Source organism: Ruditapes philippinarum, unplaced genomic scaffold, assembly GCF_026571515.1.
Source record: "Ruditapes philippinarum isolate M1 unplaced genomic scaffold, ASM2657151v2 ctg7866_1_1_1_1, whole genome shotgun sequence".
Classification (NCBI taxonomy): Eukaryota; Metazoa; Mollusca; class Bivalvia; order Venerida; family Veneridae; genus Ruditapes; species Ruditapes philippinarum.
The window spans coordinates 19,608-91,696 of NW_026860224.1; the positions used below are offsets into that span (position 1 = coordinate 19,608).

The window sequence follows — 72,089 nt, forward strand, 5'->3', positions numbered from 1 at the left end:
GGACGGAAATGAACGGAATTTCGGAATGACGGAACAGGATATAAATTAATATGCCCCAGCCATTTACGGAGGGGCATAAAAGGGATAAGGGAGAAAATCGACATTTGATTATAATTAAAGATTAATCTAGAAAGGGGTGCGTTTTTAAAATGTTTGTTATTATTGTTTTAAAATAGAACCATTGCTTATGAAATTATTTCATCATAAATACTTTAATTTCTATTTTAGTTCTTAACTAAAACATAATAATCATACTTTATGTATTGAAGATTTTGGATATTTTTTCAATTTGTTGAATTATGTCCTGCTTATTTTCTTAGTGTATATTATATATATTTAAAGCATTGAAAATAGAAAGGAGTTTAAATAATAACAATAAAATTCAGTATTGCCGACATCTAAATCTTTGGAAGTCTAGTGCTTCAATAATGACACCAGCAAACATTCGCTCACCTTCTTTTTTTCTTCTTCTTTTTTCACCTGTAAATCTGCAAGTAAATCTGTGGCAATTATTTCATGGGCACCTAGCGGCAAATGGGACGCCGGGACGAATTTTGATCACAAATGCTTAAATTAAGTATTATTGTGCTAAACTAGATCAAAATATACAAAGCTATTTATGTCGTATGCAATTCTGACAATAACGATTCCTCAGTTTAAATAATACTGCTTCCCCCTTCTTATGCATTATAACAAATAATCACATATTTGTACTGGGAATATTATACAACAATTGTAACGGTGGAGTACACTCCTTACATCTTAACTGATCTACAACCTCTGACACCTGCGCATGTGTCACTTTATCCATTCCTTGCCTCAGTGGGCAAGTACGAAACCATCAACTGTCGTATTTTTTCTTATATACTGGCATCGTTCAGTTACGAACAAATATTTTCGTAAGATGGTAACCAATGTCTAGTATACACCTCCTAGAATGTTAAAGATAACAAAATTATCATTTACAAATAACTTAAAATCTTAAAGTACTTGTAGATCTTGCTAGAATTTCCCCGTAAATATTGCATGTACGAGGGGTGTTTGGGAAGTTTAAGGACTTTTGCTGTGGTTGCTGGCTAGACATTCAGCACAACATTCAGCTCGGCATTCGTTTTTTGTCTAATTTTGAATGTCGAGTGATAAATAATAGGAATTGAAAAACAAGAAAAACACCATGAAAATATTAAATTCTTTTACAGCAAGCTGTAAAAATTACAATGAAATACATTAAACAATAAGTAAATTACAAATAAAACAAAACATACACCGAAGCATAACCGGAGCACGCTAACGTCACGTCAGTGATAAATATGTTAACGTCAAATTTCCCCGATCGTCATATCGACTCACTTCTCGACGTCATCTCCATTCACAGCGATACATTTGCTATGCCTCTTGACCCGTTTGTCATACGTGTCCTCGTATCAGATGTTTTCGAATGACGAAACTATTCTCTGGGTTTCAATTTGTAATTCCAACCCGGAATCAAAGCGTCGACCATGCAGCTGTGCTTTGATTTTCGGAAAAACTCGGAAATCCATCGGCGCGAGGTCCGAGCTATAGGGTGGATGCTCGAGCGTCTCGAATCCCAGGATGATGATTTAAATACTAGCGATCTACAGCATAAATTCTTTGTTGTACTAGATGAATGAATCATTTCATACGTCTCCGTTGGTGTCTTTTCGATTCCTACACAAACCTTGGAAATTGCCCTGACTTCAACGTCGCCTATTGACGTCATTTTTATCTTGATTTGTGTGAGAACCATTGATGTTAAAACCGTTGTTTTTCAAACAATTGTAACGATTTACAAGTAGAATTTTCAGGTAATGACATTGACGTTGTATTTAACGCTCATGATTTTTCGTGACGTTATCCATTGTAATTTAAGAAAATTGTTATCAATTAAATATATCGGTACCATTAACGTAAATACGATAAAATCAGAGTGCTCCGGGTATGCGTTATGCGGTTCCTATAGAAACAAGTTTCGAGCGGTATTTGTCTATTCTTGTTAGTGAGCGTTATGCTACATATTGAGCACATATTTAAATTACAATTTTGTGAAATATGGATAAAAACGCACCATTAAGGAAAAAAATACAGCAAAAGTCCTTAAACTTCCCGAACACACCTCGTACATTGTCGTAAATTGCTGCAATAAAATGATATCATTATATTGTTCGAGCATAATTGATGCATTAAAATGATATCATTATATTGTTCGAGCATAATCATTAGCGCCTTGAACTGTTTAAACATCAGCATGAGCTTATGAAACATTCTTAGGGTTCTTTAAATTAAATTGACTTTAAACACAATGGTAATCAATTACGACAGTATACGCATTTGATCTAAATTACCCTAAGAATACCGAATTTTACAGTCTAAATTTTGATCAAGTTACCTACTTTCTGTCCTGTGTTGTACAGCTATTACATTTTTAAAAACCATGCGCACTCTTTGAGTTGTAAATTAGACTTTGATATCAGCTAGATTTTTAATACGTATCTTACTGTCTTGCATTGTACGTACAGCTTTGACATTTTGATTATGCAGACAGATTCAGGTGTAAAATTGAAATATGTTATCAGATGACATACTTTCCTGTTTTTGATGTACAACTCTGATATAGTATAATGCATTATTGTAGTAAAAATTAAAAAAAAAAGTATTTTGCACGAGGTTTGATCTCATGACCAACACCGTTCGAATTATTGTTATAAACACTAGCTATCACTGTGTTTACACAACTAACAGAATGTCCGCAGGTGAGCGCTAGGGGTCATGTGTGGGTGGATCGGTGGATTTGGGCGGATGGATGGATGGATATGAATATGGATAGCTGAATGAATGGATGGATGGATGGATGGATGGGGAGAAAAGTTAGGTTTGTAAAAAACATCTGATTTCTCCATTAACAAGCTTTAAATAAACAAGTTGCTAATTTCGTAAGTGTATGTTCATTTTATGTGTTCATAAGATCAATAAATGTCAATATGTAAGGATATTTACAAAAATGTTTGTCAATGTATTATATTGTTAAGTTTTTATATACATGTACATTTCCAATAGAAATGGAGTTAGTCAAGATTTTTACGTACATAACTTTTTCTTTCATTCTAGGTATTTTATTTGGTTTGTGCCGAATATGTTTCTATAGCTAATCTGAATCTTGTTAATTCAATTCTAAATTTAACCACAATAATTAAAAAGTATTATTTAAGACTAATTTGCTGACAGACAGTCGCTTGACGGACCCCAATTGACAAGAGAAATCATGAACAAGATATGTTTGTAAAACATGTATGGCCCCTATGGGCAGCCAATTTGTCATGTGATCAGGTTATTATGCATGACTTCTGGTCCAGTGAACAAAAAATTAATAAGGGTTTTCTGTTCACCTGTTTTCTGTTTTACTGGTCATATAAAGTTTGAAGTTCCTAGACCTAAGCGTTCTTTTGTTATTGATTGGAAACCGTTTTAACTTACAAGGTCAATGTGACCTTGACCTTTGACCCCAAAAACAATAGGGGTCATCTATTGTAAATGACCAATCTTCATATAAAGTTAGAAGTTCCTAGACCAAGCGTTCTTTAGTTTTTGATCAGAACAGATTTTACTTACAAGGTCAATGTGACATTGACCTTTGACCCCAAAATCAATAGGGGTCATCTACTGGTCATGACCACTCATCATACCAAGTTTGAAGTTCCTAGGCTTTAGGGTCCTTATGGTATAGAGTGGAAACCGTTTTTAACTTGAAGTAAATGTGACCTTGACCTTTGACCCCTTGACCCAAAAATCAATAGGGTTCATCTGCCGGTCATGACCAATTACCATACCAAGTTTAAAGTTCCTAGGCCTAAACGTTCTTACGTTTTTGATCGGAAACCATTTTTATCTTCAAGGTCAATGTGACCTTGACCTTTAACCCCACATCAATAGGGTTCATCTGCTGGTCATGACCAATCACCGAACCAAGTTTGAAGTTCCTAGGCCTAAGCGTTCTCTAGTTATTGATTGGAAACCATTTTCACCTACGAGGTCAGAGTGACCTTTACCTTTGACCCCTTGACCCAAAAATTAATAGGGGTCATCTACTGGTCATGACTAATCACCATACTAAGTTTTAAGTTCCTAGGCCTAAGCACTTTTTAGTTATTGATCGGAAACCGTTTTTCTCTACAAGGTCAATGTTACCTTGACCTTTGACCCTTTAAGCCCAAAATCAATAGGGGTCATCTACTGGTTATGACCAATCACCATTATACCACGTTTAAAGTTCCTAGGCCTTAGCGTTCTTTAGTTATTAATCGAAAACCGTTTTTACCTACAAGGTCAATGCGACCTTGACCATTGACCCCTTGACCCAAAAATCAATACAGGTCATCTTCTCGTCATGGTCAATCACTATTCCAAGTTTGAAGTTCCTATGCCTAAGCATTCTTTAGTTATTGATCGGAAACCGTTTTTACCTACAAAGTCACTGGGCCTTGACCTTTGACCCCTTGACCCAAACATCAATAGGTGTCATCTACTGGTCATGACTGATCGCCACACTAAGTTTGAAGTCCCTTGTCCTTAGCGTTCTTAAGTTATTGACCAGAAACAGTTTTTACAAGGTCAATGTGACCTTGACCTTTGACCCTTCACCCAAAAATTAAACAGGGGTCATCTACTGAACAAGACCAATCACCATACCAAGATTGAAGTTCCTAGGCCTAAGCGTTCTTTAGTTATTGATCGGAAACCGTTTTTACTTTCAAGGTCAATGTGGCCTTGACCTTTGACCCCTTGACCCAAAAAACCAAGTAGGTGTCATCTACTGGTCATGACAATCACCAAACCAAGTTTGATTTTTCTAGGCCTAAGGGTTCTTTAGTTATCACTCGGAAACCATTTGGTCTACGGACCGACGGACCGACGGATCAACGGACCGACGGACCGACAGACAGACAAATGCAAAGCAATACACCCCCTCTTCTTTGAAGTGGGGGCATAATTAACGTATTATTTATCGTAACTTTTTGATCTTATAGAGGAGTGCATTTACTTAAAATTTTGTAGACGTTTCCCTCGAATAAACTAAAGCAGACTTATTATTTTGAATTTGTGAGAAATATTTATCTATGTAAACCTAAAAGCACCAAGCATATTCACTATCAAATGCTTTTTATTACTTTATTGATATGTGTAGTCTTTAACCTACTAGATTTCTAGAATGAAATGTAAGTTGTATATAATTTAAACTGTCCATTAATGCTTGGAATATCCAATTGAAAATTAAGTTAGGCAGTCTACAGTATGGAACCAATTAAAACTGCACGGATGTAGGTTTTTTGGTCTTAAGGTTGAAATCTCCACTTTATATTTATAGCTTATATTAAATTTGAGATTGTAAAGAAGGGCAAATACTATGCAGACCATATTAGATGCATAAGCTTAACATTTTATCTCCTGATGGCATCAATGCAAAAGTTGTATTCAATGTATAACTTTGTCATCTTTCAAACATATTATTGGGTCGTATACATGTAGTTTTATTATGAGGAGTTTTTTATGAGGAGTTTTGTATCATGTGTGTAGATCCATATCCTTTCTTTATTGTATTTTAAATTGTTGTATTTTTTAATTGAAAGGTTTTGTTTTTATTTGACAAAGCTTTCATTTAAACGTTAACTTCACGTTCCGTTCAGCGGAAAGTTAAACGAGTGTTACTTCACATATTTTATAAACGTCAATCTTCTAAAAACTAAAGAAAACGTTTTGTTTTTACTGAACTGATTATATATAAATTTGGATGAAAAATAATTGTCATTTCTCTTTACTGTATGTTATTTAAGAAATAATATATCACAAGCTAAATAAAATGTTTGTTGGTCGGATGCGAGGAATTATATCACGAGGACGTAGCCCGAGTGATAATTAATGATGCGCATCCGGACAACAAACATTGATTCTTTGTCATGGGTTATTTATGATGTCCAGTAATGATGCTAATTTGATCTTAATTTATTTCATATAAACGTTCAACCTGTAAAATCAGACGAATAATTAGAAACATAAATGAATAACGTTTATCGTAAAATAAACAAATTTTGCCTAACTTAATATTGAAAATCCGCCTCACATTTTTATACAAACAACATATTAGTAATAATGAAAAAAAGTTTACTATAATTTTAGTGAGGGAAAAAAGAAGTGTTTTTTGAAATATATAGTAATAAGACTATTTTCAGCACCTGTTGTAACTTGAAATATGAAAGAAGGTTTAGCCACAGAACACACATTTCCTTTAATCTTTGAAACATAATTAAATCTTTGAATATCAAAATGTTCACGAATAACAAGACAGATCGTATAAAGATTTATCAAAGATTTATTGCATTTCTTCAGAATTAATCTTATGTATTCAGTGAGCACATTTAATGTCACGAATGCGCCTGGATACGAGTACTTTTTAAAGCTGCAATATTAACCAGGTTAAATTTTACGAAACTCTTTCCATTATTTAAAATGAGTATTTATTTTTTTAAATATTTCCATTACGAGGACTGTTCAATAAATACGCGGAAAAGTGTCGCTATTTCCTTATTTTCCAAGTTAGCTAAATAAAACTTATACAGTAATAGAGACAAACATATTTTGAAAATATACAGCAAATATTGCCGTTCTGGCATTAATCATATGTTAACAAACGGTCGTTATGGTAACCACATGTAGCGATTACCGGCCAACTTTTGTTCATTTTTACAAATAGTCACTGGTTAATAATGACGTCGCATTTTAACGTTTACCGTGCGATTTTCACCAGACTTTGCATAATTTACGCGCAAAATGTTGGCCTTACGCACATGACGTCATCTTAGTGTGTGACGTCATTTAGGTATTTAGCGGCCATATTGTTTAGTGAGTATGCGTTAAAATTGCATCAGAACAACGATCTTCAATGAAATTTTGTGGTTTGAACGGGTTTTTTCGAAAGAAAGATTACAAAGAGCATATGGTGATCAGGCGATGAAGAAAACAGCAATGTACAAGTGGTATGCCCGATTTCTAGGCGGCCAACAAAGCATCCATGACGACAAACGCAGTGGACGTCCCAACGTAACGTCAAATAACGTCGCTGTGATAAAGGAGCTGCTTGACAATGATCGTCGGATAACAAATCGCGAAATACACGAAAGATCGGATTGTAGCATTAGCACAGTGCATTGCATTATTCATACTGATAACGCAATGTAATTACATATGGTTAAAATGCCTCAGTAGTCAACCTAGTATCACACATCTTACCGAAACGAAATAAAAGCTATGTAAATAAGGCAATACCGCTTAAATATTTTCTGTCATTTCAAGTACTTGTGTTTATTTAGATAAACCGCTCAGTTATCAAAAACTTAACAATCGTATATAAATTTACAAGCACTTTGTATGAAGTCATTTTGGTGAAATTCATCTATGTCATAAATATCCAAATCACGGGGATTTAAAATAGTTATTAAAAACGTCTCGCTGTCACATCCTTTCAGACAATTACTGAATTCACGAATATATTGTCTTTTAGCACTATTAAGGAATGTTTTTTGAGTCCTTTTAAGTTTAATACAATTTGAGATTTCATGGAGATTTAGTTTACTTGTTTGAGAACCGCACTTCTAGATTTTCATACAACATATGTTTCTATGTGTCGTCCATATTGTTATTTTGTCATGTGTTGTCAAGAAATACGTTTCTGATTTGCAAAATACAAATATTTTGACATTGCTAACAATGGCTTCTTTGATCTAGATGTTGTTGTTGATAAAAGATTCTCAAATTTAAACATATTTGGCAAATTACAATATATAGGTTCTTTTCTAAGTTTATAAATTTGCATCACGAATCTGTAGGCATGCTGCTTTAATAGTTTTATCTTCTTTTTCCATTGTACGCTTTTATTTAAACATTCTTTGCCTCAACTGTATACATTACTGTTTCAAATCTTATCAAATCTGCATTAAACCATATAAATTTTCATGAAAATTAGCACGAATCTGGAGGCATGCTGCTTTAATATTGTTATCATCTTTTTCCATTGCACGGTATGATATAAACATTCTTTTCCACAACTGTATACATTACTTTTTTAAATCTTATTAATTCTGCAGTAAAAAAAACTGAAAATAAAGTGATCCCTCGGAAGCATTAATCACAACAAAATTACATGTGAATTTCAGACTCGGTTTGATTGAGTCTGTACATGAGGGATAATGAATAGTTGAAACATCCCTCACGCCCCTAGCACCGGCTGGAGTGGTACTCGATTCTCAACACTTAATAGTTCTGGCATCAATGATCCCCAAGGACCAGAAAAATATAATAACACTGAAGTGAAGTACGGGGCAACTTTTTACAAACCATATCTTAAAAAATCCCCATTTCGTTCACTGAATCTAAATTTAGTATGTAGTACATTTATCATTGATAAGCGACATGTTAACCTATGAGCGCCGGGGTTTACGTCATAACGGGTATATTGCACATAGCAACGACAAGATGTACACCGATAAGTTCTTTGAGACTATGCTAGTGATGTGCACTTTTCTTAGATTTTAATCCTGTTTGGTATTCAGGAAAATGGACTGTAACACAAATTAAAGTACATTTCCGACAGTTTAATTATAGGTCATAGTGATAAAATGTGATTAAAACGAAGGGGGTGTTTTAGCCTAGATATACACGTCATACTTTCGACATAGAGGTAAGTTTTTACATATGTTTTACAAAAAGAATACGACGTATAACATTCATTTAAGTTTTAGATTTGTCAATGAGTGTAAATTTAAGTTAATCTTTAGCTGTAAAACGGAACAACATGGCTATGTAGGCGGGCTAATTTTACCGATAAGAGAGGTCAATATTCTAGATCATTCGCGATGATAAATCACTAAGCCTAAATATATCGACTGCAAGACTGATTGATTTACAAAGACCTTAAGTTACAAGTCGTCCAGGATCTAGCCACTGAGTGTCTGTTACCAGGTTCGATTCTCGGATGGCGCAGGTCATTTTCGTTGTGACTGATCATCATGAAGTCCTCTAGCTACAGTCATTCGCACTGTATCTCTGCTCTTGTATGTAGTCGAGAAATCAGTTCCTTGCAAAAGTGAAAGCAACTCATACTGGTTAACTGCTAGACAGCCTGCCAATGAACGTTGTTGTGATTGTATTGTGCTCTTTTAAAGTTTATGTGGCTTACTGTCGTGATCAGTTGTGAAAACTACCACCACAAATCACCGGATGGTAATACGTATCGTCGAATGTTTGCATAAAATCGATGCAATACATATTTGTCTATCAAAAATGTCTATGAATAGATCTACCGCTTTTAAACCGTGCTTTAAGTTATCAACATATTTTACCAAAATAGTTTAAATTTGAAAAAGGTATTTGCCTATAAGTGATTGATGTTTAAAACATCGTAAGTACGGTCAAATTCATTTATAAATGAAATAAAAAAAACCTGATATATTTGTGTTCTAAAAAAGCGACGGCATTTTAGAAATATTGTTATTATTTTACTTTAATTGCATTAAATGTACCAATCGTAAAGTTCCTTCACATGACCTTCGTGTACAAATCCACAGTACTTATAACACCATTCATAGAATGTGGTATAATGAAGTGAAGGAAACGCAAAACTTAACTGTAACATTTTAATACTACAAGTGTACAAACGTCCACTCTTGAAATTCCAACTAACTCTACTGGGCTTTAGACCACTATATATCATGACAGCTAGCCACATAAAATCTTACGAAATACGTATAGTACTCCCAAATATATCATCAATCATTCTGACATATGAACTTCGTACACTTTTCAAATATATGATTTGCGAAATAAAATAAAAGCCTTAACGTTTATGTATATGTCGACTTGTCATTTATAATAATATACAACATTTATCTCAATTATACAAATAACTGATACTTCGATGTTATAATCTATTTTCGGGAAATGGTGAGATGTTTATGATTGATAAGGATATTCTCACTTAATCAACTGAAATAATTGCGGAATACTGAAGAAAGCAACAACAACAATAACAACAACTGAGCTTTCATGGAATATTGAAAAGTGATTTTCTAGTTTTTCAAGTTTATTTGATTATCTCAATATGCATACAAATAATAAATTCAAGAAAAAGAATCCTAAATAAATATAAAATAGATAAATACAGAATCCCTAAAGAAAGCCCAACACGGCAAAATTGAAAATGTTAAACCATGTTTTGACATGCTTATGGTAATGTTCATTTTAAGTGTCCTGAATTGATTTGTAGATAACGTAGTGCAAGAAAAAAGAAAAGTAAAGAAAAATTAATCTGTAATTTAGAAGATAAAAGGCAAATTCCTTGATAAGGAAGGATTTAACATCTTAAAAAGGAAAACGTGTATTTTACGGTTATTGTATTTTAGGGTTGTTTAATAGCCAAATTCACTTAGTTATACATGTTTTATGGTTTGACGCAGATTAAACAAATAAATAATGAATAACGAACTATCTTACTAGTTGTCTCCCTTAAAACATGGCGCACGTGTAATGTTCTGCTCTTATAGTTTTGCAAAAGGGGGATTGATTTTACCGCATTCGAATTGGTTTGTTCTGATGCCGATCCAGAAAAGATGTAAACTTAAGTGTTCAACTTGTGAGTCGGCAAAGTGTTAGTGTGTGTTTGAGACTTGCTATCTTTCTCTCCGTGCTAACCATACTGGGTGGGGATGTTGAAATGACCCCTGGGCAGCTCAAACAACAGAAACCTAGAACATTATTTTTGCCGATGTCTCTGCTGCAGAAACGCCACCATCATCCCCGTCCCAAAGAACAACACGAGCCTATGCTAAGATGGCAAATGATTCTGAGGTTATTGCTTTCTTACGAGAAAAAAAACTGAAATAAAGACTGATTTTTCGAATATGAACAGTAAAATTGACGATTAAAATAAAACAGTTAACGTTCTTAAAAGTGAAAGATTACGCCAAGGAAACAGGTACTTTCTAATCTATCTGTAAAGTTAGAAATGATCAACAAGGGTCATTTACATAGAATTAATTTACGATTTCATGGAATTGAAGGTCGTATTTTTTCCTGAGTGCTGAGAGGAAAGTGAACGGATTCAGAAGGTAGAGACTTTTTTCTAATACACTAAATTGGGAAATGTTATGATTGAGCAGGCAGTTTACGATCGAACAGTTGCCCCAATATTGCGAAGTTTAGCAAATACAAGGACCGAGAATCTGTACTACGGCGGCTTGTCAAAATCTAAACTTGCAATCGCAGTATTCAGTGCGTGAGGATAACACTGAGCGTGTACAATACAACATGCAAGAACTGACCAAAATTTAACTTGACATTTTAATAATAATTATGTTATACCTTAATATGTATTTTTTGCCGGAGGCCTTTATGTACAAATACATTATTTGAGTTGAGTAGAGTAAGATATTCTAACTATTTATGTATGTATACATTGTCTTTTATGCTACTAGATAACCATATTAATTGCAAATTTGAAATGACATTAATTAAGATTGTGTGTAAACTTTTTAGGTATGTAAATTTTTCATGAAATATTAACTTAAAATAAATATTTGGTGCAGTCAAAGTTTGTGATAAGTTCTGATCTGTTGCACAAACACTTTTTTATGCTTCCCGAAGGGTGGGCATATAGGCGCCGTATTGTCCGTCCGTCTGTCCGCTATTCTTATCCTGGACATTGAATTTGAAACTACAAGATAAATCAACATGAAACTTTGTAGGTAGATAGATCTCATTGTGTAAAAGTGCAGTGCTAAAAACATAACTCTGTCTTGCCTAATGTTATTGTCTTTGTTTATTTTTCATACTTTTAACTTTGTCCAGGACATTACCCTGAAAATATAAGAATTTTCAACATTAAACTTTGTAGGTAGATATATACTATGGGATAGAAGAGCATTGCAAAAAACCATGAGTCTGCCTTGCCTTATATTGAGGTTATTGCCCTTTATTTCTTTTTACACTTTGAAATTTGTCCGGGACATAACTCTGACACTAAATGAGATATAATGTTCTGTGTCCGAAACCTATTTGGAAGTATCGCCCAGTTCAACCAGCTGTTGTCCGAATAGTTTTGAATCATAAGTGGGTTGTGTGCGATGGAGGACTATCGTTTATAATAACACACTGGCGAACAATTTGTTGGGCTAATAAATCACCCGTATCTTATATTCGATCTCTACTACATTGTAGCATTATATTTTGTCCCCGTTGATAATTTACTAAACTGGTACTGTGTCAGCGAAGGGAATTTACCTTCCCAACATTTCAACATAATTTTTATGGCCCTGCAATGGTTCAGCTGGATAGGCTCAGGAGTTTGGGTAGATCGTAAAACAATAAACAAGTCAAGACAGTTTCTCGTGGGCTATTATCAGCTCACCTGAACACGAAGTGTTCAATGCAATGTAAACTTTCACTATCTCAAAATGTAACCTACACTATCTCAAAATGTAACCTTCACTAGCTCGAAATGTAAAATACATTATATCAAAATGTTACCTACACTTTCTCAAAATGTAACATACATAATCTCGAAATGTAACCTACACTTTCTCTAAATGTAACCTTCCTTATCTCGAAATAAAAATTACTCTTTCTCAAAAAATAACATATATTCTCACGAAATGTAACCTTAAATAGCTCAAGATGTAACCTACACTATCTCGAAATGTACTAGACATTATCTCGAGACGTAACCTACATAATCTCGAAACGTAACCTACATTATCTCGAAATGTTACCTTCACTTACTCGAAATGTTACCTACCCTATCTCGAAATTTACCCTTCACTATCTCGAAACATAATCTAAACTCCCTCAAAATGTAATCTACACTATCTCGAAAGGTTATTGACAGTGTCTCGAAATGTAACCGACATATCGAAAAGTAATTTACACTATCTCAAAATGTAACATAAACTATCTTGAAATGCAATCTACACTATCCTGAAATGTATTCTACATTATTTCAAAATAGAACATATATCATCTCAAAATGTAACCTACACTATTTCGAAATGTAACCTACACTTTCTCGAAATGTAACATACATTATATCGACATGTAACATACACTATCTCGAAACGTAATATACATTATCTCGAAACGTAACATACATTATCTCAAAATATAGCCTACAATATTTCGAAATGTAACCTACATTATCTAGAAATGTTACCTACACTAACTCGAAATGTTATCTACACTGTCTCGAAATTTGAACTACACTATCTTGAAATGTAATCTACACTCTTCGAAATGCTACCTACACTATCTCAAAATGTAACCTACACAGTTTCGAAATGTAACCTACACTATTTCAGAATATAACCTACATTATATCAAAATGTAACCTATACTAGGTCGAAATTTAACCTACACAATCTCGAAATGTTACTTACACTGTCTCGAAAAGTAAGCTACATTATGATAAAATGTAATCGACACTTTCACGAAATGTAACCTACACTATCTCAAAATGTAACCTACACTATCTCGAAACGTAACCTACACTATCTCCAAATGTAACTGACATTATCTCGAAATGTTACTTACACTGTCCCGAAAAGTAGCCTACATTATGATAAAATGTAATCGACACTTTCACGTTATTTAACCTACACTAGCTCAAAATGTGATTAACATTACATCAAAATGTTAACTACACTATGTCAATATGTATCCTACATAATCTAGAAATTATAACTTTTATTATCTCGAAATATAAGTTACTATGTCTCAAGATGTAACCTATACTATCTCAAAATGTAACACACACTATCTCAAAATGTTACTAACGATAAACATTATCTCGAAATGTAACCTATATTATCTCGAAATGTAACCTACACCTTCTAAAATATAACTTACATTGTCTCAAATGTAACCTACACTATCTCAAAATGTAATCTATATTGTCTCAACATGTAACCTACACTGTCTCAAAATATATTCCGCACTATGTGAAATGTCTCCATCACATTTGCAGAATATACCCATTGCTATCTCGGTATCAGCCCAGAATATTTATATCAAATAACGTAACACAACGTAATCTAAAGTTGTTTTGAATAAACGTTATATTTATATACGAAAGTATAATTTAAGAGATTAATCGGTTCTCAAAATTAATAACTGCCTTGAGGATAGCTTCAGTCGATTATCCCTTTCTGGCCTGTCTATGACGTGTATAAATGTCATTAATACACTTGATACATCTAAAGGTAGCATTAAAAAACACTTTTATATTCTTTCGTTGAAATTCCTGTCTCTGTAGATTTCTACTGTAGAATACTTCTTCAGAGTTGCTTCTCATATGTGTATACGGGGAAAACTGGTATCAAGATGCAAGCAAGTTTTATTTTTATTTTCTCAAAATAATTGTCACAAGAGTCATTTCAATAAAACTGTGTTTTACACTTGAAATCAAATAATTCGTGCTTAAAATAGAGACAATTTGCATCCAAAGAGAAAGCCCATTACGTCACAATTGAAAATAATGCAGGATCGCTTTGATTAAGCATATTCATTGAAGGTACTGTCAAATGCAAACTTCTTCTTATTTTCTCTATTTTTCGTCCACGCTCCCTAGCGTCGGCTTAAGCAGAATTCAACATTTAAACATGAAATGGTAAAATTATGAATTAAAGAGCATCCGCGCAGATGTGTTCATACGGCGGTTATCACTGAACCTTTAATATTACACAGTAGTGCCATTCCTTGAAAAGAGGCGCATTGTTCCCAAGCCATAAAAGGCTTGTGTTTTATAGAAAACAATTGGCGGAGCTAAACAAAATGGAATTTTGAAAGGGGGTCAAATGTTTTGAAGTCTGCATATCACAGACGATACGTCAAAAAAAGTAAACAAAAATAGGCAACACATCCTAAGTATGGTTCAACATTATCCAAGTATTGGGACCAGCAAACTAGAATAATGAAACAGGATCTGAAATAAAACATCTCTGAGTCAATATACGGGCGACTTTTTACAGCCTCAACACGACACAAACAACGCTGATGAGGCGATAAAACAGAAAAAAATAAGAATCCCCCCAAAAAAACGTTAACATGTCAAAATAAAACAAATGTTGCAGGCTCGGTTTGATTGAGCATGCTCATCGATGTTACAGCCAAACAAAACCTGGAAACAAAGTGATCACTCGGGAGCATTTATCAAAACAACATTACATGAAAATTGAAGACTCGGTTTGATTGAGTTTGTACATGAGGGATAATGAATAAGTGCAACATCCCTCACGCCCCCTAGCACGGGCTTGAGCGGTACTCAATTCTCAACATTTGATAGTACTGGCAAACCTTGTTTTGATGACGTAAAATATGGCGTCATTGTTTCTGCACGTTCTCGTGTTCAGCGAGCCGATTATGGTAATGTGTTTTCGACCACGGACTGCAAAGTCATAATCTGTTACTATATTTAATAACTTGTGAATTAACGGAAGTTACTACACTAAATCACACCACACATACGTAGAAATATCATAACATAATTTAATGTTACATACTGTTTTCGAAACCTTACGTAAGTCAACGCAACGCAGCATAACACAAAACAACATTCGACACACAAACACCATATAGGCAACACATTAGAACATACAAAAAAAACCAGTGCAACTTAACAAACAATACAACTCAACATAACAAAAAACATAACACAACTTACAATAATATACAACACAACATACAACACAATAGAACACACAACAAAACACAACACAATATGCAATACACAAAACCAAGCTTACGATAAAATACAACACAACATAACATGCAACACAATGTAATTTAAGAACAACATAACACAAAATACAACACATATATAAACACACTTCACAACATATAATACAAGGCAACATAATATGTAACACACAGCACAATAGATAAAACATCATAATAGACAACAGTGCAACACAAGACACAATACAATGCGAGGCACAATAGAACACAACACATAACACACCATAAAACATAACAGTTTATCCAACATAATTTAACCAAACGTCCTGATTTTAATTGATGTATTTAGTAATGGTGTAAGAAATATACGATTATCCACATTTGTCTTTGATACTTTCACTGATCCTGTATTTATTTCCTAAATTTGAATCTTTCATTGATTCTTCTTTCATTCCCTAAACTAATACTTTCACAGGGCTCCCATTAGGATCCAAGATAAGGAAGTCAGAGAAAGCAAAAAACCTAACAAGGGAAGTCACATTATATAGGTAAAAAGGAAAAGCGTTTCATTTTGGAAGAAACAAACCAAAAATAAGGAATCCATGACTCCCAAACTTCCACTAATGGAAGCCCTGCTTTCACTGTTTCTTCATTCATTTGCGAAATTTGATGCTCTCACTGATTCTTCATTCATTTCTCAAACTTGATACTCTCACTTATTCTTCATTTATTTCGTTAATTTGATACCGTCACTTATTCTCATTCATTTCCTAAACTAAACTGAATATTCTCGCTGATTCTTTATTTATTTCCTTAATTTTATACTCACATTCACTCTTCATTTATTTCTTCAACTTAATATTTTTACTGATTCTTCATTTATTTTCTAAATTTGATGCTTTTACTGATAATTCATTCATTTCCTAAACTTACTTATCTAAAAGATTCTTCCTCATATTCTAACTCGTACTTCTTCTCAATAAAGTTTTTAACAATTGCAAAGCATTACTAGTATGTGGTTATTATAAATGCTATCCTGACATCAATTGTTGATATTAAAATCAGTATGTTTATGTTGTTACAGATACTATTGATGATCTGATATCAGAGAAAATGGCGACCGCCAGTCCAGGTCAAGCTTCGCCGGCAAAGGCGCAGCAGAATCGTTGCCGTCTTTTTCGTCTGCAAATGCTGATTATTGACGGCGGACTACAAATACTAAGAAACATTTTTGATAAGAAACTTCAAAATGTTTCTCTAAGCGCATTTTTGCAACAAGAGAGGTCAACAATAACCAAATTAAGATCACGCGGAATAATTACTCAGGTGCAATATGATCTACTGTTTCCATCAGGTGGCAGCGGTCCAGCTACAACAGACCTAGACATCACGTTAATCATATGTCTCCTTAGGAACATCAAGTATTTCGGGCTGAACAAGAAGTTCCAATGGAACTCAATTCCTGCACAAGGTGATACTTCAGTTGAGGCTGATATTTCTCGTCTGAAAATATACAGGAACGAGGTAAAGTTTTTTATTTTATTTTTGCCAATGATACAAAAGCGAAACAACGTCACCACACTCGGCAATCTGATTAAAACTCGGGATCTACAACCCCCAGTACACATCAGATTATATTCAATGCTCTTTCTATAATGTAAATGTTCTTGTGATACACAAATATTAGGTATTTTAATGTTTTGTTGAGCTAGCTTTTGAATTATTGATATTAATCTAAATTACGAAAACTATATTTATATTTTATTCTTATATTGATTATAACTTAAACAAAAAATATGTATGAGTTATATTATTTTGATATTGCAACGAATGGGTTTCAACATAATGTATAATCGTATGATGCAGTAGCCTACTATATTAATTTCATTTTGTTACAGCTATGAATTTGTTATTAATGCACATGTATATTTTCGCTCCTTCTTTAGCTCAGTCACATATCTTCAACAAGTGGAATAACGCTGATTGTCTTCACAACAAAGTGGACCGAGATCGAGCAGGTAAAACTGACCGTATATATTACAAATAAGTTACTGTAAAAATCTGGAAATAAAGTGATCCCTCGTAGGCATTAATCACAACATAATTACATGAATATTGCAGACTCGGTTTGATTGAGTCTGTACATGAGGGATGTACGGATGTAAACCATGTTTATAGCACTTCACGCATAAAATATATATTTGTTTTATTTTCTAATATCTTATTAATCTTTATTCGTGGAACCAAGATGAATTATTTTTACATTTTTACAACGATTGCATTTTAACATAGTGTTTCCTCTGAAAATTCATTAAGGGAGAGTCATTAAACTGGGAGATCCCCCAAATGTTTTGGTCATCGTTGGGAAAAAGCCACTAAAAACGTGTGTGTGTGTGTGTGTGTGTTTGTGTGTCTGTGTGTGTGTATTGGTGTGCGTGTTTGTGTGTGGGGGTGTCTAGCGGTCACCTAAAGGCGTAGCTCTAGTTTTCTTTGATCATTGGGCAAAAAAAGGCCCGTCCAAAGATGTACAAATTGACGGAGGAGAAAGAGTCGGAAAAACTCACAATCTTTGGTTATGTATACAATGTCGGTCGTAGATGGGCGAACGCCGAAGATAAGTCACCAAGGTTGACAAGGAATTGTGGCCGGCACCTCACTGATAAAAAACGCTATTTAAGAGGCCGATGCGCCGATCACCAGATAAATCTCCGAATCTCAGATTAAAACCGGTCAGTACCCCATCGTCGGAGCATCGGAGCGGTTATGTGACATTAGCTTTATCATTGAGTTGGAACCAATAATTATCGCTCCCTGATAAGAAGACCTTGCTATTTCATCCAGAGCGTTACGTAATGCATATTCTCTGCTTATTTACATTATCAGCGCATCAACCATTTTCCCCATTGTGTCTCATTTTTTGGGAACAGCTTGACACCTGCCATCTAAGCTGAATTCAACATATTCCCTCATATTGAACTTCTCTAACTTTATATCTGAAGCACTAAAAGAGGTGAAAATGATTTAAGTACATAAGTCCATTAGCTATTAATTTTCGATATATACGAGGGCTGTTCGAAAAGAATTGCTTATTGTCCTCCATCTCGTGATTCACGTTGGACAGGATAAAAACCAATACATACATGTGTAGGGTAATGCAGTACCTACACAACGGTGTATAAATGTACATGTTAGACTAAGTGTAAGACATACAATTTGGTATTTAAATACACGCAGTCATCGACCACTGTAGTAATAAAAATGGTTGGTAGAAGCGTCGACAAAAAAGATGAAATACGGGCTTACATCAAGGCTCGCTCAAAACTGGGTTTCTCTTCGAAGCAGTTGATGACTGAACTCTCTACTGCTTATGGGCCTTCCTTTGTGTCTTAAGACACAGTTAGGCGATGGAAAAAGAAATTTAAGTCTGGTGTAGAGTGCATCAAAAATGCACCAAAATCAGGTAGGCATCTCGTAACGAAATTGTTTCCAAAATAAAGGATATCACTGAAGGATATGCCAGATTTATGGTTCGTGATATTGCACGAAAGGTAGGCATATCACTATCAACAGTTCACTTTATTTTGAAGAAGCATTTGAAAGTCCGAAATATTTCTGCTAGATGGGTGCCACATCTGTTTACCAATGAGAAAAAGAGGCAACGGGTTAAGGTGGCCAAAAAGCTGCGCCAAATGTTTCCAAAATATGACAAAAAACAGTGTGCCAATGTCGTAAGAGGTGATGGAACTTGGGTCCATTATTTTGAGCCCGTCAGAAAAGTAAGCAACAAAATCTGGGCCACTAAACACAACAAACGCCCAATAATTGCCAAACGGTCTTTGAGTGCAAAGAAGGTGTTGTATGCAATTTTCTTCTCTGGTGAAGGAGTCGCAATAAAAGTGCCAGTGAAAAGGGGCAAAAGTATCACTGAAAAGTACTACAAAGACATTGTACTTTGGAAAGTGAAAAAAAATATTATAATAAACGACGCCCTGTCACTGGTTTTATCATATCCGTCTTCTACATGACAATGCCCCCGCTCATACCTCCGCAATAGTTTCGGCGTTTTTGAAAAAAAAAACTGTTATGCCTCACCCCACATATTCTCCAGACCTTGCCCCATGTGATTTCTTTTTGTTTCCGAAATTGAAATCCTTCCTTGCTGGGCGGAAATACAAGTCCCGACAGGCACTTGGATCTGCAATTCATCAGTACCTTATTACTGTGCCCAAATCAGCGTACCGTGACGCCTTCAAGAAGTGCATACATCGGCTGAATCATTGCATTTCTAGCCGCAGGGAGTGCTTCGAGGGCATGAAATAAACACTTTTGAGCTAACTTGAAATTTGAAGTCTCCAGATAGAAATATGCAATACATTTCGATCATCCCTCGTTATGTTTATTTTTTGGAATATGATTTTACATGAAATTGATTGGATGAATTTGATGGCATTTACCATGTCTTTTTCCAGGTTCTTTTGAGGTTGAACACGGCGGTGTCACCCATACCAGACCTACAAAAGATGATTGATGACTTTAAAGTGAATCCACTCGATCCACAGGCGGAGATAAGGGTTCAGAAGGCCATAGACAGTTGGCAAACGTTGGAAAAGGGGGTAGAAGCTGATTTAAAACTGTTGAAAATGGAGGACGAGAAGATAAAATGTACTCTAAAAGTGCAAGATCAAACCACGAAAAAGCATGCACAGAGTATTGATGAATTAAAGAAGAAGACGTGTGAACATGATGAACAAATACATGACCATGCTAAACAAATACAAGAATTGAAGCTAAAGGAAGAAACTAGAAAAGGTAAATCTCAAATTGCTGTTTATTTCAAGATGTTTGATATTTCGTATGTTCGTTATAAAACGGAACAAAAACATATCATGAAAATCTTAAAATAGAGCGATGAATAATAGATTTTTTTTTCAAATATTTATAAGACCAATGATTGCCTATCGGAAAGTTATGGAGCTTTCTACCAAATACTTCAAATGATTATTACATTCATGATATTTATCATCAATTTAATAAAACAGTATTTACTTCTTTTAAGTTCTCATATAATATGTCACCTTATTTATCATTTTATATTTCAATCTGACGAAATCGGATTTAAAGGGATTCCACTGAGAGTTTTTTGACGTGAAGGGACAGAAAATATTCTTCCAAGATTTTTGTATACTAGACCAACAACTCGTGAAAAAGTTCAGATTATTCGCTCACTCTGTTTTCCCAGAAATAATCAATTTCATTGTACAAATTGGCCCAATAAATGAAAAGCGTTTAATCGATTTTCATTCATATCGACCAAAATTCGCATAAAAATCGATTATCAATTTCATAGCGTGTATATCTATATATCATCTATTGATTGATTACAAATTTAAATGTATCAGTTGATTAAAGAAAGAATTTCAAAATATATTATTTTCGGCTATTGTACCTCAGTGGAGTTCCTTTAATTAAATGCAGACAACATTTTGTAAAACTGTTTTTACACTTATTTGCGATACAAGTTTGCACAATATTAGTTAAATGTATTTTAATGTCTTAATGTAGATGACAAAGCAGATACAGAGTCAACATATGAAGAAAGTAAAAAAAGTAAGTCTTTTTACACTTAACATTTAAGTAAGAATCAAACATACCAGAGGATACCGTATACAACAAACGACGTATATAGATTACAGTGAGTTGTACTCATAATTTGAGAACGTATACAGATTAAGTTTTACATGTCTGAAGGTCAAAGGTCAATTTATTTAAGAAAAACCTCTTATAATAATTCTGGTCGTCGTTATGCCGGTGTTGTTGTAATAGTCGTAGTTGTATTAGTCATCGTCAGTCGGAGTCGTCATCGCTGTTATTTTTGTCGTAGTAGTTGAGGTGTTATTCGTAGTCTCCACAGTCGTAGCCGACGTCGTAGTAGGTATCTCCTTTACAAACCATTGATCGTAGTATTTGTAGTAGTAGATGTTGTCTAATGTGTTTGTAGAAATCCTAGTCGTAGTTGTAATTGCACAGTTGTGAAGCTGTGATTATAGGTGCAACCGTCGGTATTGTCGTGTTCGTATTTGTAGATGAAACAGTCATAGTAGTTGTCATTATCGTCGAAGCTGTAATCGTTGTTGTCATAATTGTAACCGTACTTCCAATTGCAAACTCGTAGTCACGATCATTTATCGAAGAATTCGTCGACGTAGTCATATTGTCAATGTATTCGTAGTCGTACAAATCATAGTTGTCACTGTACCCGAAGTCTATTAGTCGTAGTACTTGTAGTCGCCCTGTTTTGGTGATCGTAGATGTCTAGCATAATTTTGCTAAAGGACGTCGTCTTTTCTGATGTCGCCTTGAAGTAAATATGTAGATGCTTATCATAAATATTATGGCCAGACATATTTAAGAAAAAAATGTTATAGATGAAAAAGTTTGACACCGACTTTTCTCCACTTTGACAGTCCGCCGTTATATCAAAAGGGTCTACACAGTGATCAAGTAGGGATATTCTAAATGGCTTTACTGAAGTCCGACCACACACATTTTGATAAGCATGATTAAATAAGTCAAAGTCCAAAAACAAAGATTATGTTGCCTTTTTCGGCAAAGTAGTTCGCAAAGAGCCCGAGTAACGTCTTTAAAATTGTTTCATAAAGCCGCTCAGAGTTTCTGATTCTTTTAGATGCTTCTCCATTTAAAAAGTTCATATATACTGCAAAAACACTCGTAAAAAATGGTGATTTTCATCTTTTAGTTTTGGGTGCTAAATTAAACGTTAATGATTAAGCTTGGTTAACATATTGTATTATGTGTCAAACACTAATTCATAGTCTATTTTTTATCGCCTTTTGCTTAAAATCTGGTAGTTTTGTGTAAAATTTCCAAAATATTTGCCAATTATTGACCTGTTTATTTCAAGTCTTCATATTTGCCATACATAATAACATAATTATAATGCAAAATTTCAAACATAAAGCCCCGGCTAACAAATTTATACCCTATTTTTTCAAATGTCCCGGAGTTCTTGTGATAACTCAAAATATGTCATGGAGTTCTTATGATAACTTTTGTTACTGCCAATGTGTTTCTTGTGTTAAATTACGTTTTAGCGTTTTTTTATTTATTCAATAAGGTTGTTAACCATTATGAAATGTAGTACGCTCATTTTTTTGCACAAAAATGAGGATATATAATGTTGGTTTTGAGTGTAATTCAGTTAAAGAGATTTTACTGAGATATCTTATCCCCGTTTCTTTTTTATGGTATTTTTGCTGACGCAGATTTCGTAGACTGGAAAAAGGATTGATGTAGAACATTGATTTTCATGATAAAATGCGCTCAGGTATGGTGTCTTCATGTATATTTTTTCTGCCGATGTTTGATGGGTATTTTCCCTATGTAATCTTAGTGGCGGAAACTCTCTCTTAATTTTGCTGTAATTGATAACAAAAGTATATTTTAGTCAAACTTGTTTCGTTCGAACCCAGAGGGACTTGCAAATTTGTTCGAGAAATCGGTAGTTATAGAGCCAACCGCATTTGCGTTTTTATCATATTGTCGTACTTTTTGGAAACATAGGTTTGATTGAAGAAATTATCCTGGTTTTATACATGTAATTGTTTATTATGGTATCAAATATGATACAAATTACTTAGATAGGCCATGATAGTGTCGCTGATTAAATCTTTACTGCAGAAGATGATAGCCTATCACCGGTTTTTCCTTTGCAGACACCCAAGACCAACATTTTATCCACATTTTTTGTGCAAAGGATGAGCGCATTATATTTCATAAGTATTTACAACCTTATTGTACATAAAAACGCGCCGGAATTTAGCACAAGAAACACATTGGCTGTAACAAAAGTTATCATAAGAACCCTAGGACATATTTTATGTTGTCACAAGAACTCCGGGACATTTGTAAAATCGGGTAGAAATTTGTTAGCCGGGGCTTTATGTTTGAAATTTTGCATTATAATTAGGTAATTATGTAAAGCAAGGATGAAGACTCGAAATAAACAGGTCTATATTTGCGAACTGGCAAATAATTTGGAAATTTTACTCAAAACTACCAGATTTTAAGCAAGAGGCGCTGAAAATGGAATATGAATTAATTTTTGACACATAAAACAATATGTAAGGCAATCTTAATTAAGCACCTAAAACTCACTTTTTAAAGATGAAAATTACCATTTTTGACGAGTGTTTTTGCAGTATATACAATAGGTTTCCGACGAGCTCCGTGACAGTTATCACAAGAACTCCTTGACAAGTTATCATAAGAACTAAATCCCTTGTGTAACACTTCCTCCCCCGTGATATTGATTGGTAGGCAGAGCTTAAAAATATATCTCAAATTCTATTGGACAATAAATTCTATTGGACAATAGTTAATGACAGCCCTGATGAGTACTCTACACATCCGTTAACCTGTTGCGAGAAGAATAGCTGGTTGTCGGTATAACAGCTAATTGCGAATATAACAGCTGGTAACGGTAGTACAACTGGTTGCAGATAAATAGATCGTTGCGGTAAACAACTGGTTGCGAATAAAACAACTCGGTGCGGTTGACAAACTAGCTGCGTATAGAACCGCTGAATACCGTATAACAGCTGGTTACGAACAGACAAGCTGGTTCCAGTATTACAGCTGGTTGCGGATATAACATGAGGGTAAGATAGAACAGCTGGTTGCGGATATAACATGAGGGTACGATAGAACAGCTGGTTGCGGATATAACAGTTGGAAAAGGTCGAACAGCTAGTTGCGGATATAACAGCCGGTTACGGTAGAACAGCTGGTTGCGGATATACAAGCTTGTTCAGGTATTACAGCTGGTTGCGGATATAAAAGCAGAATGAGGTAGAACAGCTAATTGCAAATGTAATAGCTGGTTTGGGTAGGACAAATGGTTGCGGTTATTACAGCTGATTACAGTAGAACAGCTGGTTCCGAATATAATAGCTAGTTATGGTATGACAGCTGGTGGCGGATATAATAGCTGGTTACGGTAGGACAGCTGGTTGTGGATATTACACGTGGTTACGTTAGGACTGCTGGTTGCGGATATGACAGCTGGTTACGATAGAACAGCTGGTTGTGGATATAACAGCTAATTATAGTTGATCAGATTGTTGCGGATAAAACAGCTGGTTACGATAGGATAGCGGGTTGCGGATATAATAGCTGGTTACGGTATGACAGCTGATTGCGGATATAATAGCTGGTAACAGTAGAACAGCTGGTTGTGGATATGACAGCTGGTTACGGTAGAACAGCTGGTTGCGGATATAACAGCTAATTACTGTTGATCAGATGGTTGCGGATAAAACAGAAGGTTACGGTAGGACAGCTGATTGCGGATATAATAGCTGGTAACAGAAGAACAGCTGATTTCGGATATAACAGCTGGTTACGGTAGGACAGTTGTTTGCGGATATAAAAGCTAGTTACGACAGGACAGCTGGTTGCGGATATAACAGCTTATAACGGTAGAACAGCTGGTTTCAGATTTAACAGCTAATAACGGTAGAACAGTATGTTGCGGTAAAACAGCGGGTTGCCGAAAGAACAGCTGGTAGCGGATGAAATAGCTTGGTACGCTAGAGCGGATGGTTGCATGTACAGCGGTGGTGCGGTATTTCTACATAATTTGCACTAAAGTAAGTCGTTTCGTTTTTGCATTATATTGTTGCAAAATATACCTTTACATAGTGCCAAAAGAAAACTACCTGTCTTTTTTAAAGATTAAATCTGAAATCCGTCTTGTGAGATATGTTCATTTTGGAGGGAAAAAACACAAAAAAACGATCATGCACATTCTATGCGATATTTTAATTAAAGTAACATAATGCTGTCAAGTTGAGTTTATATTTCAACTTTGTGCTTGTGCAACAGTTGGGGTTTTAGTTTAAAATGTGGCAAAATAATGTCCATCTTTGAATTAATTTTAATTTCAATACAAACTTGATATTAGAAATAATATTCCATTTTCCTGATAACACGAATAAACCATAGTTATTTGTCTGAGCGAAAAAAAGAAAAAGAAAACAACACACACACACACACACACACACACACACACACACGCGCACACACACACACACACACACACACACACACACACACACACACACACACACACGCACACACACACACACACACACACAAAACACAAAAAAAACGACACAAAAAACAAGTGCCCTCCATCTTGCCGAAAACTACGAAAACTACTAATACCTACGCGTTTACTGTTGCGTTTGTTCTTATTTCATGATCATTACTTAAGAAAATAAAAGTAAATACTTCTTCTGCTGCTCCTGCTGCCACTGCCGCTACCACTTCCGCTACCACTACCACTATCAACACCACTACCAACACCAACACCACTACCAGCACCACTACCAACACAACTACCATCACCACTACCACCACCAACACCACCACTACCACCATCACTACAACTACCACCACCACTACCACCACCACAAACACCACTACCACTACAACTACCACTATCAACACCACCACCAACACTTCTACCACTACCACTACTACTACCACTACCAACACCACTACCACTACCACCTTCACCACCACCACTACCACCACCACCACCACAACTACCACTACCAACACCACTATCAACACCACCACCACCACTACCACTACAACTACCACTTCCACCACCACCACCACCACCACCACCACTACCACTACAACTACCACTTCCACGACCACCACCACCACCACCACTACCACTACCACTACTACTTCTACTACCATTACTACTACTACTACTAGTAATAATAAGGATAATGATAATAATGAAGATGATGATAATAATAATAATAATAATAATAATAATATTGCTAATATTAATAATAATATTGCTAATAACGATAATAATATTGCTAATAATAATAAAAATAAAAAAGATTCTACACACTTTTGTACAGCCTTCATGTAGGTCACGTGTCTCTTTTGATGAAGTTTTACATGTAACATTTTATATCTTTAAACATCAAATATGTTGACCAGAGCAAGAGGTCACGATCCAAGGCCGATAACACTATTATGGATTTTGACAGAATTACGGCCCTATTTAAATATACTAGAATTCTTGATGTACACGTGATCTACAGAAACGTAATATAATTAACTCAAATGAAGAATCATACTTATTAATATGTATTTGATATAGATATAAAGTGAGCAATATGATTAAACATGCAAAGGACTTTATATAACTTTGTGCTTTCAGTTTCTTATCTCAATTGTAATAGCCTAAATATTGAATGCTAATCAAAGAAAACAAAGGTAGTAAGAGTATTCCTCCATTTTAAATAGAAAATTCGTCTTATAAATTATATTTTTTCACCGAATTAGAAAAGCAAATTGTCTAAACGATGTTTTTTTCAGTCTCAACTGTAGGTGACAACCTTTTGTCTCTACCACATTTCATTTCTAAAAGTAATGTGACCTTTACAAATTCATAAATAAGCAAAATTACGGGGTGATGTGGTTTTAAGGAATTTGAAAGAAAGGAACTGAATTAACCCTGAATTTCTAGGTAAATTGTCAAATGCATACGTTTTATATGTATCATGCAAATGCTATGGTAACTGCCCGATAACACTTGCCTGGTAATTATTTTTGATATCAGGTCAGTAACCTGATATCAAAAATAAGCCCTGCCCATTTTAACAGATTTTTTTTCAATTGCTTATATTTTCGTGAATTCTACAATTTTATCTCATACCCATAGAAGTCTTGAATCAAGATGAGAAATTTAGTTATTTGTTATTTCTGTTTCGATTTCAATTACGATTCAAGCAGGTAAGAATTGTTAATCACCAACATAATGAAGTGAAATCATACATTATATTGCAAATGACATCATCGATATCCACGTCATATTATAATGTAAACAATACAAACAGACTTGAGAACTTGTAAATGTTTACTTAATTTCTCCAGATAATCATTTATATTTAATAAGTGAACAAATTGTTTCGTTCAAAAAATAAGACGCATGTTTGTGTAGCTTGTGTTTAATTGCCGGTTTGACTTTTGTTTGATTGAAATTATCGTGAACTTTTGAATTTGACATTTCAAGGAAAAAATGCAGTAAAGTTTATGTGATTCTTAGCGATTTTTTGATCGATTTTTAAAAGTAAGAATCTAGTGTTACATTCTGTTATCTATTATCATAGGAAATAATCTTGAGTCGAAAGAAAAATTGGCCGTCATTTACAAATTCTAAGTTTCAGGGGCAGAGGAATTTGTTTTCAAGAATTAGATCTTGAACAAAAATTCACCTTTCTACAAAATGCGCTGTTTTGAAAGTAGGTTGTTTTGTATTTTTTACAGTTAAAAATTATGTATTGCATGAAAAATAGAAAAACATGCTATTGTCTTTTGATATAAATTTTATCAGACTCAGTTGATATGGGCAGAAAGGGCTCGACAAGCCTCTCCCCTTTCTAACTTTTTAACCCATATCAGCCTCGCCTTCGGGGGGGGGGGGGGGGGCATTACTAAACTTTTACACAATGCATTGGCAGTTATTCCAATTCCAGTTTCAAGTTTCACACATAAATTTGGTCTAAAGGATTTTATATAATTAAAAAAAAGTTGTAAGGGGGTATACTGGAATCAGCTTGTCAGTCCGGCCGTCCGGCTGTCCGTCCGTCCGGCTGTCCGGACGTCCGTCGGTTTTTTCTTTTCCGCCCAATAACTTTAGATTCCTTTGACCCACAGTCTTCATATTTGGCATGAAGATTAGTCATGATAAGTAGATGACCCCTATTGATTTTGAGGTCACCAGGTCAAAGGTCAAGGTCACAGGGGCCTGGATTCAAAAAGCTTGTCCGCCAAATAACTTAAGATTCCTTTGACCCACTGTCTTCATATTTGGCATGGAGGTTAGCCATGATTAGTAGATGACCCCTATTGATTTTTCAGTCACCAGGTCAAAGGTCAAGGTCACAGGAGCCTTGACTTCAAAAAGATTGTCCGCCAAATTACTTAAGGTTCCTTTGACCCGCAGTCTTCATATTTGGCATTGAGGTTAGTCATAATTAGTAGATGACCCCATTTGATTTTGAGGTCATCAGGTCAAAGGTCAAGGTCACAGGGGCCTGGACTTCAAAAAGATTGTCCGCCCAATAACTTAAGATTCCTTTTACCCACAGTCTTCATATTTGACATGGAGGTTAGTCATGATAAGTAGATGACCCTATTGATTTTAAGGTCACCAGGTCGAAGGTCAAGGTCACAGGGGCCTGGACTTTAAAAGCTTCTCCGCCCAATAACTTAAGATTCCTTTGACCCACAGTCTTCATTTTTGGCATGGAGGTTAGTCATGATTAGAAGATGACCCCTTTTGATTTTGAGGTCACCAGGTCAAAGGTCAAGGTCACAGGGGCCTGGACTTTAAAAAGCTTGTCCGCCCAATAACGTAAGATTCCTTTGACCCATAGTCTTCAAATTTGGCATGGAGGTTATTCATGTTTATTAGATGACCCATATTGATTTCGAGGTCAAAGGTGAAGGTAACAGGGACCTTGAAAAAAAAGCTTTTCCCCTCAATTGCTTAAGAATGCCTGTCCGCAGTGTATTGATTTTGACATTTTCACATTTGAAGCATGTAGAATACATAACTTAGCAATTGTGCTTCACAATGCGATATTTTCATATATGGTATACAATTATTACACAGGTTTAACGCCTTTTATCGACGAATATAATCAAGCTATTTGCGACCTAGTCAATGTATTTTCTTCGTAACTTATTAAGAAATATATGATAATTAGATCTTAACAAACTTTCAGCATTTTGATTGCATATTGTAACTTCATACAATTTGACAATTGTTTCCCGAAATAAATTATTATTTGCAAACATGTTGCTCACGTCTGATTTTGTTAGAAAATAAGAACAATAAACTTCCTTTGCAATGTTAATTGAATTAAAAAAATCATAGAAAACAATCAAAGGAAGAAGTGTCTGTATATTTTATGCTTGAAATAATGCACCAGTAAAGCTTGAAAGTCTCCATATGTCCTTTATTGTTTTGGCGTAATGTGAAACCCAACCTAAAGAAATATTTGGCTGTAGCAATGTGCTTGGTGAACTTCTGTGAAAATGGATTATATATTTAATTTATTTTTTTCTTTTATAAAAGGAAGTAACTTGAATTCAAAAGATATTTTACTTAGAAACTATAATGCCCAAAACTTGTAATAAGCAAAAGTTAAATTAATTATAATGGGGTAAAGATTTACCCTACTCTTGGGGTTTCATATTATATATGTTAACTTGTATGGGAAAACATATGAGCCGTGTCACGACAAAACCAACATAATGGGTTTGCGACCAGCATGGATCCAGACCAGCCTGCGCATCCGCGCAGTCTGATCAGGATCCATGCTGTTCGCTTACAAACCCTATTACATGTAGAGAAACTGATAGCGAACAGCATGGATCCTGATCAGACTGCGCGGATGCGCAGGCTGGTCTGGACCCATGCTGGTCGCAAACCCATTATGTTGGTTTTGTCGTGACACTGCTCAATTATGTATCTACCATAAGAGCTTATGCTAGGCATTACTATAGACGTTTACAAAACTAACAGGACTAATGGCACTAAAAGAGGCCACCAGTACAGAGCCAGATCACATCCATACAGAGTGACTAATAGCTCACCCAGTAGTTCATTTGTACAAATACATTAAATATCTAATACTAATCTCTCAGACTTTGAACGAACTGTTCCAAGTTCACAGCTGAGCAAAACCATTTAATATTTTTACCAGGTAAAGGGTGCCATAGACTAAAGATATGTTATATATATTTTGGTTTCTTAACTCAATGTACATGTATATGGAGAGCTACTATAGATGTGTATCTACCCATGTCATGAAGGTCTAAAGTTGGATTTCTTCTTGTTTACTATGTCAAATAATTAAAAAAGAGTGAGAACAATGAAACATTCTATAATTTAACAAAGCCCATTTTCATAACTACCATCTCAATAGGTATTGCGTTGCTACCCAGTTGTATCATTGAGTTTTTTCGTACTCACTTCAACAAAGACCTATATATTACGAAGCTTATAGCTGTGTGGTTTTAGGGACGTATTCGAGACAGTAAATTGTGTATAACATGAATTAAAGTTTCCCCACAAAAATATATTTTAAAAGTGCTAATACTCGCCGATGACTGTCGTTAAACCTGTGTAACGGTTCAGTACCATATATGAAAAAATCGCATTTTTCGGCGTGACCGCGAAGCACTTTTCACATACATCGGCGTTGCCTCATAAAAACGACTTGAATGTCATCTTATCAGCTTATTTTAATTGTCTATATCACAAGAAGTTTAATAGGGGTCACTTGCCTAACAAAAATCGAAATTATACGGTATAATATGCATTGGTGTACTTGTAGGAGTCGACAAAAATAAACAAAATCTCGTTCAAAACGGTAGTCAAGCCATCATTTTCACAAAAAAATGATCTTGAAAAGTAAACAATTTCGTGGAAATAATCTTGATTATGGGTAAAGTATTGTGTTCGCAGCCGTATGCGGCTTTTACTTTTTTCAGTTCGGTTAAAAAAAAAATATTGGCCAGTTTACTTACTGCGTTAGAAATCCTGTCAGGTATCCGCCATTTATTGCACAATTCTGCGTTATTTTCACATTCCGGCGTTACTGGATATACACGGTGAATCTTAACTGATATGAATTACACACTTAGAGACATTGTGTAATGCTGTGTTCTCACCGCCGATCAGATCAACTCGATCAAGCACGATCAAGCGATCGGGTACCGGTCTAGTTCGGTCTGCATACGTGATCGGGGGTGGTCGGAGCGGTCTACCTTGGTCGGCATGGCTCGGGCTTCCTACCCGAATTTTTTTGACATGTCAAAAAAATTCGAGTAGCGATCGAGTAGATAAGCGGTCGAGAAGCGATCGTATAATGATCGAGTAGAAAATCTAGTTGATCGAGAATAAATCGTGTAACGATCAAGTTTGGTCGGTTACTTGTCGCACTTGTTACTTGTAACATTAAATTATTTCCAATTATCATGTATCTAATAAATCTAACCAATCGACAATGTGCATTTGTACCTCGTGACCGTCCAATATGTGACTGTCCAATATATTCTGGTATTGGGTCAATTTTTTTATGAATGGTTGGGTACAAGTGAACTAAACGAAGCTAGTCTGGTTTCTGAATACAATCTCTAACAAACGTCATGATGAGGATATTTCAAATTTAAGGAAAAAATAAACAATTAAAGGGCTATTATACACTTTACTGTACAATATGGAATATATTTGGACGAAAGTCATATTGAACGAACCTATAATTATACCACACATTCTATACCAATATACATTTGATTTCGCATTGTTTACTCGACATCAATTCATACCCGATATGCATTGAATTTACATAGCCTAATGCTTTGTATATGATGAAGATTTTTGTCACTTTCATATGTCAGCTGTTATAGATCTATGTAGATCTATATATCTTTTACCGATAGTAAGATTTATATGAGTTAGGGCAAAAATATACATGTATGCCAGATAAAGGCTTCCACTCCCATGATCTTGGTAGATCTACTTTCTCATAATTGTATTTTCTCGTTTTTGTCCCTTCTTGTTTTCGCGTTTTGTCTTTATATGTTTTTCGCTTTAAGCCATGGTCCTACTGGTACACGGTATTTTAATAGATTTTTCAGATGTACCCTATTGCAAAATAGATGAATACAGAATCCCTAAAGAAAGCCCAACACGGCAAAATTGAAAATGTTGCAGGCGGTTTGATTGAGCCTGTTCATGGACGGTACTGGAAAGTGCAAGTTACCGTCCACGCCCCCTAGCACCGGCTTAAGCAGAATTCAACATTTAAACGTGAAATAGTAAAATTTTGAATTTAGAAACATCCGCAGATGTGTTCATACGGCGGTTATCATGGAACCTTCAATGTGACACTTCCGTGCCATTCCATGAAAAGCGGCGTATGGTCCCCAAGTAATAAAATGCGTGTGCCCTAAACGAGAAAACAATGGGCGGAACTAAATAAAATGGAATTTTGAAAGGGGATCGGAGGTTATGAAGCCTGCGTATCACAGATAAGACGTCAAAAGACAAATTTAAAAAGCAGGCAACATATCCTAAGGGTGATTCAACATTATTCAAGTAGGAATATTGGAACCACCCAACTAGAAAATGCCGAAAACTTGAAACTAAAAATACCACAAGCACAACAATAATGTCGTGCTGAACGATCTTCAAGGATCGAAAATATAACATCATTGATTAAATGTACGGGGAGACTTTTTACAGCCGCCACACGGCACAAATAACACGGATGTGATCATAAAATAGATGAATACAGAATCCCTAAAGAAAGCCCAACACGGCAAAATTGAAAATGTTGCAGGCTCGGTTTGATTGAGCCTGTTCATGGACGGTACTGGAAAGTGCAAGTTACCGTCCACGCCCCCTAGCACCGGCTTAAGCAGAATTCAACATTTAAACGTGAAATAGTAAAATTTTGAATTTAGAAACATCCGCAGATGTGTGCAGATGCAACTCATGAAAAGCTGTTCTACTCGCAATAAGATATTTTACGCGCAGCTGGTTAACGGGTGTGAATCATTGACAACGCGGCAGCGTCTAGAGCTGTACTATTTATAGTTTAATGTTTATTACAGTTTATCCAGTGCAGGTGTTCATTTCAAATTAAGTAAAGTCGCAGCTCTGCATAAAAAAATGTTAAAGATTTTATTAGCAACAATTGATTTATGCACAGTGAATGCAACCAAAAGGTATTTTAAAACATTTTGAACAATGAATCACATTTTTATTTTTAGTAAAATAGAGCAAAATTAGGTACAAATTAACTTAAGGTATTGTTCGTCTGCTACTGAAAATAATCTTAGTAGATCTAGTTTAGGCATTTGTTTCCTTTCCTTTTTTTATCAGTGATTTAAAATTTAAAATGAAAATGAGTTGATGCTAGAAGTAGATCTAGATCTACAAAAAAGTAAACCAAATGTCTGTTTTTGGTGTTTTCATCAAAATCCCTAAAATTAGTGAATGAATAATATTAAGATGTCAATTATTTCCATTTCAGAACTGAAGGATGAACTCATCATATGGTACAACACAAATCAAAGTACAGTTCCTCTTTCACCACTCACAGATGATCCCCATACCCCTCTGGCTGGGTTCTACATTATGCCAGAAATTGACATACAGACTTATCTATCAGGCGGAAGGAAAGAAACAACTAGGGTCAAGTCGTTACAGGACCTGTTTACATGTGGAAGAAAAGTTCCACGGGAAATATATTTATCAGCAGTTGCTGGATTTGGGAAAACAGCATTTTCAAAATATCTTGCAATAACATGGTGTCAAGCTCATAAAAAAGATGAAAATTATAAGCATTTTAAAAAAGAAGAATTAAAAGCTTTATCTGGCTTTGAGTTTTTATTTCTAGTGCTATTGAGAGATTCAACTGAAGTCTGTGATGTCGACGACATGATTGAACAACAAGTCATTCAATACCTTCCGTGCTCATCTTCATTGCCAAAAGGTCTATTAAAGGACATTCTACGAGATGAAAAATGTCTTGTTATATTAGATGGACTAGACGAATGGACACATCCTGACAACGATTGTACAAAACTTCCTAAAGTTATTCCACATCGATATGCACGTGAAAAGTGTATAATCTTGACAACGACCCGGCCGTGGAAGCTTGGAGTCTCAAACTTAAAGACAAGTCAAATGGACAAAATAATAGAGCTAGTTGAACTAAATGAAGATAATGCATGGAAGTTTAAGCTTAACACAATGAAAATATTGATAGGCAACATTGAAGATGGTGAGCTGAAAAATGAAGTGTGTAGATTTGAAGAAGAAATCAATGACCATGACCTTGAAGATATGGAATACACCCCTCTCCTGTTACTCTATCTTATATGCTTATGGGTTGAAAAAATTCCAATTGGAAATTCTGCAGTTGAATTATATACAGGCATTATTCAACTCCTTCTATCTAGAACAGAAAAGTTACATGGAAAGTTTCATTCATCATGTGAAAAATATCTGAATAACGTTCCCGAATGCTTTAGAACACATCAACATTTTTGTAGGTACTACATGTTTTTGGTGACCATTGGGAAACTTGCTTTTTATACACTATTCAGTAAGAAAAAGGAGCACACATTAGTTTTTGATAAATATGTTGCAGAAAAATATCTAAACCAAGAAGATTTGAAATCAAGCTGTCTATCAGGAATATTATCAGAAAGTAAAGTGAAAACATTAATAAATGAAAGTTCTAAAATCTCATTTTCACATAAAACAGTGCAGGAATACTTTTCAGCAATATTTATAAGTTTTCAAAATTCAGGTGAAGTTCAAAAAATCATCTTTAAAGAGTGCAACTGCTTACAAAATATTCTAGACATGTCAAAAGTGTTTACCTTTATTAGTTACATGAACCCTGAATTAATGTCTACAATATCAAGTGATTTAATGCCTGTGATAAACAATGATGAAAAAACAAGCAAATACAGAACTCTGACAGGTTATGATAACATGTACATTGATCCATTACAAGACATACAAGACATGTACATTTCTTGTGCCAAAGAAAGCCAGGAAAACAAAGACCTCAAATTGTGTTTACAAGATTTCTTCATTAGTGAAAAATGTCAACAAGAAAACTACTTCAAACAATTACAATGTCTGTGTCAACAAAATAAAGAAAATATAAAATCAATAATGATAGAAAATGAAGGTATTTGTAGTCTACAAGAAATTATCAGTTTGTTTACACTCTCTGACCTTCCACATATAGAGAAATTATTGTATAGAGGTGAAATTGTAGAAGAGGAAATAATGAGCTTGTTATTGAACCCTTTAAAATGTTTAACTGTGATATCAAGTAAATGGGAAAATCATGACTTTGTAGAAGAAGATTGCCAGCTGTCTGCAGAGATAAATGGACGACTGGTAAAATTACAACACCTGGAGTGTTTATATATAGACTGTTTCACTATGAGCCACGAGGTAATGGAGACATTGTTAAATTTCCTCACTAGTAAAAAATCAATGAAAGAAATATCATTGTACAGTTTATACTGTAGTGATCACAAGAATACTTCATGTAGGGGATTCAACCTTGACCTGTCTCAACATTCACAACTAAGATATTTAGGATTGGCCAGGATACCTGTGTCACAATTAAACATGGATGTATCATTGTTAGAGGAATGTCGTGTAGGTGAATTATATAAACCTGGTGTTGTGTCATCTTATCTCAGTCAACTACCAGCAGCCAGTAAACTACAAACATTTTGGTGTAGTGATCTAGAATCTTCCAGTGACATAGAAACAATGTTACAAACATTATCATTGTTATATCATGTGAAAGTTGTTTGGTTGTGTTACATCAATCTAGGTGAAAGATCATTAACACTGTCACCTCAAATGATCAATATTGAACGTGTTGACTTGATGTATATAACAATGTCTTGTTCAGTGTTATATGATCTCATTACTGTTATAAACAAACTACCACATACAGTGACAGTATATATGTTAGGTTGTGATATAAAACCAGAAACAGAATTTGAAAACTTTAAAACATTTATAAAACAATCAGACAATTTTGTGGTCACCTATGATGACACCGTGCAGTCTGGAGAGTATGGGTTTGAGTTTAAAACAACAACAAGTACTGAGTAACCTTAAATGAACTTGTGAGAAACAATTTATAAATAGATTATGAGACAAGTGACAGGTGAAATAGACATCATTTTTTATTTTGAGTCTGACATTTAATCAATACTTTGCTGTACATAACAATGTGATGTGAATGGAAACTGATGATTTTCTTCTTAGGACAACAAATGTGGATTAATTTTAGATGTGTTTAACCCAAGTAAGTGTTGTTTATTTTTCTACTTTATAATAATATGCTGCATATACATGTACATGTACTTGTTTTTTTTTTGTAACACCTCAAATATTTTCAAAGTCCGTTGACATATGGCTTTGAAACTTTGCACACTTGTTTACCCTTATGACTCAAACCTGCTGACAGGAGGAGGTAACTCTATCAAGAATTTTGACATAATTATGCCCCCTTTGCCACTTCGAATTTATTTTTAAAGTTTTTGTTACACCTCAAATATTTTCAAAGTTCATTGACATATGGCTTTGAATCTTTGCACACTTGTTCACCATAATGCCCCCAACCTGTACACAGGAGGATGTAACTCTATCAATCATTTGACAGAATAATGCCCCTTTTTTGACTTAGAATTTACGTTAAAGTTTTTGTAATACCTCAAATATTCTCAAAGTCCATTAACATATGGCTTTGAATCTTTGCACACTTGTTCACCATCATGACCCCAACCTGTAAACAGGAGGAGGTAACTCTATCAAGAATTTGACAGAATAATGCCCCTTTTTTGACTTAGAATTTATTTTTAAAGTTTTTGTAATACCTCAAATATTCTCAAAGTCATTGACATATGGCTTTGAAACTTTGCACACTTGTTCACCATCATGACCCCAACCTGTAAACAGGAGGAGGTAACTCTATCAAGAATTTTGACAGAATAATGCCCCTTTTTTGACTTAGAATTTATTTTTAAAGTTTTTGTAATACCTCAAATATTTTCAAAGTCCATTGACATATGGCTTTGAATCTTTGCACACTTGTTCACCATCATGACCCCAACCTGTACACAGGAGGATGTAACTCTATCAAGCATTTTGACAGAATAATGCCCCTTTTTTGACTTAGAATTTACGTAAATGTTTGAATACCACATTAAATATTTCAAAGTCCATTGATTATATGGCTTTGAAAATTTTCACACTTGTTCACCATCATGTCCCAAACCTGGGACTTATAACTCAAAAACTCAAGTTGCCTTGGTTGATATGTTTTTTTTAGCTCACATGTCACAAAGTGACAGGATCAGCTTTGTGATCACAATTTGTCCAGCCTCCGTCTGTTGTACGTACGTCCGTAAACTTAATTTAAACAACATCTCCTCATAAACAGCTCAGCCAATTTTATCCAAACGTCACAGGTGGTCACCAATGAAATTATTCAAATAATTTAATTCCATGCAGAACTTCTCGATGGCTCAGTGCAAAACTCAGCTAAGTCCATATTTCACCCAAAAGGACTTTTTGATAAATTCTGAAAGCTAAATTAATCAAACATCCCTTTATCCCTGTAAGTATTTTGAACATATTCCCTGTATTAGTAATTATATTTAAATTTTAAGTAAACATGCTAAGTCAAACTGATCAAATTAGTTACTGCAAAACTGGGTTAAGTCAAGTTTAAGTATGAGTTTTGCACCAATTTTTTTTTCAACCCACAAAAAATCACCAGTGCAAAACTAGTCTAACTTGATTATGGACCCTTTCATTATTAAAATGTTTAGAGTCACAGTACCTGTGCTCGACCAGCCCAATGCTCGACCAATACTTCTATTTGTTAACGATTTATGCATTAAAGTGGAAAAACCCTGGGAGTTTGTGTGTGCTATTTGTAACTGACTTGTTACCTCTACACCATGTACCAGTACTCCAAGTTTGGTAGAAGTTTTGCCATTTTGCAGACAATATTTAACAGTACAAAATGCAATTCTATAATTAAAGTAGCAGTAAAACTATTTAAAACACTAAAATAATGATAATTTAGGGCAAATGTGGACAATACTTTGTTAAATTGCCTTTACTCTTATGATTCCAAATGATTTCCCATAGGAAATGTGCTCAAAAATTATCAAGACCTTGCTTTCCATAAAAGGCAGGGGCTATGAACATGTAAACAAATATGGCAGCTGTATGGAAACAAATCAGGAACACACCACTGAAAGCATAAACCATTTGTATATTACACCAATTATCACACTTAACTATGTTTGCAGAGTGATTTTAGTAAAGAAAAATATGAGAATAAGTAATCTCAAACACCCCAGTATATGTAAATACCAAAACTCTTATAAACACTATTTGTCAATGTATAGTATTTCCTTCGTATCATATTTGCTCTCATATTAACATTTATAGACCCTAAAACATAAATGTTTCAAAATATTTTTGAAATAGAATTGTTGAACATAAAAAGTCATATCTGTTTTAAAAAAATAAAAGTTCTGATAGAGATAAAACCACCTGGTCGAGCACTGGTTTGGTTGCCTGAAGAATATAGTGGTTTTATACCCTATATACAACTCTGTGGTAAATTGTATCCTGATCTGTGTAATTAAAACCCTTAAGCTTATTGTGAGATTGAAAGGGCCAGCTTTGTAACAAAAATAATTTTCCCAGCAAACTTTTTATTCTGAAAGAGTTTTTATGTAATTTTGTGAAAAACTGGTTGAGCACTGGTATGGTGACTCTATATTGAATTTAGTATAAGATCGACTTATTGTTTGATTTTATTAACCTGTCAATTCCATACTGATTATACGGTCAATGCACAGAATGTATTAATATTCGATAAACGTTCGGTAAATTCCGTGAGAGGTACGCAGCAAGATGTGATTAAATTCATCTAGTTTCTATAAATTTGTTACACTGACCGTTATAGCGCAATAGGGTAAACAACAGGTATATTTTATCTGAATGTCCAACGTGTTGTAAGATCGAGACAGAGTATGTCCAGTTTTTTTCTTATTCATTACTATTGATTGTCAACATTCTTGAAGTTATGGTTGTTCCATTTTAATATGTTTTGCACTTTTTGAAAGTACTATACTTTCGTATATAAAAGAACTTAAGAATTTAGACTGAATATTTATTCGGATTAAAATCTATAAATTTAATTTTAGTGCCGTAAAATACAATACAAAATGTGACAATTCAGTGTTTCTTAGTTGTTTTATATTTGTAGACAATTTGCAATAGCTTGACCATTCTCATTAAAATATACTTAAAAATAAAGAAAGAATAACTCTAAAAAGGATGTCAAAAGAAAGGATCGAACTTCGGACCTCTCATGCATTAGGTAATCACTTAACCGACTGCGCTATTGCGGATGTTACGAGAATCCTTCGTTAAGCTAGTGGCAGTTTTCTAAACGTTAGTTATATACACCATATTAATTCTCGTAAAATAAACAGACAAAACCAAAGTGGGATCGAATATTTAAATGAGTGCTGTAATGTATTCATAATTGACAGGTCAATAAAATCAGACTATACTCACACCTTAATACCAACCCGTCAAAAACAATGTTTTGCAAATTGCAAAAATTAACATTTTGTGTAATTCTGGATTCTGGTCAATGATTAAACAATTCTCTGTCAAAAATACTAATGCACTATAACCCTTTCAAAGAGGTATACAAAGCAGAAAACAGGGGTGGGGGTGGGGTGGGAGGATTATCAGACAACTTTGAAACAGTTCCAGTGTTAAACTTTCAGTAAGAAAGTCTATGGACCAGACTGGCTTATTATAACATACTCCTACTAAGCCATTATGGTCCCAGTAAATATCACATAGTCAAAATATTTTTATTTTTGATACAGTTTTAACTTTAAATGTGATATAATTATATAAAATCATTTCAAACATCTGTTCATAGCTAATACCTTACACTTTTTATAACATTGTTTTTCATAGCAATCAATATATTGCATTACAGGTTTACTATAATTTCACAATATATTGTGGTACATCATAACAAGGGTTTGATCATATTATTGCATTCAAAGAATAAGTCATTTAAAGATCAAGTGAAATTTCAATTCAAGCTTTTCATAAATTTTAAGATGAAACGTTTAAAAGGGGGAATTAATAATTTGTATTCTACAATAAAATGTCAAAGCTAAAGAAAGGTAGAGCAATGCTTCTATAATGTGGTATACTATCTAAAAATTTAATTTATCATTAGTGGAGAGGAACAAATATATTAAATACTAAAAATGAGAAACAGTTTGTGTCATGCCTGTATCGAATCAGCTAATTTCTCAAATATTTATTGTCATTTATAAAACAGGCTCTCTCAGAGAGCAACTTCAACCACAACAGCTGACTTTGATACCACCATACCATGTGAAGAAAATGAATAACAAAGATTTAGTTCAAATTGTGCTCATTGCTTGTGCAAAAAATACCCAAACATTTCATATGAAATGTACAAAGGTCTTATTTATTTTTGCACTTCAGGTTTAATTCCTTATTCCTAACATTTCCATTTTATAAGACTGCAAGTGTATAATTAAGTAATGTTCAGTCTAAGTTACAAATATTGTCATATTTTAAGTTGCATTGTAAAATAACTATTTAATAGAGAAATAGAAATATCAACTTTGACAAGTAAATTATTTGTTTCAGAATGTTCATTGTATGTAATTTTTCCTCTTATTATATAAATCAAATAGATTTGTAAATTATGTTAACTTGACTTAGCACATATTTTACAACTTCTGTCCAACATATCATTCATTTGCAAGTGCAAAACTCATTCAAGTTGACTTTAAGCCTAGTTTTGCACTCATTTGTTTTAAGAAAAGTCTTTGGTTTTTAGCGCAAAACCCATGCTAACTCAAATAATGGCTTTTAAACCATCAAAAATTAATTTCACTTGAAAATGACATCATGTAAGTTTCAAGGCCTTTAGCATGATACAGAAATAATAGAATATTAAAAAGATATCTGTAGGGTAAAAAATAAGACAGTTTTTTCACCCTCCTGTAAAATTTCAAAAAATGATGTTAGCTGAGTTTTGCGCTGAGCCATCGATCTGTTGCCATGCTATGATGGTAATGGAAAGAAAAAACTGAAAAAAATGTTCTTTTTAAAAACCAAAAGAGGTTTATAATATAGCTCGTTAATTTTCTCTATATGTATATAGGGAAAACTTAATTTTTTTCAAAACCCAAATAGCTAAAGCTTAATAAATAAAGCAAGAAACATCTTTTAGCTAGATTCTACCATGTATATTCAAATAAAAGCCCTAGGGTCAAAATGTGCCCTGCCCCAAGTCGTCATTGATTTTCTTTGCTTATCTTTTGCTGCTGTTGTTTTCCCTTAGAAAAAGCAACCAATAATGTTTTTACACAAGCACTTTTTCAGATACAAATATGAACTTTGTGATATCAGTTTTAGATTTAGGTTTTATATCTGCTTTTGTCTATAATACTTTTATAATCAGGTGAGCGATTTCAGGGCCATCATTGCCCTCTTGTTACTGAATTACCACCTTAAATCAAATACTACTTGATCACTCAATATATTTAAATAGGCTCTTATAGTTAATAAGTTAACATCTGTCTCTACTTGACATAAAGGAAAAAAGAACCAATCGAGATTATCACTTAATTAATTAATTTCCGTCCGGTTCACGTGACAACCTTGTTGATATAGGTCTAACCAAACAATGCATAAAGTTTATAAAGTCTGACTGAGCTCCTTTTTGTAAACATTTTATTTTGATCAATCAGGACAAAGGTTGCAATCCTGTTTAATCTTATGAAATTTATGTCCCGGAAACTGGTGTTCGGCTGAACTTTTATAGCTTGCAATAATTTTCCACAGTAACAAATTTGTAATTATTAATTTGCATTCCTATGTGTGTGTGTGTGTAATATAAATAGCAACCAGTGAGTTTATAGCAGTCATTGACTTTTCATAGCAAACTGTTAATTTTCTAAGCAACCCGTGACTTTTATAGCAAATTTTGCCATTAAGCTGAACCAGTGATTAACTTTCCATTCCCTAGAAACTCTTTTTTTTAGCTTTATCTAAATGATATCACTTATGATATCACATTATTTATAAAAATGTATACATTTAATTACAATTGAAACTCTGTTCATTCACAAAACAGTAAATATTTGCACAAAAATAAGCTATTGAAATTGTTACACTAATTCATTACAATTTTATAAATATATGTGAGTGACTTGGTTATTATATAATTACATGGTATGTAAAATCCTACAAATCAAGCTTGTTCTTGAACGATTGGTTTTTCTAAAACTGATTGTTTTGTATTTTCAGCATTATGTGCATTCCTTCTTCCAAGAAATGGGCAGATTCACAAACGACTTCAATTAATCCAAGAACTGACATTTATGTGGAATTTTCTGTAATTATGATATGAACAAAATCATAGACTACAAAATGGGTCCTACACAAACATAATGTGTCACATGGGATTCATGAACAGTACATGTATGGAATAATTTTGCGTGCATACAAGACTGAAGTCACATAGTGTAATGAAGTCCAGCAATTGTTTGAAGATACTGGTATTTATAAAATATATATAACAGTTCATATTAACTTTACTCTTCCAAACTGGATACTCAAACCAATCATGAGTTGATTAATTAATAGTTCAAATTGAAATAATAACTAAACGATTACCTGGCTATTAGTTATTGTTTTACCAGACAGCAGTTGCAGTCATTGTTTTGTTTAAAAACATGGATATGACAACTCAGACAATTTAAGGCATGCACATAACCTACTTGTAAAATATTGCTTATACATGTATTAACTCTCAGGGAAAATTTATTATATTTTCCATATTTTGTGAATGTATAATACATACATGTATATATTTGTATAGAATGTTTGCTTTATAATATATGCATTATTTATATTCATGTATAATATGTAAATACAATGTATACATTTATGTGATATAGTTGATATTAACATTTCTCTTCCAAACTGGAGACCCAAGCAAATCATTAGTTGATTAGTTAATAGTTCAACTTGAAATAATAACTTAATGAGTAACTGGCACTTAGTTTTTGTTTTACCAGACAGTTGCAGTCATTGTATAGTTTAACAAAATGGGATTTACCACTCAGACAATTCAAGGCATGAAAATAGCCTACTCACGCAATATTGCTTATACATGTTAAAAACTCTCAGGAAAAATGATTACATTTTCCATATTTTGTTGATTTTTTTATGTAATTTCATTAGAATTATATTCTAATTGTATATAGTATGTTTATTTTTTATATTTATGTATAATATGTAAATATACACCTATGTATAATACTACTGCTAGTCAATATTTGTACAAAGATATTCTTAAGTTAGCTAGTTAAAGTGACATTAAAGAAATACTTTGCTCAAATTTCATATTTGAAATTATCTATAAATGTTACACAGTCTCTTTGTAAGTATAAAATAAACATGTTTTAACTTCACACAAAGTACATATTTTGTGTTTAAAATTCTACAAACTTTAGGTGGTCACAATATGAATATATAGTGTCATAAGAACAACTGGCAGTTTTTTTGACAAAAGACTACTTTTACATGACCTGTAATAGGGAACGCAGCTTCCAATATATAATTAATTCATTTTTAGCTCGACTATACGAAGTATATGGAGAGCTGTCCTACTCGCCCCGGCGTCGGCGTCCGCGTCCAGATTTTAGATTAAAGTTTTGGTGCAGTAAAATATTTTTCACTATAACTTTGTCATTTCTTAAGGTATCAACTTCAAACTTCAAATATATGTTCCTTATTCATCAACCACATCATATATCGTGACAAGGTTCATAACGTCTAGCACCAATATTTTCAGATTTATCTCCCCTTGAACTTTTAGAATTTTTCCTTAAAAAATACTATTTTTTACTGTTACTTCCTTATTTCTTAAGGGATCAACCTCATACTTCAAATATATGTTACCTTATCATCCATCCCCATCTTATGTGACAAGCGTTCATAACTCTAGCACCAATATTTCAGATTTATCTCTCCTTGAACTTAGAATTTTTCCTCAAAAAGTACTATTTCTTACTGTTTCCTCTTTATTTCGTAAGGGATCAACCTTATACTTCAAAATGTATTTACGTTATCATCATCCCCATCTTATGTGACAAGGTTCATAACTCTAGCACCCAATATTTTCAGATTTATCTCCCTTTGAACTTAGAATTTTCCATAAAAAATCATTTTTTTTTACTGTTATTTATTTATTTCTAAAGGGATCAACTTCATACTTCAAATATGTTTACGTTATCATCATCCACATCTTATGTGACAAGGTTCATAACTCTAGCACCAATATTGCAAGAATTTCCTCCCCATAAACTTTAGATTTTTTTACTAGAAAAAATGTTATTTTTTATTCTAACTTTTTTATTTTTAAAGATATCTACCTCAAATTTCAAATACTTATTCCTTATCAACAATTACATTTTTATGTGACATTGTTCATAACTCTTTATGCAATATTTACAGATTTATCTCTCTTTGAACTTAGGATTTTCTTTAAGAAATATAATAACTTCTTTTCTTTTTTAAGGTATCTACTTCAAACTTCAAATATATATTTCTTATCATTACACAAATGTTGTGTGACAAGGTCCATAACTGTAGCATGACTATTTCTAGAATTATTCCCGTTGATCTTGGAATTTATGTTAACAAATATTATTTTTTTTACTATAACTTAATACATAATTATACATAATTGATTTTTCTTTCATAGTTTTGTCCTCCTTACTGTGTCCAGTATTTTATTAGTCGAGCTTCGCTGTCTCCTGTGACAGCTCTTGTTATTATATAGAATTACATAAATTTCAATAAATTGCTGTGATAAAATATTTTACAATATGATGAGCATAGTATATGTTTAAATAATGCCCATCCAAGGGGATATAACGAGTTAAATTTATAGGTGAAGTCAAAATAAATTTTCATTTGGCCATAATTCCTTTCAGTCTCATGAACCATTATTAACAGTTCAGGTGGTCCAAGAAAATGTTTGTAAATATCCATTTACCTGATATGTTCAATTTAACAAAACAAAACAAAAAATAGTGGCACTTATATTTTATCTTAAACTTTTTTCAATATTATCAATCACCATAATTACAGTGTATATGTTTGTCAACTTTACAGTGAAAAAATAATGTCCCTTTTAAAAAGAAAGTTACATTACTTTGGAGAGAAATTACATTTATTTTGGGGTAAATCAATTTTTGTTATATCATTTTTTGGGAAAAAATCATTGTTAATTTTTACAATTGTAATGTAAAAATTTAAAAGTCACAACATAAATAATATTACGGGGAACATGGTAATTTTTTATCACAAAGTGAAAGTATAGAATTTATTTCCATTGGTGTGTACTGTATACATGTATATAGTTTTTTTAAGACAAAGTGAAAATATAGAATTTATTCCCATTCATACGTTGAAGTTTATTATATCATGTATATAGATTTCTTACTAGCAAATACTAAATATACCCCCTCCGGGGGTCGGGGGGGTTTAGAGTCAGATTTCAAATCCAGTTCCTTCGGGCGTGGGTTGCCCCCCGGGGGAGATTTTGGGGGAGTTTAGCGCGGAGGAAGGTAGTTAGTATGGTAACCTCCGGGAACGGGGTTGGGGAAATTATCCCGCTATATGACTGAAATGTTAAAAAAGGCCGTTAAATAAAACAAACAAACAAAAACTAAATAACAGTGTCATCAAGTGTTTCTATTCAAAGTTGAAAAGGTTTTATCTTAAAAATTAGTTATTTTATGACTTGTTGTAAAATTTTTTTTTTTAATTTTCAAACCCCCAAAAGCTTTAGTCAAGCTTATGTTCTAATCTCTAAAAAAGTTATCTCATTCACTAAGAAATGTTTTTTATGTTTGTAAAAATTTTAAATTTTTTAAAAATTTATTTTTTAAAATTATAATAAAACCACTAAAGCTTTATCTCCCCAAGGTTTTGTGCTTTGAAAAAAATTCAAAGGAATAATTATTTTAAAACAAAGTTTTAAGCATGGGTCCTGGTCTGATGCATAGATCTTAAGAAAAGCTAAAATTGGAAATTAAAAAAAAAATCCTTGGAAAAATACTGTTATCATAGCATGCCATTGATATGTTTAAGATCTTATATTGTATAAGATTTGCATTTTAGTACATGATTTATAACAAGATTTATATTTGTGTACAAATTGTAAAATTCTAATTAAGTTTTTTTTATTTGTAAAAATTACATTTGGGGGGAAAATTTCTAATGTAAGTTTTTTTGTATTTTGAGAAAATTACTATGTTGTTAAATTTGCATTATGAATTTTTATTTTTGTGCTTTTTTTACAAGATTTAATTTATGTACAAAATTTTAAATGTATCTTTCATACTACCTAGCTAGTCGGGTTGAGCTTTTAGATCGTTGGGGTTAGTTTGCCCTTTTCCAAAATTGACTTTAAACACTCAAGTGTCTATTTGCCTCAACCAATCAATTTTGTCAAGGCTGTCAAGGTAAACCTATAATTTCGAAATGACATCTCGGATGAATTAACTACTAACAGGAGCAAAAAAATTAAAATTTTTTAACACTTATGCTATTTTTTTGATCAAAAATACCGGGGCTTTGGTTTAAAATTTTTTTTATAATTTCTGGGGTAAAATTTGAAAAAGGGTCCCCGGGGTTCAAAAACGGGGCCCCACATTCCCCAAATATGGAAAACCTTTGATACATTTGGGTCACTTTTTTACTCAATTTTATCAAATTCGTCAGGATGCGTTTAAGTAATTTCCATGATTTCAAAGGTCAGGTGTGACTGGCCATTTTTGGCCCTGTTGTTTGGTACTAATTTTAAAAAAATTTGTTTTGGTCAATTTACTATTTAAAAGAAAGTTGTTTCAGTTTTATTAGAAATTTTTTTGGGCTAGATTTCTTTTTTTGTTTTTGGGTTACATAGTAACAAAAGATAATTTTTTTTCTACTTTATTTACTATAAACGGGACTTAAATTTCTTTTATGAGGAAGCTGTAATCAGCAGGGAACCCGTTTTTTTACTCAGGCCCTTTTTTTCTGATACTATGCACAGAAGGGTACCTGAGGTCTTCCTCTATCAGTAAGGCTGGGCATATACTGAGTTGGCGTGATGTAAATCCCTAAATCAAACAAGCAGGAAACATTATATACTACAATACTTTGTATTTGTGTACATGATTTACTATCAGTTTTGAATTTGTGTGCATGCCTGACTATGATATTTATATTTGTGTACATGTTTTTATTGCATGTATGGGATTTTTATATTTGAGTACATGATTTATTTTATGACTTGCATTTTGTCCTTATTATGTACTGTACATATTTTACAATGAAAGTTCATGTAAATGATAAGAAGAATTGCTACTATTATTATCATTTGATATTTGTTATTATTTAGTTTTTTCTTGCAACATGTAGTTATGATATGCAATGAATGTTACCAATCAAAGTACACACAATAATTAAAATCAAAACTAGTTGGCTGCCATTAGCTTTAAAAAATAAGAACTAACAGACTATCTTGCCTAACCACATTTTGTCAGATTATGCAGTTAATGGAAAATATCATTGAAGTTCCTTTACAACTAATAGCTACTTTTAGAGTCATTTCGGTTTGCTGAATAAAAAACAAAAATCGGACAAGCTTATAACTTATACTTTAAAAACGACCTATAACCGAACCATTGGTGGACAAAAACGTTAGTGATTACATACAAAAAAGTTTACCATTTGTATGTCAAAAAACATTTACAATTTCTTAACTTAACAAGTATAATTTTTAGTGTGCAAAATCAGTTTACATTTTTACCTGATACAAATCAGTTAAACACTTTGTTACAGTGTAATGAAAATCTTTCAGTCAATAGAGGTATCTTTGCTCAGAAAAGGCAATATTGATTTTAGTTATGTAGCTATTGATAAGTTGTACATGTTCATTAACTTTTTAATTTTACTTTTTGGGTATTTTCATTGAAATATTTTTGTACTGATCATAAGTTTTTATTTGAATATTGTTTCTTACTGATTAATTCGGGTTCATTTTAAATTATTTAATTTTACTAATACTTTAATTCATAAAAACATTTCAGTCAAACCTGTACCCGGGGGCCCCAAAAAGAAAGAAAATTTCCCTTTTAAACAGATTCCTTTTAAAAATTTCTATTCTGTTAATTTTAGGACGATGGCTTTTGTAATGTAATGGAAAATTTTTGGGTGGTTTTGGGGACGTTTGATGTTATTAAATTTTACAAAAATTTATGAATCAAAAATAATTTTTTACATTTTTACAAAATTGGAAATAAAGGTCCAAAAAATAAAAAAATTTCACTGTACAAAACAGTTAAAATTCGTACTGTACAAACAGTAAACATTTCTACTGTACAAAAACAGTTAACATTCATACTGTACAAAACAGTTACATTTGTACTGTACAAAAACAGTTACATTTTAACATTTGTACTGTACAAAAACAGTTAACATTCGTACTGTACAAAACAGTTAACATTTGTACTGTACAAAAACAGTTAACATTTGTACTGTACAAAAACAGTTAATATTTGTACTGTACAAAACAGTTCACATTTGTTCTGAGTGTACAAAAGAGTTAACATTTGTACTGTACAAAAAAGTTACAATTTGTACTGTTAAAAAACAGTTACATTTTTACTGTACAAAACAGTTAACATTTGTACTCTACAAAACAGTTAACATTTTCACAGTGTTTGCTGAGCAAGGGTTCTTTGCTCTAGAGTCGTTGGCTTAAGTTTGGAATTAATAATAGAACTTACGTTTGTAAAAGGAAAAAGAAAAAAAATATCTTGGATATAATTTGTCTGCTATTTTCTGTATTTTATTATTATCATCATCATAATTATCATGTTTCACAAACATACGATAGTATATGTTTGTATAGTTATTGTTTTAAGATATAATCTATATTAAATCAATAAAATTAATCATTATTGAGATAATGTTATTTGCTTTTATCATTCCACTATATACACCTATTGCCCATACATTGATGTATTTTTTATTGAAATGCCCGTTGATCCGTGTGTCTATATGAGGTTAAACTTTAAATGTCAGACTGGATTTGTCTTACGTTAAACTTTAAATGTCAGACTGGATTTGTCTTACGTTAAACTTTAAATGTCAGACTGGATTTGTCTTACGTTAAACTTTAAATGTCAGACTGGATTTGTCTTACGTTAAACTTTAAATGTCAGACTGGATTTGTCTTACGTAAATTTAAATGTCAGACAGGATTTGCCTTACGTTAAACTTTAAAATGTCAGACTGGATTTGTCTTACGTTAAACTTTAAATGTCAGACTGGATTTGTCTTACGTTTAACCTCTAACAGTTGGATTATTAATTATACAAATACTAACAAATATAAATACAATTATTTGGCTAATGACAGTAGTGTACCTTAAATTTTGCCAGAGTTATTTCCCTGTTTAGCACTTTGAGAAGTAGAGTTTGGCTATGAACAATGGTTTTGTACAACACCACTTTCAATTCTTAATTAATTAAGTACAAGATCTTGACTTTCCCCAGTGATTTCCCTTTTAGAACTTTAGGATCTGATGCAGTTTACCTATCTTAGCAAATTGACTATATCATTGAGTACAACAAGTACCATTGACTTAAAAACTTACAAAACAATTAACTACTTCAATGTGTTTACATAGCCTTTTTTCTGATTATTTCCTTTTTTAGCGTTGCTAAATTTTCTGACCAGCTACACAGAATTTTGTTCGAACTACTTCATAGAAACTACTGGAACAATTTAATCCAAACTTTATATGAATAATCAGTAACAAGTCTAATTGTGCATATCATCGGCTTTGCGGTTCAATGATTTTTGTCAGAGTTATGGCCCTTTAATGATTTTTAAATGATTTTTGCAGAGTTATGACCCTTCAATGGAAAAGGTGTTTTTTGTGTTGTCAGCTACTTGTTTGGACTACATAAACTAGTGAATTTTCATTTAAACTTTACAGGAATAATCAATACTATGTCTAGTCGTGCATCTCTTCAATATTTTTCGATTTTATGATTATTGTCAGAGTAATGTCCCTTTAATGATTTTAATTTTAAAAATTGTCCTGACTACTCCTCTTATACCACTAATGTAACTTTAATGAAACTTAACAGGATTGATCAGTAGCTCCAGTACTTATACATAAGACACATGTTTTCCAGTTGAAGGATTTTCAGCAGAGTTATGGGCCTTGAAAAAAGGTGTTTTGTCCCGTTAATGATTGTTGGGTCTCCTAGTAGTTGCAACATGCAATCATTGGGCGACACATGTCATCACAGATGGCTCTTGTTTTCTCTGACAAGAACAAAATATCCATGTCATTGTCAGTTTGTTTCACTGGGTATACACTTTTCTTGAACAATATTCACTCTAAAAAACAAATGGAAATGAGAGAAAAAAGATCAACACGGGTTTACATTTATAGCACATCGTCCATCTTGATCAATTTGTATATAAAAATGATGAATAAAGATACATTTCGTATGGATATTATATCAATAACATCGATCTTGTTAAACCAAGGCATGGTTAATTATTCAACAAAACATACGGAGTAAGGTAACAGTTATGTCTCCTGTTGTGTTTTAAGAAGTATTCTTTATTAATGTGGTATTCATTCGCCAAAGGTTGATACAAAAATATTTTCCGTTAGAAATTCACTATGAGGATGATTTCCGAATAGAACACATTCTGCTTGTTAAAGATTTACATTGAGGGATAAACTTAGATCTATATCAACAACAAAAAATTCAGAAGAAGTAAAACAATAATGTTGATAAGGAGGAAAATAAACCATGTTGCAGTTTTAAAAGACACACGGCTGATTTTGTCGGTAAAATAACAAAGGCTTTGTAACCTTTACAAATAATTTCTTTCAGCGTTCAAAGAAATGATATATTTGAACATTAAATAATCTGATTTTCTATACTACACTCTAAATCAATTTGAATTATTACATTGGTACAGGGTAGATAACCAATACAGAAAGAACAAACTGTAATGGGTTATGTTATGCCCTATTGCTGGCTATGTGTCTTTGAGAGATGAGATATTGTATTTTGGTAACTAAAACAGCTTAATAATTAAAGCTTTAATCATTTTCAGAATCAGACGCAATGAAATTAATTAATTTAGCTTCTTTTATTAATTTGTTTTTACCATGATAATCATGTGCATTTCTTCAAGTAAAGTAGTGCGTATATGAACAATCATGAACAAGAGTATTTAGTCGCGACACGTGCAAATAAGTATCTGTATCTAGATTTTTCATGTATATATTTGCGTTGTTTACACACGAGCAAGTATTGTTTCGGACACATCAGTTAATTAAGTACTTTTTCGAAATATGTGAATTCACAACAATATCTTCTGGTAGTAAAGTATATCTGTGTTTGTTAATTTGGAAATAAATATTTTTAGACTAAATACGTGATTTAGATATTTAGAGATATTTGTTTCAATCATAAAAGATAATAAAAGAGTCTTTGAAAGCCTATATTAATTTTGCAATTACATGCACTTAACTCTTCGTTTAGCACTGACTTGTAAACGTGGTTTAATTATATGAGGAATAAATACATCACCCCGAAAAAATATATATATCTATTTTCAGCCATATGGACGTTAGTCCAAGTTTCGTATCTTCACTGACCATTATATGTATAGTTACATTCAATGCGAAATTGTAGTAAGACATATCTCAAATGTTATACTTACGTTTGATAAAGATAAAATATTACACAAAACAGATGACAGCATCAAGCACTGCTGCTTGATTAAGAGCTAATTATAATAAAACAACAACAACAACAACTTAAAAAAAGTAAAGTTTATTGCCCGTTTTATTTTCTAAAACTCACTTTAAACGTTTTGTTTGAATATTACAGCAACAATTTAGGGACACATAAGTTATTGTAAGATACATATGAGTGGTTAAATGACGTAATTGTAGAAACGTTACGTCAAAAGTGACGCCATCTTTTTAATTATACGACGCGCGCTTTTCCAATCAGAACAGTGCAGTTTTTAAACAGTGCGCACATCAGTTATAATTATGTAAGCAAAAAAAATATTCTTACTTCACTAATATTTATTTTTAAAATTATAAGTAGAAATTACTCATTTATACAGTTAAAGATTAAAAGATAAAGTACAAACTGCGCTGATATACTTGTTAACCAATGACACAACACTCGCTGAATAGTGATCTTAAGTACCAAGGAAACAAATACAAGGACAATATGAGTAAGCCATCTTAATTTCATCTTTTCAAATGACACTTGACATACTGTCCTTGTAACAGAAAACACTTTCGAACGTACTTACTTAAAATAATTTAACAATAACTACATATTTTCTTTTGATTGTTATTTTATTCCCATCTCAAGTATTTCTCTCCATTGTAACATGTCATGGCTGATATGTATATTAATTGGAAAAAAAAGACTTAATGTAAAAAGGACAAGGAAGATATCACATCACATGGATATCATGGTTTTATATAACGGACATCCAAAACAAGAGTATATAATTGAGAGACAATTGTTAAGTAAAATAGAAATGTCCTTAAGACGCTTGAAGTTGTTGAAATCTCGTCCTGCTTGAGGGAAAACAAAATTTCTTGGAAATTATATCATTAAACATAATGTAAGTAGCATGACTTAAGATCCATACTTATTTTCATAACAATTAGGAAAATGTATTTTGAAGTATTGTGAAGTGTATAAAGGAAGTAATTTACACATTGCATACGGCATTTACAATCCAACAGAATCTGCCAAAATATTCGAAATATATGGTGGAACAAAGGTGACATGTGTGAGTTTTTTTTATCTCGTGGCCGCGAGATACTATGTCGTGGCCACGAGTTACTAAGTCGTGGCCACGAGATAGCTAAGTCGTGGCCGCGAGATACTATGTCGTGGCCACGAGTTACTAAGTCGTGGCCACGAGATAGCTATGTCGTGGCCACGAGATTTTATGTCGTGGTTCTGACTGTGACCCTGATTTTTGACACAATGACCTCGAAATTATTAGATGTCATCTACTGATCAGGTGCAATGATCTTTTTCTGGGTTAAATTAAACATGGCTTATCCTTTCTAAATTATTTATCAGACAAGGATTTTACCTTATAAGCTTTTTACTATTCATGGGCAATGTCCCTTACATACAAAATAAACCAGGACTTATTCCTTCTTAACAAGGTTAAGAGGCCGTAGTACGTACAAACTGACCAATTCGATCACAAAATTGCCCAACAAAGAGCTATAGTCAAAATTAATGTCTGATGGGCCTTGAAAGGTGACTTTCTAATATGATCATAAAGACAAGTTCAAAGTGAATATCTTCAGTATTATCAAAGATTAATGTTGCACGTAAAAGTAAGTTGTTAAGTTAAAAAAATTCATAATATGTAGTGTATTCTGATTGGTTAATAAACTCGTGGCCAGGACTAAGCTATATCGTTCCCACGACTTAGTAACTTGTGGCCACGACACAGTATCTCGTGGCCACGACTAAGATATCTCGTGACCATGACTTAGTAACTCGTGGCCGCGACATAGTATCTCGTGGCCACGACTTAGCTATCTCGTTGCCACGTCATATTATCTCGTGGCCACGACATAGTATCTCGTGGCTACGACAAAGTTTGTCGTGGCCACGACTTAGTAACTCGTGGGCACGATTTAGCTATCTCGTGGCCACGACTTAGTTACTCGTGGCCACGACTAAGTAACTCGTGGCCACGACTTAGCTATCTCGTGGCCACGACATAGTATCTATAGGCCACGACTTAGTTACTCGTGGTCACGACAGAGTATCTCGAGGCAACGACTTAGCTATCCTTTTGCCACGACTTAATTACTCGTGACCCTGACATAGTAACTCGTGGCCACGACTTAGCTTTCCCGTTGCCACGACAGATTATCTCATGGCCACGACATAGTTTCTCGTGGCCACGACTAAGTAACTCGTGGGCAAGACTTAGCTATCTCGTCGCCACGACTTAGTTACTCGTGGCCACGACTCAGTAACTCGTGGCCACGACTTAGCTATCTCGTGGCCACGACATAGTATCTCGTGGCCACGACTTAGTTACTCGTGGTCACGACATAGTTTCTCGAGGCCACGACTTAGCTATCTCTCGGCCACCACTTAGTTACTCGCGGCCAAGACTTAGCTATCTCGTTGCCACGTCATATTATCTCGTGGCCACGACATAGTATTTCGTGGCTACGACAAAGTTTCTCGTGGCCACGACTTAGTAACTCGTGGGCACGACTTAGCTATCTCGTGGCAACGACTTAGTAACTCTTGGCTACGACTTAGTAACTCGTGGCCACGACTAAGCTATCTCATGGCCACGACAAAGTATCTTGTGGCCACGACTTAGCTATCTCTCGGCCACGACTTAGTTACTCGTGGCCACGACATAGTAACTCGTGGCCACGACTTAGCTTTTCCGTTGCCACGACAGATTATCTCGTGGCCACGGCATAGTTTCCCGTGGCCACGACTTAGCTATCTCGTGGCCACGACTTAGTTACTCGTGGCCACGACTTAGTAACTCGTGGCCACGACATATTTTCTCGTGGCCACGACTTAGTTACTCGTGGTCACGACATAGTATCTCTCGGCCACGACCTAGCTATCTCTCGGTCACGACTTAGTTACTCGTGGCCACGACTTAGTAACTCACGGCCACGACTTAGCTTTCCCGTTGCCACGACAGATTATCTCGTGGCCACGACATAGTAACTCGTGGCCAAGATTTAGTATCTCGTGGCCACGACATAGTATCTCGTGGCCAAGATTTAGTAACTCTTGGCCACGACTTAGTTATCTCGTGGCCACGACTTAGTAACTCGTGGCCACGACATAGTATCTCGTGCCCACGACTTAGTAACTCGTGGCCACGACTTAGCTATCTCGTGGACACGACTTAGTAACTCGTTGCCACGACATAGTATCTCATGGCCACGACATAGCTATCTCGTGGCCACGACTTAGTAACTCGTGGTCACGACATAGTATCTCGTGGCCACGAGGTAAATAAAAACACACACATGTCACATTTTTGCCACTGTAGAAATATCCCCTACTTCATTAGTCACACAGTAGACATGTGGTGAAATTTTATTTTTACAATAAATGTATTTTGAGTTGTTATTTGAGATATATTCTGTCAAGGATTTGTAATAGTTTATGCTTAAAGTGAGGTAAATAAGTTATAATTTATGCTTATAAGTGAAAGTCTTGGTGAGATAAAATCCATATCGCTCAAACTATTTCACTCATGGCGGTGTGAACGAAGCTTGTGGGACTTTTTGTTGCTTATTATTTAATGATTCCGTAAAAATGGCCTTAAAATGTATTGTGTATCTTGTTCTTTAAAACATATTTCTTGATTCAAAGACAATTTTAAATTCGGTTTTTAAAAAAAAGAAATTTAATAACGCAAAAGTTTTAACCCTTTAATTTGGGTAAAAATTCTTTGTTCTATAGCGCAGTTTCAAGATGTGAGTCATTTTCACGTGGAAAATTTTTTTTCCCCGCCTTTTAAAAAAAATGTCTTATCTGCTTAAAAATGGGGTTTTTGTTTTTGTTTAAGTTAATTTTGTTTTTACATGTTTTGGGAATACACAATTTTCGCAACCTTTTTAACCAAATTTTCGGGTTTCTCTGGGGGAAAAAAAAAATTTTTGTGTAAAAGGTCATTTTAAATGGAGCTACCCTTTTCAAAAATTTCAATATTTAAAAATTTTATGGCCCCCTTTTTTTTTTTTAAAAAAAACTACTGGGAGAAGATTATTTAAGAAAATGAAAATTTTTGTTCAAACCAGGTTTTACGCAGCATTATGACATGTTTTTTAAACCTTTAAAAAAAAAAAAAAAAAAAAAGTAAAAGCGTTAAAAAGTCCAAAAAAATTTTAAAAAAAATCTGTTTTTTAATTTTTTGATTTGGGAAAAAAATGCGTTTTGAGAATCTTTTTTAAAAAAGTTTAAAAGGGAAATGAAATTTTCTGCCCCAGTTATATTTTAAATTCCCGGGGTAGGTTCCCCAATGTTAAAAGAGAAAAAAAAAAACCTCAAAAATTAAAAAACAAAATTAAAAAAGAATTTAATTTTAAAAAAACCTAAAAACAAGAATACAGGGAAATTTAGGGGAAAGAAAATAAATTTTTTCACGAAAAAGGTTTAAATTTAAAAAACTCACAAAACGTCTCAAACAGTTACATATAAATTTTTAAAACTAAAAATTTAATCAAGTAAAAAATATGAAAAGTATGAAAATTTCATCTATGTATCTATCTTCTTGGAAGAATAAAAAAACCAAATGGAAATTGGGAAAAAGGAAGTTCGACAGGAAAATGTTAATTTAAAACCACTGGGCCCCCCGGGAAAGGTTTAAAATGAAAAAAAAAATGAAGGTTTAAACGTTAAAGGGCTAGTCCAAATTAGGTTTAAAGTGTAACAACTTGATTCAAAAAATGTTGACACAAACGGGGATATTGCCCATTTTTTTCTTTTCCCTAATCAAATACTGCGTAATTACGGGATTTTTGACCTAGGGAATTTAACTTTCTTTTTCCCAAATCAAAAACCAAAGTAACTTAATACGATGAATTTTTATTGCATGGGAAAAAATTTAAAAGGGGGAAAAAATAAAAATACGATTGTTACCCTTCACACGCGTCAAGTAAAACGATGTTTAATTAACAACAAAACTAGCTCGTCTTCACCAAAGGGTTTAAATTTTGTACTCGGAAAATTTTTGTTTTTTAAAGGGAAAAATTTAAAGAGTTTACGTGCGATCGGGCATGTCCGCCACAATTTTTGTTATTTACACTTACCCTTTTTCCCGCCAAAAGGATTAAAAAATCGAAATGTTAATTAGTTTTTTGAAATTTTATTTTAAATAAATTTGGCCGGTTTTTCGAAATTTTTGGGAAACTAAGTGAGGAAAATAAATTTTTGGTTTTTTTTTCAAGTGGTAAAATGAATATATTTTTTTTTTTATGCCGCCGATTTTTTAGAACACAAATATATTAAAAGTATTACCCTTAATCACTTCGGAGGCCAAAATTTGGGTTTTTTTTCTTCTAAAATTTTTTAAAATTTTTGTTTAAAATTTTGTTTATAAAATTAAAAGGGCTTTAAAAAAAAGTCTTTTTAAAATCATTTCCCCCTGAACAACTAACAATAATTTACTTGGTTGATGCTTGGTTGTCATGTTTTGGTTGTATGTATACATACGTTTCCCCATATTAAAAAAAAGCTATTAATCAAACCAATTTAAGGGGATAAAAAAATCCCTTGGAAAAAAACTCGACCCTTTTTCGGTTTTTAAAAAAATTTTTTCGTTTCTTTTTAAAAACAAAAAAGTCCCTTTTTTTTACACCATACATTCCGTGGAACAAAAAAATTCAATTTACATCCGCCCTTTAAAACTGGGTTTCAAATATATTTTAAATATCGCCACATTTTAAAAACCACCAATTTAAAAAAATTTTCCCCAAATCATGCCCCCTGAAGATCCCCTTTTTCTAGACAATTTTTTTTTTACGTTGTTTTTTACTTTTTACTTTAAAAAAAAAAAACTTATGATTAAAAATTAAATAAGATGAAAAGTAAATTAAAATTGATTGAAAAAACTTAAAAATACTGCAGCATTTTTCCCTAAAGTTTAAACAAACGGAGAACCTAATAAACCATTTAAAAGAATGATATTATAAATTTTAAAAATATTCATGGGTCTTTACAAAATTCAATATAATTTAAAATTCATTTTTAAAAAACATCAATTTAAAATTTTCTCGGTTATAAATTTTCAAAAACGAAAAACCCAGAATAAAAAAAGCTTTTAAAATTTTAAAATTTTTGAAAACTAAATTACTGGGCCCAAATAAACTAACCCGAATTTTAAATAAACTATTTAATTCTAATTTGAAAAATAGGGTTTTTTCGAAATACAAAAAATTTTTGAAAAAAAATCTTTGAAAATTTTAAATTTCCTGTACAAAAACTGTAATTTTATGACAAAAAAATTTGTTTGTTTACCTCATAATGAACCCGGGATAATCCGGGCCTTGCAAATGTACTTTTAAAAATTTTCAATATATAGAACTACTGAGTACCTTTAGCGGGGAAAAAAGATCGTGAAAAATGAAAAATCGATTTTACGAAAAAAACTGGGGCGGGGGGAAAAAAAATTTATGAAAATTAAAAGGGCCCCTCCTTCAAACGACATAAACCCAAAATCGGTTTATAAAACCAAAAATTAAATTTTTTATTAACTGAAAGGGTTTGTGTGAAAAAAAAGGGGAAGAGTTTAAAAGTACATTGGAAATTTATGCAAAACCCTTTAAAAATACTTTAAAAAAATAATTTTACCCCGAAAATCTAAATTTAACAAAAGATTTATTGGGAAATTTACAAAAAATAAATTAGAGAAAAATAGGTTCGGCGTGAAATTTTAAGCAATATTTTACAAGTTTCTTTATTTTGACATAAAACGCGCTAAAAGTTTAGCGTTTTACTATAACCCCCGGTCAAAGAAAAAATTGGGTTTTTATTTCACTTTTAAAAGGTTTTTTTATTTTGGGTTTTTGGGGATAAAATTGGGAAAATTTAAATTGTTAATTATTACTGAAATTTTTTTTGGGACTCTTGAATAAAAAAAATTTATTTCTTCCAGAGGTCGCCCTAATATAATTTTATTTAACTGGGGCATAAAATTTTTTTAGGGATTGAAATTCATCATTAAAATCCTTTTTTATCTAAAGGTTTTTTACATATAGTTTTTAAAACTTATAGGGTTTCACCTTTGAATTTGGGAAACTTCAAAACTATCTAAAAATACACAACATTGGTCATTCATTTAATTAAAGGAACTCCACTTAGGATTTTGACTTGAAGGGATCGACAAGATTTTTTTCAAGTTTTTGTATAACTAGATGTATGTCTGGACAAATAAAAGGTGTACACAAAAGTTCGGATCATTCGGCTAACTCCGTTTCCCAGAAATAATCATATAAAAAAAAAGGAAAACCGTTTGTAACACTTTTCATTCAAATCGGCCTAAAAATCGCTCAAAACTCGATTATCAATTTAATACCGTGTATATTTAAATATAATTTATTGCTTGGTTTTCAATTTAATCGAACCAGTTGATTTTAGGAAGACTTGATTAGTTTAGTTTTTTAGTTATTGGACTTCAAATTGGAGTTTCTTTTAAAAACGTATCTTTGCGTACCTGATCTGTTTGTTGTAAGAAAACATTTGATCCACTGTGGACTTATTATGAATCTTACACCGTCTGTCCGGTGCAGACCGGAATATATAGCTCGAGGATAACCGTTTACGGCGGTGACGAGGCTCTGACGAGTTTCTCCGAGAGCTAGATATTCCGGTCTGTTACGACAGCCGGTGTTTGATTCTTTTTCTTGTAAAATATCGAATATAGTACATTAATCATTTTTTTATTAAACATATACTATATCGTAGGTAACTTGTACTTATTAAGTAAACAAGAGGTTCTATTAAAGCCAGATAACGCCTCCGTTGTCGAGGGGTTAGAGCACAGGCGCTTGTCACATAATCATTTTTACATAACCAGTTTATATATGTATATAAAGATATAAGGCCCCCAACAGAACAAAAACATCATGCGGAACAAACAAGAACACAGCCGCAAAAAGCGACCAGATCACTATTATCTCTTTGTGGTCGCTAATTGAAAGCATCGATCCATTGCTTACGCTTTTTATTTCATTAAAACTGCTCAAATAGCAAAGAAATTGGGACAAGTTTCGCAAAATGCCATTATTTTCAATTCATGTCGTTTTCGACGTCCATACCATTCATGTATACAAACACGATTTCTGGTCGATCTTTACGAAATAAACAAAAAATAGCCAGAATTTCCACGTACCTTCCCTAAATAAACTCTTTTCCTATCGATCTGCGGAGTCTTAACTGATTAAAAGCCCTCTACATGCGTAATTCTTTAAAAGAATATACTAGGACCTCGCTTGTGACAGTATTTTATCTTCATGTATAACGCATGTATATACTGTTCCGCTCTGAATATTATACAAGGATTTGATTGGTTGAGATAATAATCGGAATGCTATTGACCAATCATATAATACCATTTCTTTGCTTCATTCACCTGTCACTTCAAAATCAAAATGGCGCACTTTACTTGACCTCCGCTTTACAACCATTTTTTTTTTAAAATATTTACGTACATAGAGGGCTCTAGTTTAATTTAGACTTTGCAGATCGATAGAAAAAGAGTTTGTTTATGAATTTTATGAGGAAATTATAGCCGTTTTCTGTTTATTTCGTAGGAATCGGCCAGAAATCGTGTTTGTATACATGAATAGATTGGACGTCGAAAAACGACATGGATTGAAAATAATTGGCATTTTTGAAACTTTTACTCATTTCTCTTGCTATTTTGAAAGAATTTTAATGAATTAAAAAGCGTTAACACTTGGATTGATCCTTTCGAATGTCGACCAGAAAGAGATAACTGTGATCTGGTCGTTTCTTGCAGCAGTGTTCTTGTTTGTTCAGCATGATGTTTTTGTTCTGTTGGAGACCTTATATCTTATTATAGTATATAGCCCATATAAAACTTTAAAACGTTTGTTTCAAGCACCTGTGGGTTAGAGTCGATGACTTCTAATCCAGTTACCTCTCTGGGGTGATGCTCGGTAGTTTAGCGTGGAGGAAGGTAGTCTAGTACTGGTGTAACTCTCCAGGAACGATGGTTAGGAAACTACCCGCCTATATGACTGAAATACTGTTGGGAAAAGGCGTAAACTGAAACAAACAAACAAACAAACAATGAAAGCCAGACACATTCATTAAACAAAACTTTTTATACTGAAATTAAGTGATAATTTGTGTGGTGTGAAAAATGAGTACTGTTTACTATTTTTCAAATGTAAATTTATCCCTGTGCTGAAATTTTTTTGTAGTAAGGATTCAAGAATATAATGTAGAACTAAATATTCATCACAAACAGTGAAATCTTAATTAAATGTATGCAAAATATTTAATAAAACATCTATACACGATGGCGGGTTTTTATGCAGCCCACGGTAGTATAATTATAAGTTTGAACAAAAAGAAACACTTTCATTAGTTATCACCATATACACTCGGTGTGTGGAGCTGCAAACGCCTTAAAATCCAAATAAAAATAAAATGTTTTCATCACACATGTAAAAAAAAACTGAATATAAGCTGATTTGAAAAAAAAAAATTGAATATTTCAACATCTTTTATAGTTTTAGATGTAACTCATCGTGTAAGCCTTGACAGACGGTCTTAACATTGGGGAGGCACAGCCTCTGCCCCCCCCGCACACACACACAAAATATTATTTTTTTAAAAAAATCGCCTCGTCATGCGCAAATTTGTGATGTCGTGTTAAAATCAAAATAATATATCCCAATCAATGACAGACTTTATCGCTTAGTAAATCGTTTGGATGCGCAGAGCATTATAACTCGGACTCAGGCCGCGTGGTTCGCATCCGAACTCCTAACAATGAATTTATACGATTGAATCAATGTTGGGGATAAGTTATTCTTTTAACCTACAATTAGCATGTCATTTTGTTGCCAAGTATATAAACTGTATAATGTATTACACAGCTGTAGGTTCGATCCTCACTCGGGTCGAAATCTTTCATGTGAGGAAGCCATCCAGCTGGCTTACGGAAGGTCGGTGGTTCTACCCAGGCGCCCGCTCGTGCCTGAAATAATGCCCGAAGGGGCACCTGGGGTCTTCCTCCACCAATAAAGCTGGAAAAAAATCGACGAAAAAATCTCGGCGGGACGCTCTAGGATGGCCCGACTTGAGTGTACGGTCGCCCATATGGGCTTTCCGGCGGCGACCTTAAATAAACGCAAAAAAAAAAACAACGCAAAAAAACAAAAAAAACAACAAAAAACAGATTGAAACACTGGTCAATGTACGCAACATTTACAATGATTCTGATTTACATTCTATCAATATATATGTTTGTTTTGTCAAAGATAAAAACAAATAATAAATAGGTATGCCGATATATACAAAGAAGAAATACAAAAACGTGTAAAAAGATATCAACTATCTAAGATGCAACGTTTACGGGACATTTGTTGACTGGAAAACTATTTCATTTCATAAGTCACTTAACATATAGTGTTATTCTCACTTTAAATCAGCATGTTCCAAACAAACGGACTGCATTTTTGTCGTTATATTACTATAAAAAGGTAAAGGAAAGTAAATCACACACTAATTAATTTTGTCGCTGGCGAGATTATCTCCCTTGCCCTTGAGCACCAATCAAATAATTGCTTCTTGTTGAGTGTTATAAGTACGCGTATTACTTTGTTCATGCGCGAAAAATGGTTGCAAACAGAATGGCTACCGAGTTATGAATATCTAAAACACCGCCACGTATTTCCTACAGGTAAGTAGGTTTGTAAAACCGAGGTTTTACAAAGTGGGTTTGTCAAACCGAGCCTGCAACATTTTCAATTTTGCCGTGTTGGGCTTTCTTTAGGGATTCTTATTTCTTTCTATTGTATCGCCACAGCGTTGTTTGTGCTGTGTGGAGGCCGTAAAAAGTCGCCCGTACATTCAATCAGGGATGTTATATATCAGATCCTGAAAGATCGTTCAGCACGACATAATTGCTGTGCTTGTGTTTTTTTGTTTTTGTTTTTTTTTTCTATTAGGCATCTTTCTTGTTTGGTGTTTCCAGTATTCCTAACTTGAATACTGTTGAATCACCCTAAGGATATGTGGCCTGCTTTTTAAATTTGTCTTTTGACGTCATATCGGTGATATGCAGGCTTCATAACCTGAGATCCCCTTTCAAAATTCCATTTTTCCAATTGGGGACCAAATGCCGCTTTTCATGGAATACCACTAACGTGTCACATTGAAGGTTCCATGATAACTGCCATATGAACACGTCTGCGGATGTTTCGAAATTCTAAATTTTACCAGTTCATGTTAAATGTTGAATTCTACTTAAGCCGGTGCTAGGGGGCATGGACGGTAGTTTGCACTTGACAGTACCATCCATGAACAGGCTCAATCAAACCGAGCCTTCAAATTTTAAATTTGCTGTGTTTTTGGGCTTTCTTTAGGGATTCTTATTTCTCTCTATTGTATGTTACTTTGATTTTTTTAATATGTCCATTCCGTAAGGCAATGTTTAGGATACACTCGGTTTTGGGCTTCTGATCAAGATATAAACAGGCCCTTTATGTCAATCTTGTGTAAATGGTTTAATTAACATGTTTCAATTAAAGTTTCAATTCACAAAAATATTTTGTTCAAGCGCATTTTGGTTGTGTTTCAAGCATTTGCAAACAAATGCGTCAATATTATTATTGCTTATAACTGCGTGGACAGAACTTTAATGAAATAATTATTCCATATATTGCATATTTTTCTTTTTTCGTATTGTGCAATAATAAAAAAAATAATAATAAAACTGTTTTTTATTTGTTTCAAAAGACGGCCAAAAACGAGTTATATGTACATATCATAACATAAGGGTGATTTGTTTTGTATCACTGCGAGATCAAGATTTGGTAAATATTGAGTGGATATCAAATGCACTTTTTTCAAGTGTTGTATAACCCAGAATGAAAATACATTTGGAACTGCTGACTAGCGAAAGAAACGAATTAACAGTTTTTGTGGCCCCGATTTTTATACTTCACAACAGCTGGTGTCACGTGCCGTGTGGCAGCTGCAAAAAGTTGCCCCGTACTATACTTCAGTGTTACTTTATATATATCCTTAATAATGCCAATCTATGTACATCGCGGTTATATAAATCCTTAATAATGTCAATCTATGTACATCGCGGTTATATAAATCATTAATAATGTCAATCTATGTACATCGCCGTTATGTAAAACCTTAATAATACCAATCTATGTACATCGCGGTTATATAAATCATTAATAATGTCAATCTATGTACATCGCCGTTATGTAAAACCTTAATAAAACCAATCTATGTACATCGCGGTTATATAAAGCCTTAATAATGCCAATCTGTGTACAGTGTATGTACACATCTTCGAACGTTGTGTTGAATAAATAATCATGTCATCATGTAAGAGTCTTTAAATAATCTTAAATATAACTAATTGTTTGCTTTATACTCGTAGTCGGATACAAGTGCAAAAACTTTGCTTCCAGATTTTTATACTTCACAACAGCAGGTGTCAAGTGCTGTGTGGCAGCTGTAAAAAGTTGCCCCGTACTTCACTTCAGTGTTGTTATAAATTTTCTGGTCCTTCGGGATCTATTGATCCCCACCCACTATTAAGTGTTGAGAAATTGGAGTCCCCGGCTTAAAAGCCGGTGCTAGGGGCGGGTGAGGGATGTTGGGCACGTTTTATTCATTACCCCTCAATTCAAAACCGGGGAGTCTCCCAATTTATCTTTGTAATTCTGGTTGTGATTATTGCTTCCGAGGGATCAAATTTGGTTCAGATTTTTTACATATAAAGGGGATAAGCGGAAAAATGGAGTTTGTTTAAACTGGTATGTGCCGTTTTCGCTTATCTATTCTATTGTGTTGAGACCTATTATTGGTTTGGCAGAAAGCTGATATATGGAAAAATATACTAAAAAGTGCCCATGTGTAGATTGAATTGTCTAGACAAAAATGAAATGGACGAAAACTTGAAATGACAAATAAACGTACTGCGGGAATGCATTCTAGCCAGATGCCAAACCAATAAATGTACTGTAAGATAAGTGTAAAATATAGCGAAAATAATGATTAATACGATTAAATGTTTCTGTGAACCAACCCATTTAAATACACTCTCATTCAGAAAAAGTGTACATAACGGAAAAAACATTTAATCTTAGAAATCCAAAAGAATATAATGATGCCCGCACTAGTGCTAATGTTTAATCGACCGCCGACATCTTGATCAATATTAAACTACAAAATGGTCCCCTGACACCAAGCACAGAAATACCACATCAATATAAGGAATCATCACTTACATTGACAGTAGATACCGTTTATGTAAATTTTCATTGGCAGTATATATTGTTTATGTTAGGTATTATTTACATTGGCAATAGATCTTGTTTATTTATGTAACACATTTTAAATCGACAGTAGATCATATTAATTTTAGTTATCAAATATTATATTTGCAGTTGCTTTTTATGTAAGGTGTCATATTTTACATTGACAGAATATACTATATACGCAGTGTCATATTTTACATCGACAGGAGAAACTATATACGTAAGGTGTCATATTTGACATTGACAGAAGATACTATTAATGCAAAGTGTTATATTTTACATTTTACAGTAGATTTTATTAGTGAAAGGCATCATATTTTACTTTGTCAGTAGATACAACTTTCTAAAAAGTATATATTTTACATTGGTAGTTTATGTTGTTTATAAAGGAATGTCAGTATATGACAGCAAGTATTTCTATCAAAACAGATCAGAAACTGATTTAATTCACCTATTAAATACATCTACTAGTATTTGTTAATTTATAGACAAAATAGACAAAGTAGACCTTAAACAAACATATAAATCGCATTGACATCCTTGTCTCACAGTTTTAATCTTTAATAAGTTAATGATGTTCATTTGATATTTTTCTGTGTGTGGCGATTATACTGTCATTTTTCTTGATGCTTTGTTGAACTTTTTCAGTTGTGTATATGAGGATATTATACATGTGCCTTCTTATTTTCTTTCAAGGGTAAAATATCTCCATTACCTTAACGTCTGTTCCCTGGTTTTGTTACGGAATATCTGAGTTTCACCGTGTCCAGTTCATTGTTTGGCTGGCTATGCAAACTCCTGTTAATTGATTTCACCGGAAGGATGGGTAGTGGTTGATGTGACAGATGCTTCGAAAGCTGGTAACGGATTTTGATAATCAAGTTTATTGAAATGCACAAATAATAATATTCATTATGATATCTTTGTTCCAAACTTATGTTAGAAACAAGAAAAGAATCACATAATTATTCAAGATGTTGAAACAGAAATTAAAATTTATATCAATAACTTAATTATACCTGATGTACTTGTATACACTGATGCGTTAAACGATAAATGTAGTTGCAATTTAGATATAACTGTAGTTGTAATTCATATATAACCGTAGTTCCCTTCAACCACCATATTTCCGAAATAAAGACAAACAAATAAAGTGAATTACTGAACTTGTAATTTGTATGTGGCACTTGGACAACCGGCTGAACCGGTACAATATATTCACATTTACATAATTCATAATTAATGAATACATTATTATATTTGACTATAAGATTAATATACCGTATATGAAACATGATCTTATATCAAAATCCACTGAATACTCTTATGAAATACAATAGAATATTACCCTAAAAAATACGTTTTTGTATAGCCGGCTGCCCAAAGCTGAATGAGCGATATACACTTACTTATTCAAGCACGTAAACTTCGTGCATCATAATACTGGCGACACCTATCGGAAATATATATCGGACAAAGGGAAATTAATTTTCTACTAATTCATTGCATTCAAACTTAGAAAATTACATTTCCCTTCAACCACCATATTTCCGAAATAAAGACAAACAAATAAAATGAATTACTAAACTTGTAATTTGTATATATCACTTGGACAACCGGCTGAATTCAAAAAGAGCGGGTAAGCATTAATGCATTCTATAAATCAAACTTTAGCTTATAAATTTAAATATACCTAACATATTTATGCATATTAAAGAATATGACAATCATTCACAATCCTAATGATAAAGACACTGACAAACGTTCTCTTAAATTATCCTTAACATAACCGTCTTTAGCACTTTCGCTTGTCCAGCGACCATGACGTTTAAACATTCTGTCTTTAATTCCATTATTTGCCGCCGCTGAAGCTCCACCTGCCCTTAACGAATGCAGGCAATATTTAGAAATGTCACTTACATGCGGCATGAAAGCTAAAACTAAATTTATCTCTTTAAAATTAGTATATGACATTGGGGGGTTTTTAATGTCCTTTTTTTTTAAATCCCTTTCCCAGTCTTCTAAATTTCAAAACAAAAAAACCCCTTTTAATCTAAAAATTTGCCCATCTTAAAATATTTTTTAAAAATTAAAAAACCCGGGATAACCCCTTTTTTACTGTTTTTAGCTATCAAAAATCCAAAACCCTCTCTATATTTATCTGGGGGTTTCTTTTAAAAAAAAAAGTTTCCAAAAAAGTTTTTGGTAAATAAATGATCGGAAAAAACAAAAGTTTAACAAATTTAGCGCTTTTGGGAAAAAAAATGAAAAACCCCCAAAAAACTAGCACAAATTTTCGCTGATGTTTTTTAAAATCCCTAAGGCCCTTAAAAAACCCATCATACATAGCGGAAAGAAGTTTTACAGTCATAATTTTTTTCTGAACCGTTTGTTTTGCTAAAATTCTTTTAGCTGCCTCAAGGATATTGGTAACTAAAGAAGAACTGGTTGGAGAACGCACACCATTAATATCATGAAACCATTTTAAAGAATAATAAGCACTAATCACTGGACTTGCACTATTTGCAGACTGAATTAAAGATGTTAGATACAGTGCAACCGGAAATGCACTGGCAGGTAAAATATCCCCACTCCCCAAACCGTTACTAAGAGCCCACTTTCTCCATCGATTAAATCCATACTCATACTTCCGACTAGTTCCAGATGCACGTGACAATAAGAGAATATCCGGGAGTAGTTCCACTTTGCCCGCCAGGACTTCCGGAAGCTCTTTTATCGCATCTTTGTGACACTAAAAAACATATTTATAAAAGAAAAAATAATAAACATGTGTCATCTAAATACAACAGTCTATAAACAATACATGTAATTACATAAACACTTGACTAGCGATACGCATGTCAAAAACGGCCGTCTGATACCAGATCGGCTATCAAAACTGATTGTAGGCGATCCCGCCTATATACATGTGTAATCTCACAATAAATGTGTAAAATCAACATATAATGCTAACATTCGAAATTTTAGATTCATATTTCCAAAAATTCCTTTGCCATTTTTACAGCTTACATATTTTTTTTTACCTACTGGCAAATCTATCCAATTAATAATGGCTTTTATAAACTGTCCATGCGGACAAAGAAGAGGCCAAAGAGGCGCTAACTTCCATAAAAGTACAACTAATATCCCCTTTGCCTTATCAACAGACATTTTTCTTAAGACTCTGTCAATGATACTTATTGGTGGCACAAACAAGCCAAAACTATCACCCCAAAATGCTGTGAAAGCATCAATGTCATGAGACGAATGATTCCAGAAACGAGAGTAAAATTTAGAAACTTTAGCATTATGCTCCGAAGCAAACCAATCTACTTCAAAAATACCATATTCATTTTGCAGAGCAAGCGCAAGTGATGATGAAATACCCCAATCATCATAGTCTAAAATTCTAGACAAGAAATCAGCTTTCTCATTTTCATAACGCGGTATCCATTCGATATCCAAAACAACAGAATTTATCATGCAAATTTTATATATAGCCATTGCAAATGATTGAAGATCTGATTTCATAGAACCTTTAGAAACTATGGAAACTACGCCCTGATTGTCTGTAAACCATTTTACTCTCTGATATGCAAGCAAATGTACCATTGATTTAAGAACCCTATAGACTGCGACAAGTTCGCGCCATGTAGAGGACTTAGCAGATTTCTCTACAGACCAAATACCATGAGAAACACCATCTGCTGTTGTTACAATATACCCAGCATAGCCAGTACTACTTGCATCAGAATATACAATTTTCGTACATTTGTGTGATTCATAAATATCTTTACCATTTATACATTCCAAATGCTTCTGCCAAAAATCAATCTGAGACAAACTTTCCTCTGATAAAGTAATATACGAATCCAAACTAAACGCCTTTACTATATCGATACTTAAACAATGTGTCATTATCTGAGTCAAGTGACCAATCACGATTGACATTGAAATAATTTGACCTACTCAGCGTGCTAATTTTCTCACGCCTACGCGTCTGTGTACATTAAGCGACGTAAAAATATCGGCTATTGTATTTTTAACCTTGAGCATTTTTTCTACGGGTACAAAAATCCTGCCGTCACTAGAATTTAACAAAATACATAAAATTACCAAATTTTAAACCGGTGACCACACCGACTTTTCTGCATTAGGTATGAACCCGGAAGACAATAAATCATGCTTTATTTCCGCCCCAACTTTAAACGTACTCTCATATGAATGGTTACAACAAAAACCATCATCCAAAAACATAGTAACAAACTTGCCTTCACCCCTCAACTTTGAGATAAGCGGCCTTGTCAGTTTTGTAAAAACATAACAAGCTGAAGAAAGACCAAACGGCAGAACCAAAATTTATAATATAAAATATGACCAGAAGAATCACATTTTTCTATCAATGCTCTATCTAACAAATCATTAATAGCTTCACAAACAAATTCAGATTCCTGTAATGCAGACTTGTTATTTTTTACAAAACTTCTTTGAGGCACAGTGTAAAAAGGAATTTTATAACCTAATTCTATCAAATCTAATACAAAACTACTGGCATTTAATTCTTTCCAAAAATGTAAAAAATGTAAATAATCCTCATCTGCCTTTAACAATGATATGTTTTTTGACCTTGTTCGTTTCTTATTCATAGTAATCATTGGAAAAAAAACGATCGTAGTCAAAATTATTTTTCATCTTTCATACCTGAATTACTTTTTACGAAGTAATAATAACAATGAATAAATTTAATACTTTCATAAATCCCTTTGGGAGCAATTTGTAACAAAAAAGGGACAATAAAAAAAATAAAAAATAAATTTTTAATATTTTCGAAACGGCCGAAAAATAAAAGATATTTTAAAAAATATTAAAGGAAACGACCGAAAATAAAACTATTTTTAGCAAAAATTTGTTTTGTTATCTAAAATTTTTTTGGGGACAGGGGATTTTTTTTCCAATCAGGGGCATCGGGGGTTCGCGGAAATTTTTAAAGCTGGGGGTTTTCCCGCTTGACTTTATAAAGTTTAAAAGGGTGGGTAGCGGTTGGGGAACAGTAGGGCCCAAAAAGAGGAAATGGGAGAAAAGATCCAAACATTTTTAGGTTTGGGTTATCCATTTGGGGTTTTTATTAATGGTTTTTACCGTATGATTTTCATGAAACATGCCCAAAATCTACAGTAAGAGCGACGTTTCATCAGGGTTGTCCATTACGGTTTGGCAATAATGCAGGATTTCAGTGTACTGCTATTGCATTGGCCAGCATTGATATTTGCGTCTCTACATCATGTGGCGGAATGGAATTCGTCTACGTTGGACAGTATCCTTACGTATGGTGACGTCTTGTATACAAGGACTGTGAAACACTAGGTATGCTGGACAACAAGTGTATTTAATGCCTGCTGACCTTCCCAGTACGCCTTGTATGAAAAATTATAGGATGTCCATCTCATACCATCGTCTTGACACAATTCATGGGACAACAGCGCAGTTTCTCAACCAATGATGAAGAAGTTCGACAAGCCTTCCAATTTCTTGGCAACACCCTTGGACAATGCTCTGATTTTGGCTTTCTCAACATCTGATTTTTCACTTCTTACTATTGGTCAGTTAACATTTGCCATTTTGCATGATCCAATTCATAACACATATCACATGTATGAAATTCTCATTCTCGTGCATGTACATGGACAAGGCATGTGGAGCAAGGCTCAGCAATACTTTTGAATTTTTCAAATTTACAGGAAATGTTAGGTCATATAATCAACAACATATCCCAATCAAATGTTCAACTTGAACTCCAGTTTCTATTGTGGTTGACCACGTTGGCACCAATCAGCCATCCTCTGAAATATAGCAAGTTTTTCCAAAGATGCAGGCTCAACACATTGTTCAGATGACTGGTAGTGTTTCCATGAATAGAACTCCTGACAATGAGTGTGCCAAGTGCTGATTGTTTTCAGTCATATGATAGAAGTACTGATGATACTATCAAATGCCATTTATATATTACTGCAACTGTATTAAAATGGAAATAGTTGCCTACAATAAATCATAGATACTGCCCTGACAATAGTAACTTCAGTCAGTTAATATCAAGCTGCCTACAATAAATCATTAAAACATACTGGCCGTGACAAAAGGACGTTCAGTCAGCATATATCGGATTGCCTACAATAAATCATACATACTGCCATGACAATAGGACTTCAGTCAGCAATTTATCAGATTGCCTACTATAAATCATACATACTACCATGACAATAGGACTTCAGTCAGCAATAATCAGATTGCCTACAATAAATCATACATACTGCCATGACAATAGGACTTCAGTTCGGC

At 33.5% G+C, this 72,089-nt stretch overlaps 1 protein-coding gene across 2 annotated transcripts; it reads left to right on the forward strand.

Moving 5' to 3' along the window:
- Nucleotides 1-8,530: 8,530 nt before the first annotated feature.
- LOC132759279 (uncharacterized) lies at nucleotides 8,531-43,155 on the forward strand. Of its 2 annotated transcripts, XM_060751022.1 has the most exons (7): nucleotides 8,531-8,746; nucleotides 16,871-17,310; nucleotides 17,733-17,804; nucleotides 20,256-20,595; nucleotides 21,349-21,393; nucleotides 33,951-36,770; nucleotides 42,869-43,155. In XM_060751022.1, the coding sequence occupies exons 2-6, from the start codon at nucleotides 16,900-16,902 to the stop codon at nucleotides 36,572-36,574; spliced, it is 3,492 nt and encodes a 1,163-aa protein (XP_060607005.1). In that variant the 5' UTR covers nucleotides 8,531-8,746; nucleotides 16,871-16,899; the 3' UTR covers nucleotides 36,575-36,770; nucleotides 42,869-43,155. The 2 variants fall into 2 exon arrangements, with proteins under 2 accessions (XP_060607005.1, XP_060607004.1); XM_060751021.1 differs by lacking the exon at nucleotides 8,531-8,746 and having other exon boundaries at nucleotides 16,845-17,310.
- The last annotated feature ends 28,934 nt before the right edge of the window (nucleotides 43,156-72,089 follow it).

Bases quoted from the DNA above. Each gene is read 5' to 3' on its own strand.
- LOC132759279 (XM_060751022.1), top strand. From the start codon at position 16,900: ATGGCGACCGCCAGTCCAGGTCAAGCTTCGCCGGCAAAGGCGCAGCAG. The intron at 17,311-17,732 runs GTAAAGTTTTTT...CTCCTTCTTTAG, and splicing joins TGAAAATATACAGGAACGAG to CTCAGTCACATATCTTCAAC. The intron at 17,805-20,255 runs GTAAAACTGACC...GTCTTTTTCCAG, and splicing joins AGTGGACCGAGATCGAGCAG to GTTCTTTTGAGGTTGAACAC.